The sequence below is a fragment of the Microtus oregoni genome, unplaced genomic scaffold (genome assembly GCF_018167655.1).
Source record: "Microtus oregoni isolate MIOR12 unplaced genomic scaffold, Mior012 000047F_ref0000412, whole genome shotgun sequence".
Classification (NCBI taxonomy): Eukaryota; Metazoa; Chordata; class Mammalia; order Rodentia; family Cricetidae; genus Microtus; species Microtus oregoni.
Window position 1 is genome coordinate 4,754,843 of NW_024543221.1, and position 71,615 is coordinate 4,826,457.

Sequence of the window (71,615 nt, forward strand, 5' to 3'; positions counted from 1 at the left end):
TGTGAGTGAGTTCCTGCTCTACATAGAGAGTTATAGGCCAGCCAGGGCTGCATAGTGAGACCTGTCTTCAAAAAAAAAAATCTGTGTGTAGCCATGCACTCATCTGAAATTCCAGTTCGCAGCACTGCTGTGGGTGCTGTGGGAAACTGATGCAGAAAGATATTGGGACTTGCGGGCTACCAGTCTATCCAAGTTCAGAGTTAGACCCTGACTCAAAGGTGTAAGGTAAACAGTGATAGGAGAAGACTTCCAGAAGTACACCTCACATATATCTATGCATGCTACATACACACATATGCACACATACTACATGCAAACACATGAACATGCAAATACACACTCAGATACATATATGTACATGCACATATACACATGAACACATACAATGCAGCTTAAATCATATGACCATGTCCTGTTGAACTTTAGTTTTTAATTTTTTATTTTTAATATTTTTGTGTTCTTTGAGACAGGGTTTCTGTGTGTAGCTCTGTCTGTCCTGGAACTCTCTCTGTAGATTAGGCGGGCCTCAAACTCACAGAGATCTACCTGCCTCTGCCACCACCACCCTGCTGAACTTTAGTTCTTATTGGGAACATTTTTGTCCTCTGTGGACCACTGCCTGGGGATGACCACTCCTCAGCTGTGCTTGTCTGCCTCCCAGGTGTGCACAGCATAGAGCTTCACCTCCCCTTGCAGGCTGTCCTATCTTTTTCCACCAGGAGTGGGTGGAGTAGCTCTGACAGCCCCATTCTGCCCCGCTGATGCAGCACTACCGCTACTGGGCAGCAGGTGGCGCAGAGGGATCTTGAAACTTAAACTTCGGACTTGAATGAATCCCTAGGAAGGCCTTTATCCATCTTCACCACGTCTTCCCCTCCCCTTTCCCTCTACTCCCTCCCTTTCTCCTCTTCCTTTTGTGATTTTTTTGTTATTTGTTTGAGACAGGGTTTTACTGTAACCCTGGCCGGACTAGAACTAGTATGTAGACCAGGGTGGCCTTGAAGTCACAGAGATCCACTTGCCTCTGCCTCACAAATGCTGGGGTTAAAGGGGTGTGCCACAATGTCATCACTTTTACATTTGAACATGAAAACGTATCAAAAATGTCTTAGCGGAATCACGTCTTAAGAATGGTTTCAGAGGCTGGAGAGATGGCCTGAAAGCACTTGATGCTCTTGCAGAGGACCAGAGTCCAGTTCCAAGCAGCCACATCAGATGGCTCACAACGGCCTGCAGCTCCAGCTGTAGCAAACTGAAGGAGCCTCCTCAGGCACCCACCCCACACATACACAAATAAGCAATAAAAATAAATCCTTAAATGTTTTTGTTTGTTAGTTTTTGGTTCTTGTTTTCTGGAGACAGGGTTTCTCTGTGAAACAAACAGCCCTAGCTGTTCTGGAACTCTCTTTATAGACCAGGCTGGTCTTGAAAGCACAGAGATCCGCTTGCCTCTGCCTCCTGAGTGCTGGGATTAAAGGCCACCACTGCTGGTTCAAAAAGAATGTTTTGAGCCAAGTGGAGTGGTAAACATCTGTAGTCCCAGCTACTGGGGAGGCAGAGGCAGGAGGATAACTTGAGCCCAGAAGTTTGAAGCCAGGATAACGTTTCAAAAAAGAGAAAAACTGAATAGCTTCTAAATTTTTCTGCAATCCAAGACCTGGAGGTAGAGGAATGAGGACCAGGTGTTTCGTGCTGGGCCAATAACACGGGTCAGTGAGCAAAGGCTTTTGCTGCCAAGCCTGACAAGCTGAGCTGGATCACTAAGCCCCACATGGTGAATGAGAGAACGAGCGGTTCCTGATCCCCGACATGTTCCGTGTCATGCACAGATGGATAAAAAAATAGTTACATGTCATGCTTCAGTAAACAGAAAGTTTAGACCAGACCGGGCTACATGTGATTTTCTCAGAAAGCAAGCAGGGAGGGAGGGAGGGAGAAAAAGAGGGGAAGGGAAGAGATGCCAAGTGTGGTGTAGCTCACACCAGCAACATCAGCACTCAGTAAGCTGAGGCAGGAAGATTGCCTAAGCTTAAGGTCAGTTGGGCTACATAGTGAGTCTGAGGCCAGTTTGAGATACATAGGAAAGCTGTCTCAAAATAAGAGAAGATATTCTGTGCCGGCAGGCCGAAAGGAACGATGCCAGCTACTGGAGATTACACCTTCTCACTTGCCCTGCGGAGCTTTCTGGAGCACATGAAGAGACAGCCTAAACATACTAACACTGCACCATAAGACCAGGGAAGAAATGAGTTCTCTCTCTTCTAGATAGAGACAATGGTTCCTGCGTACATGTGTTTGTGTGTGTGTGTGTATACATGTGTGTGTGCATGCGTGTGTGTGCGTGTGATTGTGTGTGTGAGACAATGTTGCAGGGAGCCCAGGTCAGCCTTAAACTCAGTTTGTAGCAGAGGATGACTGGAAACTTTTAACAATTTTATAGTCATTGGTATTTTGCTTTCATGTATGTCTGTGTGAAGGTGTCAGAAGCCCTGGTACTGGAATTACAGACAGTTGTGAGCTGCCATGTGGGTGCTAGGAATTGAACCCAGGTCCTCTGGGAGAACAGATGGTACTCTCAAACACTGAGATATCTCTTCAGCCCAATCTTAAACTCTTGACCTTCTACCTTCATTTCCACATGCTGGGATGGCAGCCATTTGCACAGTGCTCAGCCTCTTTCTTCTGCACCCACCCACCCACCCACCCACACACACACACACACTCACCTGCTGTGGTGTTGTAGACCAAATGTCCCCCAAAATTCATATGTTAAAATCTAACCCCCATGTAATGGGACTGTGTGAGGAAGAGGGTCGGGGAGGTGATTGGCCACAAGGGCATCACCCACATGAGATAATCATCTTTATTCAGAGGTCCCCAAGAGCAGCCCTGTTCTTCCTACCATGGGGGAACATAGCAAGAACATGGATGCCCAGGGACCAGAAAGTGGGCCCTTATCACTACTGTGTGACAAAACCTCTCCTGGGAAGATGCATCACACAGGTCTACGCACCCCTGATACGGAGCCCACGATGGACCCAAGTACAGATACCACCAAAGTCCAAGTTGGCAAACGCTAAATTTTATTGACATTACTTCCAGGAGCAGAGATGACTCAAAGACAGCTGCATCACCAAGGCTCACCCCAGCATTAGTGACAGCTCACAAAGCTGAGAACATGGAGCACCCTGCACAGCCTGCAGGCAGCTCAACGGTTGAAGACAGTCCCTCTCGGGTGTCTCAGTTGGTCCAAACCTCTTCCAGGCAGAAAGGCTGGTTTCTGCTGCTTCCAGGCAGCTGGCCTGCTCTCAGAGTCTTCTTTACCGTGCAGCTCTCCTGTGGTCTGAGGGGGACATCAGCTCTAATAGTTTACTCTGACAGGAAGGGGCCTAATGAATCTGGTTAGTTTCAGGGGCTCCTGAAACTATTTTGAGTTGCTGGCCTTCCTGCAGGATGGATTGTCTTAATCTTGGAGGAAGTGGTCACCCAACAACCAGCCTTCTAGACAGCAGTATCTTGATCTTGAACATCTCAGCTGTCAGAGCTGTGAGAAATAAAGGCCTGCTCTTCATAAACCGCCCACACTGTGGTATGAAGCAATAGCACAGAAACAGACTGAGAGACGTGACCGATGTCACTTGATAACATCATCAATCTGTCATTTTACGTGGCCTGTGATAGATAACAGCTTGGACCGAGTCTTGTCACACAGGACAGGAATGGCTGTGAACTTAGAGTACACAAGACCTCCTCACAGCACCAGTTTGGACCAGTAAGGTTAGCCCACAGTTACTAGATTGCTTACTTTTCTATCTGGTTCGTGAGTCCATTGTTTCCATCTTACAAGGGAGGAAAGAGAAGTTAGGGAACCCACTCAAGGTCACTGAGGCTGAAGGACCTTCCAGCAGCCTGGCCCTACTACAGTGCTCTGTTCTGGGCTCAGCCCCTGGACCATGATGCCTTGGGGCTGGACACAACTCCTCACATTTGTCTTTTCCACAGTTTCTGATATACAAGGTAGTCCTTAAATGTGTGTTGAGCGGAACTGACACCAAGTGTGTGTCCCTCAGTTACCCACTCAGTAAGACATTCCTAGGGTTTGTCCAGGGAATGGTACAGGAAAAGCTTGCGATTTTTCACTTTTAATGACTGGAAGACTCTGCTAGGGAACAACCGCCAGAAGGCCAGGCACACCTTTAATGCCAGCACTCTGGAGGCAGAGGCAGGTGGATCTCTGGCTTGAGGCCAGTCTGGTCTGGTCTATATAGTGAGTTCCAGGACAGCCAGAGCTATGCAGCTCTAGACCCTGTCTCAAAAACAAAACCAGCTGGGCACACTCACCTTTAATCCCAGCACTCGGAGGTGGAGGCAGGTGGATCTGAGTTCTAGTGCTGCCAGGGCTGTTACACAGAGAAACCCTGTCTAGAAACACTCCCCCACTCCAACCCCCCAAAAAGAAAAACAACAACAAAACAAAAAACCAACTAAAAAAACAAAAAAGACTGATATGTACTCTCAAGACAGTTTCTCCATAACTACCATCTACTTTCCTGTACCCGCCGCACTGACTCTGTCCTCTGGTCCTACGCATTTGGGACACTGGTAGCTGAATTGGTCTCAGCTATCCTTAGTGCTGGTCCCAGAGGTGTGCACCTGCAGTCAAAACGCTTGGGAGGTTGAAGTGGGAGGCTAGACAAAAGTCCAACGTTAGCTAAGTGAGTTCAAGGCCTGCCTGAGGTACAGAGCAAATACGCAAACACTCCCCGCCTAGCAGACAATGATTAAGGGAAAAGTGAGGACGAAGCCTCTGGGGGAGGAATACCTTGTTTTCTACTTAAAAATAAAAACTGTCTGCCATTTGCCCTGCATCTCCTCAGAGTCTCTGTGTAGACTAACTGAACCGGGCGTGCAGAGAGCGACTCTTCGCAGACTTTCCCTGCAGGGTCGGACCAAGGCGTGCGTTCACCTCCCGCGCCCCCGATCCAAGCGGGAGGACGGCCGGGTCCCCTGCGAACGCTGCAGCGGGAGAAGCGCCCCGGCGGAAGGGAGGGGTGAGCTCGGAGAGGGGCGTGAGGCCCCGACCGGAGCAGGACACGTAGTCCCGAGCAAGCCAGCGAGCAGAAGGAGCGGCAGGGGCGCGACCCACACGCCCGGGGGCGGGGCACCAGGCCCCCTTCACGCCCGAGCCGCCTCGGCAGCGGAAGTTCCGGTGTCGGCGAGCGGAGGTGAGAGGTCAGCAGGAAGTCGATACGTGGCCGCCGCCTGTGCCCGCCGAGGAGGCGCTCGGAGCGGAGATGGCGGCGCAGCTGAACGTAGAGCAGCAGCTCGAGGTGTCGCTCGACGGCCTCACCCTGAGCCCGGACTCGGAGGAGCGGCCCGGCGCGGAGGGTGCCCCGTTGCTGCCGTCGCCGTCCTCGCCCCCCGGGACTGGACGGGGCCCAGGCGCCGCAGGGCAGCAGCCGGAGCCCGGGGAGGCGGCGGCGGCTGAGGGTGCGGCCGAGGAGGCGCGGCGGATGGAGCAGCACTGGGGCTTCGGCCTGGAGGAGCTGTACGGCCTGGCGCTGCGCTTCTTCAAAAGTGAGCGGGTACCCTCGCCTCTGCGGGGCCGCGGGCCGCCCGGGCCCGCCCCACCCACCCGAGCTAAGCCGGGGTGACCGGAGCGCGCCTCCGTCCTTGGCGGCACCCGGAGTCTGTCACTGCGGGTCTGGTCCCCGTGTCACACCCCTGAGGGGCCCGGAAGCCTGGCTTAGCAGCCGGCGTCACCTGCGGTTGCTGGGGCGTTATTACCTGGTTTAAGTTGTCTGGTTTCCGAGAGCTAGAGTGGCCGAAGGAGCGCGCGCTTCCAGGGCTCCCGTTCTGGGATGGATTTCTCTTTTTCGTTGCTCTTTCTCCACCGGTTTGCCCTTTCCTGTGGCTTGCCACATTAAACCGATTTTTTTTTTTTTAAATCTTAGTGGAAGAAAATTGTCTACCTTTTTCTAGCCTTAGAAACCGGGAGCATGTAGTACAGGACATGATCATTCGGCGGTAGGGATGGGGCGAAGGAGGAAGTAAAATACTAAGTTCGTTTATGCCCTTTTGCTTGTATGTCCTGGTAACTTCTAAATGGTTATGAAATTTTACCTTGTAAGTGAATTTTGAAGAGTAAGGCCCAAAAGTACACTCCCACTTTCTCCCTCCCTCATTCCCGTCTCCTCCTCCTCCCCTCTTCCTTTCTCTCCCTCTCTTTTTCTCCCCCTCCCCCCCATTAACTTTTTAATGCCAAATTCCGGTGGGTGGTTGTTTTCTTCCCCTTTTTTCCCTTTTTTTTTTTTAAAAAAAAAAACTGGGTTGTTCATGTAGTTATTAATGGAGGTACCACTCAAAAGATTTGGTCAGTGGGAAAGAGCTTGACTAAATAGTCTGATCCATAAAGATATTTAGGTCTTGAAAGCCGAGAGAGAGAGAGAGAGAGAGAGAGAGAGAGAGAGAGAGAGAGAGGAGAGAGAGAGAGGCGGGCAAATGAAACTTTAAAAGTGGTTGCTAGGCTGCACATGCATTCCAGAACAGCATATTTATGACATTTTCCTCAGAGATAGTACTTTCAGATTACATATTTTACCGGCTGAAGTTGGGTTGTTCATTGTAGTGATCCATGTTAACGTAGTTTTATTTTTAAATGGCTTTAATTGTGCAAACTCGTGAAATTCTGTGAAAATTCCCAGAACATTAAGTGGTTATTCTGCAGTCATTGTATTTTTTTGTTTTTAATGTAAAAAGTGTATCCTTGAACTGTTCATTGCCACTGCTGTGTTCTAGCTGGCTTGAGGACTTGGTAATGAGTTTAGAATTACTGTCTCTTGAGTTTGGAGTTTGTTGTAAGTAAATGCAAACCCACTTGTTTCTGTGCAGTTAACATAGGTATTCTTGCCCTTAAAAGTTAATTTTTGGGCTAGGCAGTGGTGGTGAACACCTTTTATCCCAGCACCCCTGAGGTAGAGGTAGGAAGGAAGATCTCTGAATTTGATGCTGCCCTTATCTACTAAGCGAGTCCAGGACAGCCAGGGCTACACAGAGAAACTCTTGTCTCGAAAAACAAGTTAATTTTTGGAACTTGCTTTTCAGTAACATAGACTGCAAAAAAAAAAAAAAAAAAAAAAAAACAAAAACTCTAGGCTTTTTCCCCTAAACTTAATTGTGTGAGAGAGAAAAGACAGATAGACTGACTAACAGACTGACTGACTTGTGTGCTGGGATTTGAATGGGAGTCCTTGGGATGTGCTCTGCGCCATTCTGAACTACTAAAATAGGACTCCAGACCCAGGAAGAACAACTTCTAATCCTTGATTTTGCTGCATAGGTTAAAAAAAAGGGGGGGGGTAATTTCATCTGAGCCCATCTTCTTTGAAAATAGCAATATCTGCTTCAAGAGATTAAGTTGCTGAGCATGGTGTTAAACACCTTTAATCTCAGAATTTGGGAGGCAGAGGCAGGTGGATCTCTGAATTTGAGGTCAGTCTGGTCCACACAGTGAGTGAGCTCTGGGACAGCCAGAGCTACATAGTGAGAGCCTGTCTCAAAAACCTAAACAAACAGATTAGTTAATTAATTTAAAAAAATTGCTTAATGGGCAGCAAATTTAGTATTGTTTTGGGTCAGACTCAATTTAAATTATTGTTGCTATATAAATTCCTAGAAAACTAACTTTGCTATAATCAAGTTTCTATATATAAAGAAGCTGAATTAGGTAACACTAGTTGCCTCACATTTATTTTTTTTAATATTTATTTATTATGTATAATTTATTTATTATGTATACAATATTCTGTCTGTATGCTTGAAATCCAGAAGAGGGCGCCAGACCTCTTTACAGATGGTTGTGAGCCACCATGTGGTTGCTGGGAATTGAACTCAGGACCTTTGGAAGAGCAGGCAATGCTCTTAACCACTGAGCCATCTCTCCAGCCCCTTGCCTCACATTTAAAAGTTAGTGGTCTAAACAGACTATTTTAAATTGCCTTTTGAGTCTCAAGGGTCTTCAGAGAGCCCGTATTTGAGGTGCCTGAGTTACCTGTAACCTTGTAGAAGAAAATGCATTGATAGGGATAGTTTGCTCAGTTTCTAACTTAACCTGCTCAGAATTGTAGCCAAGCACTTAAAATAGCTGTTTAGCAGTTCAAAGCACTTCTCTGTGTGGATTATTGTTTGAGATAACAACGAAGGGCTGGCAGTGGAAGGGCACTAATTGGAAGAGGGAAAAGGGTATAGAAGAATTAACAGAAGTCGGGTGAGTCCACAAGTACTGCCTTTGTTTTTGTAGGTTGCATATCTCAGTGTATGGAGGTCACAGGACAGCCTTGGATCTTGGTCCTTCTTGAGGCAGGATCTCCTTTGCTGTAGTGTAGCAGCCCAGCTGCTACCCCCATAGCTCCTGGAGTGGTTTCTGTCTCGGCCTCTCACTGGAGGAGCACTGAATTTGTAGTTGTGCACTACCACATCTGTCTTGATGTGGAGTCAGGAGATCTGAACTTACCCACGGAGCCATCTCCCCCAACTCAGGGCTTCATTTTTTTTTGTTGTTTTTTTTTTGTTTTTTTTGTTTTTTTTTGTTTTTTCGAGACAGGGTTTCTCTGTGGCTTTGGAGCCTGTCCTGGAACTAGCTCTTGTAGACCAGGCTGGTCTCGAACTCACAGAGATCCACCTGCCTCTGCCTCCCGAGTGCTGAGATTAAAGGCGTGCGCCACCATCGCCCGGCCAGGGCTTCATTTTAATGTATGTTTTTCTCCTACAAAATAAGTGTGGCAGTTGCTATAAACTAGTGTCTTATTTTTTGTTTTTTCAAGACAGGACTTCTTTTTGTAAGTTTTAGGATAGCTCTCTGGCTATCCCAGAACTCACTGTGTAGACCAGGCTGGCCTTGAACTCACAGAGATCTACTTGCCTCTGCTTCCCTAGTGTTGGGATTTAAGGTGTGTGCATAACCACGTAGCTCACAATGTTTTTTAAATTACATTTTATCTTCTATGGACTAAATATGAATCTTGAAAGCAGGATTATCTATTCCATTGAAAATATCTGAAAGGGTCTGGGATGTAGCTCAGTCTGTCGAGTGTTTGCCTATCTAGCTTTACGACCTGGGTTCTGTCACCACCAGGACCATACAAACCAGGTGTGGTTGTGCAAGTCTGTAATCACAGCTCTCAGGAGGTGAATCGGAAGTTTGTTTCTCTGTAGCTTTGGAACCTGTCCTAGAACTTGTTCTGTAAATCAGGCTGGCCTCAAACTCACTGCGATCTGCTTGTTTCTGCCTCCCACGTGCTGGGTTTAAGGGAATATGCCACCACCGCCCAGCAAGGTGAATCTGAAGTATAACGTCATTCCTAGCTGTATAGACACACACACACCAGAAAAAGAGAAAGAAAGAAAGAAAGAAAGAAAGAAAGAAAGAAAGAAAAGCAATGACAACAGTGTAACCTGGAGTCTGGAAGTCTGTTTTGTATTCTGTACTTGTCATAATGATGATTATAGCCAATAGCTTACTATGTTGACTCCTCTCTTTTTTTTTTTTTTTTTTGATTTTTCGAGACAGGGTTTCTCCGTAGCTTTTGGTTCCTGTCCTGGAACTAGCTCTTGTAGACCAGGCTGGCCTCGAACTCACAGAGATCCGCCTGCCTCTGCCTCCCGAGTGCTGGGATTAAAGGCGTGCGCCACCATCGCCCGGCTCTCTCTTTATTTTTTAAAAATTTATTTTTATTTCATGTGCATTCATGTTTTGCCTACATGTATGTCTGTATGAAGGTGTCGGATCCCCTGAAACTGGAGTTACAAGCAGCTATGAGGTGCCATGTTGGTTCTCTGGACAAGCAGTCAGTGATCTTAACTGCTGAGCCGTCTCTCCAGCCTCCTACTACACCCACCTCTCTTAATTTTTTGATGAAGTGAAAGTGAAATGATGTAGGCTGGGGGTGTAGCAGTGATAAGTGCTGTTCAGTATCTGTAACATAGCATACATAGTAAGACCCTGAGTTCTGTCCCCGGGCATGGGGTGTGTACATATAGATGAAAATGTCCCTTATGATGTTCTGTAGATTAACGTTTTGCTGTCTAACCACCAGGGATTTCTGTGCCCTTATGGATAAGATTTACTGTTAGAATTACTGCTGTGTGGATGGTGCAGACTTCTTTGCCCTTCAGGAGACTTAAGGAGCTGGTTGATAACTGCAGCACAGGTGGAGGAAGCAGAGGGGACAGGGGAGAGGGATGGCTGGCTTGTGTGTTTGGAACATGACAGGAGATAGTTTGATGGGGAGAGAAGAAATTTGAAATTAGATCCTGGAAGGATACGATGAAGTTGTACACAGTTTAGCCTTTCTGTTAGGTGAAGAACCAGTGAAGTTTTTTGTTTTTGCTTTTTTTTTTTTTTTAAAGAGCAAATTGTTCTTAATTCTATTTTAGCAAGATTAATAGATAGGAGTCTGCTTTCTGTTAAAATACACAGGGGAAAGTGATTCAAAAGGACTGTCTAGTTACTTTGTCCCTTGAATAGTTTTTGGCATGAAAATATTAAGAACTAGTGGAAAGATCCACGTTGGTTTTGTTTATTTTAGATTTATTTTATTTATATGTCTGTATGTATGTGTGCCTACCACTTGGTGCCTGGTACCTGCAGAGGTCAGATGAAGGCAGCAGATCCCCTGGAACTGGAGGTGCAGCTGGTTGTGAGCTGCCACGTGGATGCTGAGAACCAAACTTGAGTCCTCTGGAAGAACAGCCTGAGCCATTTCTCCAGCCCCCAAGTTTGCTTTTAAAGCATTATCCCCTTAAGGAAAGTTTTAAATGTATTAAAAGAGGTAAGTGTGAGTGGCGCTGGACAGATGGCTTAGAAGTTAAGAGCACTTGTTGCTCTTGCAGAGGACCTGGGTTTGGTTCCCAGCAACTTCATAGTGATTCCCAATCATCTAACTCCAGTTCCAGGGGATAGTACCCTTTCGACCTTTGTTGGCTGTAAGGCACAAATGTGCTACATACATACAGGCAAACACTAATACACAGTACGTCTTTATTTTTATTTATTTATTTATTTTTGAGATAAGATCTCTGTTATGTAGCTCTAACTGTTCTGGAACTTGATATATAGTGACCTCAATTCATAGAGATCCACCTGTCTCTTCCTTTCCAGTGCTACACCTGGCAAAATTATAAATGTTTGTAATTGAAAAAATAAGTATGAGAACTCTTCTGAATTTTTGCATTGCATCTCTGTTGGATTGAAATTTTGAATGAAAGGCAGGTAAGATGGTTCAGCGGATGAAGGTGCTGCTGCCAGAGTTCTGTTTCTCTACACAGAACACACCATAGAAGAAAGGAAACAGCTCCCACAGGTTTTCCTCTGACAACCCCTCAACCCCCATAAATAAACATATGTTAAAAACAATTTTTGTTTTGTTTTGTTTTTTTAAAGACAGGGTCTCTCTAGGTAGCTCTGACTGTCTTGGAACTCCCTATGTAAGCCAGATTGGCCTCAAACACAGAAATCTGCCTGCTTTTGCCTTCCAAGCTCTAGAATTAAAGGCATGTGCTGCCATACCCTACTAAAATTTGTTTTATTTTGGAGATGGAGTCTTACTCTGTAGCCAGGGTTACACTAACATTGCTGTTGATTATGCCCAGTATGGACAGTATTACATATGAGCAGAGAATTATATATATATTTGGATTTTTTGAGACAGGATTTCTCTGTAGCTTTGGAGCCTGTCCTGGAACAGCTCTTGTAGACCAGGCTGGCCTCGAACTCACAGAGATCTGCCTGTCTCTGTCTCCCCAGTGCTGGGATTAAAGGCGTGTGCCACTGCCGCCTGGCTTTTGTTGGAGGTGGGGGGGGGGCTGTCCTGAAACTTACTGTGTAGTTTAGGCTTGCCTGAACACAAAGAGATCCTCCTGCTTCTGCCTCCTGCGTTCTGGGGTTAAAGGCGTGCTCCATACCTGACTGGAGATACAGTTTTAGTTCTGATCATCCTGACAGGCTTTGTTCAGTATATTTTTAGTAAGTCAACAATGTGACTTAGCTGTGGAAGAAAAGCTTTGACCTTGAACTGCTTTGGGGAAATATGTGGTACCTGTAGTGAGAAAGAAAGGGGCCTCTGTTCTCTGCACAGGTCAGATGAGTCCTCCATATTGCCCTGTTTGAGGCTCATCTTCCAGAGTCAGTGATGAGAGGAAACTCTTGGGAGAGAGTGACTTACATCAAGTGGGGACAACTTGCAAGGATTAAACTTGGGTCATCAGGCCTGGTGGTGGGGCCTAAAATTATCCTCTGCACCATTGCACCAGCCTGGTTTTTTTGTTTTGTTTTTTAAGTTTATGTCATCTTGATATGGACTCTGCAGGTGTTTTGGGTAGGGTTTCTCTGTGTAGTCGTGACTCTCCTGGAACTTTGTAGACCGGGCTGGCCTCAAACTGGATCCACCTACTTCTGCCTCCCAAGTGTTGGGATTAAAGACATGAACCACCACATCTGGCTGTCTTTCTTATTTGCTTATATGGAAGCCTACCAGAGCCAATGATAAGGAAAAAGAATCACACAATTGGTATTAATAATAATGTACTATTAACTTCTGAAATTCATTTTATTGATAACTAAGAAAGTAATTCATCCAATGGTTTAGAAATGTCTGAGATTTAAACCCAGACCATCTGATTCCAAAGCCCCTGCCAAAACATACCACCTCATTAGAGTGGTTATACTTTAAACATACCCTTCTAAAGTATATACAATTTGTTAATGCATGATCCTATTCAAAGTGATTAAAATGAGTTTTGTTTTTAATCAATTTTTAAAAATCATTTTTAACTGGGTGGCAGAAGCAAACATATCTCTGAGTATCTAGCCACCCTGGTTCTGCATAGTGAGTCCAGGCCAGCCAGTGCTACATGATGAGTCCCTGTTTCACAAACAAAGAAACAGCAATAAAAATAAGCTTTTGAACCAGGTGGTGGTGCATGCCTTAAGTCTCAGCACTCAGAGTGAGTTCCAGGACAGCAAAGGTTACACAGAAAAACCCTGTCTTGGGGGAACATTTAAAAATTATCATTGTATATTTTTTAATGTATGGCTAAATGTTCTAATGATACTGTCTACATGCCTGTAAGCAGTTTGACAGATGAGTTTCTCTATGGTAACTTTAGTATAAATAATGATAGTTGTTCAACAAAGAAATAAGTCAGACTGGTTGTGGCACATGCCCGCAATCCCAGTATTTAGGGGCTGAATCAGGAGGACTGAGTTGAGGCCTGCATGCGCACCATAAAGAACTAGAAACCACCCTGACTTAAGAGAAAAAAATAAAAGGAAAAAAATGAAGAGGGGAGGAAGAAGAGAAAATATTCTATAAAGGATTTCTGTTTTAGGCTCTGACTATTAAAATTCAGTAAAAAATAAGTCTTTATATACTGCTTTTGCCTGTTATAGGCAGTTATTGACTGTAGCAAACAAACCAGTGTCTTTCCAGTGCTGAAAATTGTGTATTTTGACAGTACCAATTATTTTTTTTTCATTTGTTCTCTTTCAGTAAAAGATGGCAAGGCTTTTCATCCAACTTATGAAGAAAAACTGAAGTTTGTGGCACTGCACAAGCAGGTTCTCTTGGGCCCATATAACCCAGACACTTGCCCTGAGGTTGGATTCTTTGATGTGTTGGGGAATGATAGGAGGTAACAAGTGTTTTCTTACTTAATAAATTTAATAATGATGTTAGAGGTATAATGTGAATTGCTTAAGGTGTAATAGTTAGCTTAGCATTGCAACTGAAACATTCATTTTGCTCATAGTGAAAGAAGTTTACTTACCTGGTTATGAACATAATACAAGTACAGTTTTATCTAACACTTCCTAAATAATATTAAAAACAGCAATTTTAAAAACGTACTACTGGGTCTGGAGAGATGGCTTAGCTGTTAATCAGCTGTTAAGAATCAAACCATCGCCGGATGGTGGTGGTACACACTTTTAATCCTGGCACTTGGGAGGCAGAGGCAGGTGCATCTCTGTGAGTTCAAGGCCAACCTGGTCTACAGAACGAGTTCCAGGACAGCCAGGACTGTTATACAGAGACACCCTGTCTTGAAAAAACAAGAAAAAAAAAATTAAAACCATTTATAATTCCAGTTTCTGGGTATCTGATGCCCTCTTTCATCCTCCAAGAGCACATACTATGATTCTCTTATCTAGACATACATAAATTGTGCCAAAAAACAGAGTAATTTTATTTATTTATTTATTTATTTATTTAAATTTTTCGAGACAGGGTTTCTCTGTAGCTTTTTGGTTCCTGTCCTGGAACCAGCTCTTGTAGACCATGCTGGCCTCGAACTCACAGAGAGATCCACCTGTCTCTGCCTCCCGAGTGCTGGGATTAAAGCACCACCACCGCCCGGCTAAAACAGAGTAATTTTGATTCAAGCTAAAATATGTAAAGAAAATAAAATATGGATTGCTTTTTAACAAGTGTGAATAATCAAAGTACATTTATATTTTGGATTGTTTTGGCATCTTATTTAATATATCAGTATAGGTTTGTTGAAACTTGACATTCTGAACTTTCTGATTCTAGTAAAAGCATATTTCATTTTAATTGTAGTCGAGTATTTTTCATATAGGTTTAATTGAGTAAGATTCTCATTTTGCTAAAGGAAGGTAACTGTTTCTTTTATTCTTTGCAGGAGAGAATGGGCAGCCCTGGGGAACACGTCCAAGGAGGACGCCATGGTAGAGTTTGTGAAGCTTCTAAATAGGTGTTGTCCTCTCTTTTCGGCCTATGTTGCTTCCCACAGGATAGAGAAGGAGGAAGAAGAGAAAAGAAGGTGATGTTATAGGGCGTGGTAGTGGGACTTGCACTGATGCTTTTGCTTTGTTCTAGGTCCTCACTTCCACTTCTTTTGGCAGTTTTTCAGCACTCCTGGTAGGAGCAGATTTTCCTATAAGTTTGAAGGAAGCAGGGTTGCTTCCTTCTGGTTGTGCCCTTAAAGTGAGCCTCCCATCTACAGCAGCATCTTCTGTTTTCCTTTGAGGCAGGCAAAGTCTTGCTGAGTGCTGGGATTACACATGTGTACTACCACCCCTGGCTACCTTTGTTTTACTACAGTAAGCTTTTTAACAAGCTCAGCTGCTGAGCCATCTCTCTAGCCCTCCCTGCCCCACCTCATCACTTTTTTAATTTTGTATTATTTATTTTTGGTTTATGTACATAGGTGTTTTGCCATGGGTGTCGGGTCTCCTGGAACTGGAATTACAGACAGTTGTGAGCTGCCATGTGGGTGCTGGGAATCGAACCAGGGTTCTCTGGAAGAGCAGTCAGTGCTCTTAACCACTGAGCCATCTCTCCAGCCCCCGCCTCATCACTTTTTATTGTTTGTTTTTTTCTTTTTTTATTGTTTTTTTTTTCTTTTTCTTTTTTTTCAAAGCAGGGTTTCTAAATTGTGTGTAGCTCTGGTTGTCCTAGAACTCACTCTGTAGACCAGAGTGGGCTCAAACTCAGAGATTGCCTTTCTCTGCCTCCCAAATCTGGGATTAAACGCACCATGGTCCAGTCCCTTTTTTATTGTTGTTGTTGTTGCTTGTTTTTGCTTTGTTTGTTTTTCTACACAGGGTTTCTCTGTAGCTTTGGAGCCTATCCTGGAACTTGCTCTGTAGACCAGGCTGGCCTTGAACTCACTGAGATCCGCCTGCCTCTGCTTCCCAAGAGCTGGGAACCCAATTCCTTTTTAAAGAGAAGGTTTCACTGTGTATTTCTGGTTAGCTTAGAACTCCTTCCTCTGCCTCTGCAGTGCTGAAAATCACCGTGCCAGGCTAAGACTTGATACTTAATAAAAATGAAATAGCATGGAAAGTTGATTTATGTATTTTAGTACATTGTTGAATTATATGTAACACCTTTCAAAGTTGCGTTTTTGTTTCTTGCTTTTGTTTTGTTATTAAAGACTATGAAAGCACCCAGCTAATAATTATCCTTGATGTAGTCATGTATGTTGTGAGATTGATTTCATTTTAAGTTTCTATTATATGGAAGTTTATGTGTTTGAATTTTTGATAGATTGCTATTCTCTGAACAGATTTTTGTCTTATTTTTCACTGGGAAGTGAAGTTTAAATTATTTAAATATAAGATTCACTGTGCAGAGTTAATTCTCTTTGTTATGTACCTTGTAGAAAGGCGGAGGAGGAGCGAAGGCAGCGTGAAGAGGAAGAACGAGAGCGTCTGCAAAAGGAAGAAGAGAGACGGAAGCGAGAAGAGGAGGAAAGGCTTAGACGGGAGGAAGAGGAGAGGAGGCGAATAGAAGAAGAAAGGCTTCGACTGGAACAGCAAAAGTGAGTTGTGTGTTTTAGAATGTTCTTGTGACTATGTGCCTGGGAGGTAGACTCGTGTTAGCTCCTTTTCATTTTTAACAGTGATTCTTGTTTTTTGTTTGTTTGGTTTTGATTTTTCGAGACAGGGTTTCTCCTTGTAGCTTTGGAGCCTGTCCTGGATGATCTGTAGACCAGGCTGGCCTCCAACTCACAGAGATCCACCTGCCTCTGCCTCCTGAGTGCTGGGATTAAAGGCATGTGCCTCCACCGCCTGGCTGTGACTTTTGTTTTTTATCAAAAAATAATGTATTGAAGAAATTTGGGGTTAGCTTGTAAAACCTAGAGACTAGAAGCAGCAATTGAGATTGTTCAGCTGCTCTGTCTTGAGTCCAGGGTCTTGAAGTTTTCATAGTCTCTTGTCTTCTTAGTCTGTCTCTTCGTTCTCACTGCTTTCTGCAGTTTCTGTTCTTTGTTTTTACAAGGCTGTTTTACCTGGGAATTTCGTCTTTTTTTTTTTTTTGGTGTGTGTGTGTATCTGAGAGGCTGGCTAGAATCTGAAGCCCAGTTAAAAATTCTGAGGACTTAGAGCCTAGTTAATCCATGTATATCAGATAGCTATTCCCAGTCCCTGTACAGGACATGGGAGCTGAAACTGCTTTATTCAGTAAAGGCTGAAAGCAGCTGTCTTAGAAAAGCCTGGCTTTTCAAAGGGCAGCTGTAGATACAGAGAGGTAAACAAATGCAGGAGAGAGGACCTACGGATCCAGGGATACAGAAAAGTTAAGCCAGAAATCTTGAGGTACATTGAGTTCTCTTCATTGTTTCCAGCTAGCTTCTCAGAAAAACCTTCAATGGTAGCTAGCTTCAGAGTGAACTATGGCCTCATTCTACTTTGGAACGAAGTTTTAATGCCATTCTCTTGGATTTGGAATTGAATACCTTAGGTGGACCCAGTGCAATACTTTAGTCAGTATCTGAAGTTTTTGCTTTATTTACCTGCTTACTTCGTAAATAGATTTGAGATCTTTGGTAAGTGGTCACATAACAGTTTTGAAACATGTAGTTTTCTCTGAAGAGAGTAAAGACAGTTGTAATAATTTAGTAGAAATTGATATGTCCAGACAAGGTGCAGCACTGTTCAACTGTGATCCCAGCACTTCAGAGGCTGAGGGAAGTCAGCCCGGGCTCTATATAATATGACCCCATGGAGAGAGAGGGGGAGGAAGAGAAAGATCACTAAGCCAAGCAGCATGCCCTGCTGTTACTATCTTCAATGCGTCTCAATAAAGACACCTTTAGGTCAGATGCTGCAGACTGTTGGCTTGTCATCCTTAAACAGAGTCTATAGCATCGATTAGCTGTCCTCCTACCTTGTGCTGCTCTGGGCAGTTGAGGTAGGGAAACCGTAGCCAGAGTCAAACACCCATCCGTGCCCTAATGGCAGTCCGTCATGTTACAGCATCAGGGTGAATTGGTGCAGTCTCTGGAGCAAGACTAGCTAGATTTGAGTCCTGGCTCTTGAATCTAGCTGCAGCTGAGTCTTGGGCAATTGCCAAACAACCTCTTAGTGTCATCAAAGACTATGTGTAAATGCTTTGAACATTGCGGATCACATCAAAAGAGCACAGTAAGTGTTAATAACTAATGATGCTGTTGATGGTGGTGATGTGCTTGGTATTTATTCTCCATTCCAACTTTTCTTGAAAAACCCAAAAGTTAGAGGTCAGTTTTTTCCTTGAATATTCTGTGCCTGGAGCACATGCTATTTGTTAAACGTTATTAGTTAAGTCTTTTTCTAAGTTATAAACTATAAGAATGAGCAGGTCATTTTATTTCGTTATGAACAGTCTCCTGTTGTCAGACTGGCATGTATTTATTAATGTTTTTAGGCAGCAGATAATGGCAGCTTTAAACTCGCAGACTGCCGTGCAATTCCAGCAGTATGCAGCCCAGCAGTATCCAGGGAACTACGAGCAGCAGCAGATTCTCATCCGCCAGCTGCAGGAGCAGCACTATCAGCAGTACATGCAACAGTTGTATCAAGTTCAGCTTGCACAGCAACAGGTATGACAGCAGCTTTAGAGAAGGTGTTATGTTTCCATGGAACCCAGTTTCTTTCCTATCAGTTGCAAATGAATTTTGCATTAGCTAGCCTCTAAGGTATAAAGTAACTATTCAGTTTATCTTTTAGGCAGTCTATTTAGCATTATACTGACAGTTACAAGAGAAAATACAGGCTCTTGAACCTCCGAGGATGTACTTTTATATTGTTATGTTTATGTTTATATTGTTGTATGGGAGTTGTCTAGGTCTAGTGTCATAACAATGAGTCTGGTATGGACTGAAGTAGTGCCCCTGAAACTGTGAAGGCCTGGGTAGCTAGCCTTATTGTAAGAACATCCTTCAGGCAGAACATGCAGTGTCAAGGTCAGACAGCTTTGAGGGGTTTACTTCCCTCCCATAAGCCCATAGGCTAGTTCCTCAAAACTGGGCCAGATCCATTATAACTCATGACAGCATATATTCCTTCTCCAGCGTTCCATTCCTAAATATCGCTTCAACATTTAGAAAGCTTGGGCTGGAGAGGTGGCTCAGCTGTTAAAGGCTCGGCTCACAACCATATAGAAGGCAGTTTAAGTGAAAGACAGGGTACTTGGATTCTGTCCTGACTCTGCCATTATCATTGGATTTTCTGACATGTTACTATTGCTCTGATTTCCTGCTTGTTCTCAAGTTCTGTGAAAATAAGACACAAGAGCAAAGTTCCTGATCTCATGGGATTATAAAAGAAAGAGAATAGCTAGGTCTGGTGGTACAAACCTGTAATACCAGCTACCCGGGTGACTGAGAGTTCAGACTTATCTGGGCAACTTTAGAAGGACCCTATTTCCAAGTGGAAAAGGGAGAGAGATGGAGGGGAGTACCAGGGGGAGTAGAAAGATAAATTAATTGATTTATAAATGCTTACCATATTGGGCCATGATAGTTTTTGACAGACAAAATCAGCATGCACATGTTATTCATTATATAATAATAAATATTTTTTAGGAAGGTAAAACATTTTTAAATGAAATAACCCTTCTCCCCTATTTTTAGAAATCAGTGAGATATTAAAAGGCCCTAAAGATTGTATATAACCCATGAGAGCATCAGAAAGATACTAAACCATAGTTTAATAAGCATTTTTGAGAGATGCTTCTGCCTCTTCTATGGCCTGTTTCTACTTTAGTATTTTACCCTCCTCACTCCCCCCCCCTTTTTTTTCACTTAATAGGCAGTGAAATAATAACTTTGCTGTTACATACTGTCCTGGTCATAGGCCACTATCACTTTATGTGGAGGAAGTCATTCTGGTAGGATAAATCCAAGAAATGGAGTGATGGAATTAGAATCTCAGAATTAGTATGATCAAACTCTAATTGGTTGCTTCTGGGAATAGATGGGTACAATGAGCTACCTGAGAACTCAGCCTTACAGCTTCATAGCCACGTAAGTTCTTTTTTTTCTTTTTCTTTTAACAGTTACCAATGAATTTTACATAAAAGGGAGGAAGAAAGAATTTTACTGCTAAAGTATGAACTTTGATGAACTGCTGTGCCAGTGTCTGTTCTGCACCTTTCTGCTTTTGTTCTTAAGGCAGGGTCTTGTGTGGCTGAGGCTGAGACACACACTACCTCCCAGTGCTGGGGTTACAAAGCATGCACTGCCAACCCAAATCTTCCTGAGCTTTTTAAAACTTCTCCCAAAGTGTTTAGAGAGGGAGGAGAGAGAGAGAGTGCGCGCCATGTAAATAATTGCAGCCTACTCTGTGTATTAGATAAGAGTCCTGGGCAGTAGAATCCAGAAAAGGAAGTTTATTGATTTTACTGCAGAGTTTCAAGAATGCCTTCTACCATCATGTAATGTTTTGAATGTACTGACTTGTTTTGATTGTATTTATTTGTGATAGCTGGTGCTTTTTTTTTTTTAAACTAACCTTAGAAGTGATTTAGAGTCTAAGCCTTAGAGTATATTTTAATATGTTGTGTTTTGACTGGGTGATGGTGTCATATATCTTTTATTTTAGCACTTAGAAGACAGAGGCAGGTGGATCTTTGTGAGTTTGAGGCTAGCCTGGTCTACAAGAGGTAATTCCAGGGGGCTGGAGAGATGGCTCAGTGGTTAAGAGCATTGCCTGCTCTTCCAAAGGTCCTGAGTTCAGTTCCCGGCAACCACATGGTGGCTCACAACCATCTGGAATGAGGTCTGGTGACCTCTTCTGGCCTGCAGACATACACACAGACAGAATATTGTATACATAATAAATAAATAAATATTTAAAAAAAAAAAAAAGAGGTAATTCCAAGACAGCCAAGGAAACACAGAGAATCTCTTTCTTGAAAACCAAACACACAAAAGAAATACCGTGTTTTATATAGCAGCAGAGAGAGGTGTTTTTCCTTAGAAATGATTTCTTATATGAATTACCTGCATAGATAGGTCAACATACATGTCTCTCTTGATAATCCTGTAAATGTATGATTTAATATTTTTGTTAAAAGAGTAGCATCAATCCTTGGCCTTCTGGCAGAGGCTAAGTGTTTACAAAGGTGACTTATGCTGTCACCTGCTTTGTCCTTGACCTGACGAGGGCTGTGGGAGTGAAGAAGAGAAGCTGGGATTGAGTGCTGTGCTCTCAGATGGAGGCACTCCAGCAGCTGCGTGGAATTCAGTGCATTTATCATACACAGCAAAGTCAGCACCAGTCATTCAGGAGTTCTCCCCACACATCCCCAAATGCCAGCGAGTAGTTGTAGGGGTAAATTTCATATTTTCACAGTGCAGTATCCCATAGCATTAAAAACAAATACTCTTATTTGTGCCCCTTATAGATAGGCCTTACAAAATTAGCATTGAGGGGGCCAGACATGTGTGGCTTTAAACCCAGCACTCAAGAGGCAGAGGTAGGTGGATCTTTCTCTTGAGTTTCAGGCTAGCCAAGGTTGCATAGTGTGACCCTGTCTTTTTAATAAAAATAAATACATTTATTTTAGGGAAAGTTTTGTTTTGTTTTTGAGATAGGGTTTTTCTGTGTATCCCTGACTGTCCTGGAACTAGCTCTGTAAACCAGGCTGGCCTCGAACTTGCAGAGATACACCTGCCTCTGTCTCCTGAGTACTGAGATCAAGGGCCTATGCTACCATCGCCCAACTTTTTTTTTTCTTTAAGGAAAAGGTAGACTTTTTCATAAAGCACAAATTATATAATGAGGGGTGTGTGTGTGTGTGGTTTAAAGTAGGCAAAGCATATCTATAGTTATAAAGTCTGAAAATACTGTTGGAGAAGGTGTCTAGGGGAAGGAACTAGAGAGGTATAAATACCTTGGTATAAATAATTTCTCATTTTGGATGATGGTTGAATGGATATATTTGATATATGAAAGTTGATAAGTTATATTATATGAAAATATAATTTATGATTTGCACACTTCTATTTGAAATTGGGTCTCCTGTAGTCTAGGCTTGCCGCAAATTTACTGTGCAGCCAAGACTGACATTGAACATCTTATCTTCTTCCCCCCACCTCTTAGAGTTTTGGGATTACAGGCTTAGATGACCACACTTGTGGTGGGGAGTGAGTACAGGATTGTGTGCATGCTAGTAGTCACTGTGTTTTACATCTTTCTGCGTGTATATTATGATGCACTTTTAAGTTCCTCAAAAAGTTAGTAGCAGGTTAGAGAAATGGCTCACTGGATAAGAGCATGTACTGATTTTGTAGTTTCCAACCCCTAGATCAGGTGGCTCACAAACTGCCTATAACTCCAGATTCAGGAGATCCAGTTGGACCTCTGCAGGCATCCAGACTACATGTGCATACCCACCTAACTATATACAGTTAAAAACGAAATAAATCTTTTTTTAAGACACAATTTACTTATTAGGGTGTTTTGTTTGTTTGTTTTGGTTTGGTTTTGAGATAGTGTTTCTCTGTGTAACCCTAGATCTCCTGGAACTCAGTCTGTAAACCAGGCTGGCCTGGAACTCAGAGATCCTCCTACTTTGCTTCCTGAATACTGGGACTAAAGGCATGTGCCCAACTAACTCTCCATTCTGTTTCAGGACATTTAAAAAATGTTATTTATTTTATGTGTATATAAAGGAGAAGGTTACGCTTGCCATAGTATGCATATAGATATCAGAGAAGAACCTGCTGGAGCCAGTTTTCTCCTTCCATCATGTAGGTTCCAGAGTTCAGACTTAGGTCAGCCAGTTTGGTAGCAAACGCCCTTATTTGTTACCCTAGATTCATTTCTGTTGCTGCGATAAAACAGGGGCTTGTTTAGCTCACAGTTCCCTTTGGGAAAATCACAGCGGCAGGAGCTGGAGGCAGCTGGGCATGTCACCTCCACAGTCAAGAGAGGGAACAGTGAGTACATCGTTATTGCTTTCAGGGCTGGAGAGGTGGCTCAGCAGTTAAGAGCATTGGAAGCTCTTCCAGTGGTCCTGAATTCAGTTCCCAACAACCACATGGTGGCTTACAACCATCTATAATGAGATCTGATGCCCTCTTCTGGCATGCAAGTGTACATGCAGATAGAGCACCATATATATAAAATAATAATTAATCTTAAAAAAATAATAAGTTATTGCTTTCCTCTGGGTTTTTTAACTCACACCGTTCAGGATCCCCTGCCTCAGGAGTAGTGCTGCCCACAGTGGGCTGGGTCACATCAACTGATGAAATAAAGACAGCTTCTCACAGACATTCCCACAGCCCAATCCAATATAAAGAGTGTTTTGTTGAGACTTTCTTCCTAGCAGATTCTAGATTATTGACAAAACTAACTTGTATGGTGAGTCAGTTTTCCAGCCCTCAGTAAACAATTTTTTTCTGGAAGATTTATTTATGTGTATGGGTGTTTTACCTGAATGTATGTCTATGCATATATATGTGCCTGCTTCCTGCATAGGCCAGAAGAGGTCATCAGAACCCTGAAACTCAAGTTGTGGATGCTTGCGAGCCCTATGTGATTCTGGGAACTGAACCTAGGTCTTTTTTAAGAGTAGTCAGTGCTGTTAGCCGCTGAACTGTCTCTCCAGCTCTTATAATCGAATACATACTAGCTTGATAGTCTGTATGCTGAGGAGTGACCACAGTGAAGTAGTGTGTCTTTGTTCTCCATAAATAAGCCATTGTATTTAAGTACAGAAAACTCTGTGCAATAAGAACACTGCAATTTATAGCATAAAATAATCTTGGACTTGAGCCAAGGTGTATGAGGCAGCATTCATTGGTATTGTGTGTCAAGGCAGCCATGGGCAAGAGTGTATGTGTTGTGTATTCAGAACCAATGTTGTGTGGAAGTTGCCTTGATGCAGAGGAGTTGAGCACTGTCAGAAACACCTTGGATTTATTATACTTTGATTTGGAATGAATTTGTAGTCCTTGTGCATTCGGAAACCTTGTACTCTTGCCAGATTTTTGCGACTTCCCACATTCAGTTATGTGGCCCCAGTATGGGTTTGTAACACAGTTTAAAAAGCTGGGTGCTAGGCAAGTGCTGTACCACGGAGATCTATATTCTCAGCCTTTTTATACTTTAAGACAGGGTCTCACTAAGGTGCCGTGGTAGGCATAGACCTCATTCAGTATCTCAGCCTGTTCCTGAACTTGCAGTCTTCCTGCCTCAGCGTTCTGAGTATCTAGAGTTAATGACCCATGCCATGGCATAGCAAATTTCCTTTCTTTGTACTTTCTCTTTCCCTGCATTGAGATATAGATCAATCTGGCTTCAAGCTCAAGGAGGCTTCATTCTCCTATGTGCTGGGATTGTAGCATGTACCACTGTACCCAGGCTACTATAAAATATTAAGTGAGGAAATACTTTGACCTCTAAACCCTTCTTACCCTTCTTTTTTCTTTTTTCTTTTTTTTTTCTTTTTTTCTTTTCTCGAGACAGGGCTTCTCTGTAGTTTTGGAGCCTGTCCTGGAACTAGCTTGTGTAGACCAGGCTGGCCTCGAACTCACAGAGATCCGCCTGCCTCTGCCTCCCGAGTGCTGGGATTAAAGGCTTGCGCCACCACCACATGGCTCCCTTCATTATTTTAGACCAGTGTTTTTGCAGTGTGATTGACAGTTTTATTAAATTTTAGTTAGAGCCTGAGGGTATGATTCAGTGGATGAGCACCTGCTGAGGCTAATAGTACTGGGTTTGGTCTCTTAACACCCTAAAATCTAAATTTTAAAAAAAATTAAATTTGTGTTCATGCTCTTTTGTGAGTATTTATTTCCATCCATATTAGAATAGTTGTCCATATATGAGGGTTTAGTTTGTTACTGTAGACAGCTGTCATGTTCGGCAATTACACAGCTTCTGTGTCAGTGAATCTTCTGTGGTCGTTTGTTTCTTTGAAGTATGATTTTTCTAATTTTAATTTTCAGTAGTTGAAGGTGAGGATGGGGCGGTTCAAGTGGTTGGTTTGTTGTTGTTGCTGCTGCTATTGTTGTTTGCCACTTCAGCCTCTGAGTGCTGTGCTGGGTATAAGCATTCTTAGCATGCCCAATTTTGTAGTTTGAAAGACAGGTTTCAGTGTGTAGCCCTGGTTGGCCTGGCATTCACTGTGTAGACTAGGCTCGCCTCAAACTCACAGAGATCTACCTGAGTGCAGGGGTTAATGACATATGCCATTATGCCCTGTGTATAGTTGAATTTTATTTTAAAAAGAAAGGGGGGGGGGATTAGAGAGATGGCTCAGCAGTTAAGAGCACTGACTGCTCTTCCAGAGGTCCTAAGTTCAATTCCCAGCAACCACATGGTAGCACACAACCATCTATAATGAGATCTGGTGCCCTCTTCTGGCATGCAGGCATACATGTAGGCAGAACACTGTATATATAATAAATAAATAAATCCAAGGAAGGGAGAGAGAGAAACATTTTCTTCTACTCAATTTTAAGAAAAAAAAATACACACACACACACACACACACAGATATACATACACGTATATAGCACTGTTAGGCATGGTGGCATATGCCCTTAATCTCAACACTCAGGAGGCAGTGGCATGTTACTATACTTAATTTTGCCTTTAGTAATTTTGTTTTGTTTTGTTTTTTGTTTTTCGAGACAGGGTTTCTCTGTAGCTTTGGAGCCTGTCCTGGAACTAGCTCTTGTAGACCAGGCTGGCCTCGAACTCACAGCTATCCTCCTGCCTCTGCCTTCCAAGTGCTGGGATTAAAGGCATGCGCCACCACCACCCGGCTGCCTTTAGTAATTTTATTTGAGATTGATAGTTTAATCATGTTTAGATATCAGTTGGTATTATACTAATATTTATTATAGATATGATTAAAAAACTGGCAAAAGTTGATTAGTAATTTCTTAGAATGCTTTAGTGTAGAGCAAATGTATGACATCAGACTTCATGTCTAGGCAAATGTTAGCCTTTCTGATGAGAGTGTTTTAATTTTTTCTCAATTTTAGGCAGCATTACAGAAGCAACAGGAAGTAGCAGTGGCTGGGGCTTCATTGCCTGCATCATCAAAAGTGAATGCAGCTGGAGCAGGTGATATGATGTCAGTTAATGGGCAGGCCAAAACCCACACTGTCAGTTCCGAGAAAGAAACTGAGCCAGAAGTGGCAGAAGAAGCCTTGGAAAATGGACCAAAAGGTATAGTTTAGCACATGTGTTTGTCCGTCCAAATGTCATTCCCTAGACCTCATGAAGAGCAAAAATCAGGAAGACAGGCTGACTAGCTCTTGAGAGCACTTACATGTGTATGAGAATCCAACACACCTTTACTCTTGAATCTGAATCTGATGCTCCTGTTGACATAGACAGAAGATCAGGGCTTGGGATAGATGTTCATTGCTTAACACTCACAAAGCCCTGGGTTCAGTTTGAAGCTCCACCTAAAGCTACCTGTTGTCCTAGCAGAGATCTGTTGCTGTGAACATCTGCCAAATTCACCAGTTACAGCTTCTATTTTTGTGAATATTCTGTGACCATTCGTTTCCTTGAAGTATAATTTTTTCTGATTTTAATTTTAAGCAAGTGGGAGGGAGAGGAAAATGAGAGGAGGGGAGGAGGTGGAAATTTTTAAGTAAAAATAAATTTAAAAAAATAAAAACAAAAAAAAACTTTTTAAAAAATTTTAAGCAGGTGATGGTGGGGGAGATTCAAATGTTTTGTTTTGGTTTGTTTTTTTTTCACTTCAGCCTCTGAGTGCCATGCTGGGTATAAGCATAGTTAGACAAGGAAGATTTCTGAAACCCATTCTGCTCTTCCTTGACCTTTTAGAACAAGTAACAGAGAAACAGCTTCAGGAAAGACCTTCTTTGGTCTTACCAAGCGTTTGTTTCACCTTGGTTTATTCTGTATATGTATGTGTATACCATGAGGTCAGAAGAGAACTTAGAAACTTGTTCTCTCTCTCTGCCATGTGGAGTCTGACGAATAACCTCAAGTTACCAAGCTTGGTGGCAAAGTGTCTTCACCTGCTCAAGCATCTCATTGGACTTTGGTTTGGTTTGGTTTTTGAGACAGGCTCACTATGTAGCCCTGACTGGCCTCCAGCTCAGAAATGTAGCGAGCTGTGTGGAATCACACCTGATGGAGATGTATAATCAACTCCTGAGATGGCTAAGGCCTGACCTATGCTATGATCACGCAGTGATTATCAGCTGCTTGCATATGCGTGAACCTATAGGCAGTGCCCACCTGGCAATCCAGGGTTGGCAGCCCATGCCTGCTTAAGGGCTGGGAGAGGTTTGCCCGGAGAGGGAAAAGGAGGGAGAGGGAGAGAGAGAGAGAGAGAGAGAGAGAGAGAGAAGAAAAAGGAGAAAGAGAGAAAGTGAATAAAGTCCTGGAATAAAACTGCAGTGAGAAGAGCTCCGGTGTGTCACACGTCATCCTTGCGGGACGAGGTGGGGCGCGACACAGAAAGATCTGTCTGCCTCTGCCACAAAGTTGGTGTTGGGATTGAAGGCATGCGCCACAACTGTTGTTTTGAGACAGCTCAGTGTGGCCTTAAACTCACTATGTAGCTGAAGATGTCTTTGAACTCCAGATCCTAGTTTATGTAGTGCTAGTGATTGAACCCGGGGATTTCTGAGTACCAGGCAAGCACTCTCAATTGAGCTACATCCCCAGCCCTCCCAGTGTTTACAAATGGAAGGGAATCTTTTTGTTAGTAAATTTGACTAACTTAACTGGAAAGCCTGCTGAGTCCTGCAGTACACATGAGTATTGCTCAGTAACAAAACATTTGTCCTTTCCGTGTGGTTCTAAGATTGTCCAGGATTTTCTCTTTCTCATAGGCTCTTTTCAGAAATGCCCTTAGAGCCTCAGGATGCTCAGAAACTAAAACTTTTCAACAGATAGACCGAAATGAAAGTAGAATGTTAAGCCAGGCAGTGGTGGCGCACACTTTTAATCCCAGCTGAAGCAGGTGGATCTCTGTGAGTTCAAGGCCAGCCTAGTCTACTGAGCAAGTTCCAGAACAGGCTCCAAAGCTACACAGAGAAACCCTGTCTCGAGGTGTGAGAGAGTAGACTGTTAGGAAAAATCACTTATAAGGTATGATGACCTCTGAGTAGATGTTGGGTCCTATAATAACCTGAGAGACTTTTCTATTCCCCTCCATCTTTGGTTGAGTTGTGTGCCATTGGTGTCAGAACACAGGTAGCCCTGTGCAGATGTAAGAACATTTTCTCTTCAGCTTTTGTAAATCCTGTTGCCTTTAGAATCTCTTCCAGTGATTGCCGCTCCATCCATGTGGACAAGACCACAGATCAAAGACTTCAAAGAGAAGATTCGGCAGGATGCAGATTCTGTGATTACAGTACGCCGAGGAGAAGTGGTCACTGTTCGAGTCCCCACTCATGAAGAAGGATCATACCTCTTCTGGGAATTTGCTACAGACAGTTATGACATTGGATTTGGGGTTTATTTTGAATGGACAGACTCTCCAAATGCTGCCGTCAGTGTGCATGTCAGCGAGTCCAGTGACGACGACGAGGAGGAAGAAGGTAGGGCTTTGTCCATACGCAGTAGCTACTGAGTATACTTCCTGCCAAGTACTTCAGGATGGGGATATTCCATTCAGTAGTAGGATGTTCACTGAAAGACCAGTCTCTCACAAAAGAAGGCCCTGAGCATGAATTTCTCTAAATGCTAAAAATCTATTTGGCAGTATGTTATTTTATTACTTTCTGGGTGATGTTTTTCTTACAGCCTTGTACATTGACAAGTTGAATATATGAAATCACTTTGAGATTTGTTGTATATTTTGTTTAAAACAGGATCTTGCTTTGTTGCCCGAGTTGTTCTTGAATTGGTGGTCTCAGACAGTCCTCTGCCTCAGCATTCCCAGTAGCTAGAACTGCCAGTGGAGTGCCGCCATGCCCCATTTTGAATATTTGAAAGACCACATAAGAATTCTTGTCAACAAAGGAATTTATTTGAATTTACTTTTTGATAATAGCATTTTTGTTTATTTTAGTCCCAAGTGCTGATAGATTATAGGCATGAACAACCACAGCTGGCTTTTCCTCTCCTGTGTTTCCTTTTTTTGTTTGTTTTGAGAAGGGGTGAGACAGGGTTCCACACAGCCAGCGCTGACTTTTAGTTACTCTGTAGTCAAGGATGGCCTTGAACTTCCCAAACTCGGGTAGAACAGTTGTGTGTGAGTGAAGAAAACTCAGCTGAATGCCCCGTTAAGCACACCAGCTGCTCTTCCCTCTGGAAACACTGTCACAAGAGTGACTTCTTGTTTCATCTCAGTAGACAGAATTGGGAGTTTTGAAAGACCTTAGTGACCATCTTGTTTAGGAAATAAGTTAAACGATGCATTGATCTTTGAAAAGCTGCTCTCCTTAATTTTGTTAGCTGGAAAAGCCAGGACATGTGACATACAAGACAAGCATGTCCTTGCTGACCAGATGTAGATGTAGACACAGGGACTCTAGTGCCCAGCCCATGGGAGTGGAAGATCTCTTTGATTCCATCTCTGAAGACTATCTGATCTGTCAGGTGACTTGGGAGTAGTCCTTGTTAAGAGTACTGTAGTGTTTCATGACAGTTGTATTAAAATTGGTTTGAAACTATTCATGGAAGTACATGGAATGGACATGAGTCCATATGACTTTAAAAATAGATCATTCTTGGGGCTGGAGAGATGGCTTAGCCGTTAAGAGCCCTGACTTCTCTCTCAGAGGATCCAAGTTCAAGGTTCAAGCTTAGCAGCTTACAACTGTCTGTAATTCCAGTACCAGGGGATCCCACATTCACACAGACATACATGCAGGTAAAACACCAGTGCACATAAAATAAAGATTAATTAATTAATTAAAATAGACTGCTCTTAATCACATTGCATACTTTGACACCACTGAGGTCACATAAGGGAGCATATAGAGGAGTTAGACCATAAGCATTTCTTGAAAGTCATTTATCACGTGGTTTAACAGTTTATGCTAGTCAGTCTGTCTTGTTCTGTACCATTTTCTGTATGAACCGTCAGAGTGTCCCAGGAATTTCTGTACCTCCTTCAGACTGACAGTCATCCCAGAAGATTCAAGTCCTTAATTATATCACAGGTCCAGGTTTGACCTGGTGAATATCAAAACATTTGCTGCTTTGTCTTGCTTTTTTGTTTTGTTTTGTTTTGTTTGTTTGATTGATTTGTTTTTGTTTTTAAGGCTAGGTGTCACCATATTGCCCTGGTTACTCTAGAACTCATCATGTAAACCAGGCTGACCTCAAACTCAAAGAAATCTACCTGCATCTGCCTCCCAAGTGCTGGGATTAAAATGTGCACCACCACCTCTGACTTGGCATTATGTTGTTTTTAAGATTTTTTTTTTAAACTGGGCATTGGTGGCGCACACCTTTAATACTAGCACCCTGGAGGCAGATCTCTGTAAGTTCAGTCTACAAGAACTAGTTCCAGGACAGGCTCCAAAGCCACAGAGAAACCCTGTCTTGAAAAATCTTTTTTTTTTTTTAAGCCGGGCAGTAGTGGCCCATACCTTTAATTCCAGCATTCAGGGGACAGAGTCAGACAGATCTCTGTGAGTTTGAGACCAACCTGGTCTACAGAGTTAGTTCCAGGACAACCAGGGATAAACAAAGAAACCCTGTTTCAAAGAAACAAAAATAATAATAAAATAATAAAAATTAAAGTAAAATGCAGCACTCATAAAGGAGACCCAAATAAAACTTGCTTTACCACAGCAGTGCCTTCAATTAAATGTCTTTTTTGTTGAGCTGGAAAAAAAGCTCAGTGGTTAAGATTTTTTAATCTAGTGAGTTGGAGGCCAGGCTGGTCTACAGAGTGAATTCCAGGACAGCCAGGGCTACATGGAGAAACCGTATCTCAAACCCACCCCCCCCAAAAAAAAGAAAGAAAGAAAAAGAAAAACCAGAGTTTGCGTTTTTCTGAAAGAGCTTTGTGACCGTTATAAGAGTCTTGCTGAGGGGTATTTTCAGTGGTAGGGCTTGTGTTCCCTGTAAACAAGATCCCCAGCACTGCAGAAACCAAAATGGACAAGAGACAAAGTCATTTCTTGGCTCTGGCCAGATGTGATTGCTCTCACTGTAATCTCAGCCCTGAAGAGACTGAGGTTGAAAGATCATTCATTATATGTTTGAGGCTAGCTTGGGCTATATTGTGAATTCCAGTTCGGCCTGAGCTAAAAGAGACTATGTCTCACAAAGCTAAGGAGAAAGGGCTGGAGAGGTGGCGTTAACAGCATTCTCTTTTGTATAGGGGACCAACGCTTGATCCCCAGCATCCACATGGTTGTTTACAAGTGCCCATAACTGTAGTTCCAGAAGAACCAGTGTCTTCTTCTGTCCTCTGCGGGCACCAGGCATGCATACTCTGTACATGTATACATGCAGGTCAAAAGTCTGTGCGCATAAAATAAATAAATCTGTTTTAAAAAAAGAAGAAGGAAGAAAATTATATTGCTCTGGGGTTTCGTGGTTGATGTTCTTTCCCTTTGCCCATTAGAGATTTTTAAAAAAATTACTTCCTACTTTCTGTTCTGAACCCCTAGCTGATAAGTTTGGGAGTTATTGACATTGGTACAATAACTGTTAAAGAGGCTGGAGTGATGGATGGCTCAGGCACTTCCTGCTCTTGCAGAGGGCTCAGGTTCAGTTCCCAACACTGGTGTGGCTCAGAACTGCCTACAGCTCCAGTTTCAGGGATTCTGACACTGCCTTCTGGCCTCACATACCTCACAAGCAAGGCACACACATAAATAAAAATTGAAATATAAGGAAATTTTAAGGTTAGATAAGTAACTGGTGAGGCCTGTCTGGTCTTCAGAGCAAATTCCAGCAAAGGCGCCAAAGCTACACAGAGAAATCCTATCTCAAAAATCGAACAACCAAACTGGTAAAAGATAGCTGAAATCCTTGACCTTAGCTCTACTTTGTGTGTTCCAAAGGGAACGTGACATTGCCTACCCATATACCATTCCTGGAACTCACTTTGTAAACCAGGCCTGCCTCAGTTTCCCTTGTGCTGGAATTACAGATATTGAGTCACTATGTCTGGATCTCCTACCCTTTTTTTTTCCAGCTTTTATTTTATTTTTACTTATTATTTATTTATTTGTTATGTGTGTAGTGTTCTGCCAGCATGTATTTCTGCATGCTTGAAGAGGGCACCAGATTTCATTAGAGATGGTTGTGAGCCACCATGTGGTTACTGGGAATTGAACTCAAGACCTCTGGAAGAACAGCCAATGTTCTTAACAGTTAAACCATCTCTCCAGCCCCCAATGTATTTATCTCAACCATTGATAATGGTAAATTTGTATTTATTCAGATTTTTTATTTTTTTACCTAATGTTCCAAGATCTATTCCAAGGTGCCTGCCACATAATATGATTGGTCCTATTTTCCTTAAATTCCCCTTGAGAATTTCTCACACTTTTAAAAATCTGACTATTAATAGATGCTGCAAGGGTTCCCTCTGTTGTGTTATAACCTAGTAGTCTTTTGTCTTCTGTACTGGCGTGCTCTTGACCTATTTTCCTTGAGGTTGTTTATATTTAATATTTTAGACTGAGACAATTTGGCATAATTATCTCATTCTTACAAGATGTGTTTCTTTCCTAATTTGATATTATAGCCCAGACAACTATTAGCAGTGACAGTCTACTCAGAGCTGATGTTTTATCCCCTTGTATCTGTCATCTCTGTGTTAGACCCCTCTCTGAACCCTTCTCTACCAGAGTTTTATATTAAGATAATACAGAAACAGTAGTCTGCCTAGGCTTCCCTCCACCATTTCTGAAATGAAGGTGACCTCATTGTGAAAGAAATCAGCAGAGCATTGTCTTTGGTGTTGCATGAGCAAGCTAGTTTTATATAAGTAGGAGTTCAGAACCGGATGGATATGGAATAGGAACAGTAAGGCTAGGAGATGTGAACAGTAGTAACAAAAGGGCCAGGTTGTCACTACCCTGGATTCCCAGAGCCCAGCAGCTGTTCACAGTGGAGGTCAGAGTTGGAGACTGACTTAAGTCCTAACAGCCAATTTCTCAGAGAATGTAGTTTCATTGCTTGATGAGTAAGGTGGTTTTCCTGGACCTATCGTTTGACTTGTGTCTGTTTTTTTCTCACTTTCTCACAGAAAATGTTACTTCTGAAGAGAAAGCTAAAAAGAATGCCAACAAGCCTCTGCTGGATGAGATTGTGCCTGTGTACCGGCGGGACTGTCATGAGGAAGTGTATGCAGGCAGCCACCAGTATCCAGGGAGGGGAGTCTATCTCCTCAAGTTTGATAACTCCTACTCTTTGTGGAGGTCCAAGTCAGTCTACTACAGAGTCTATTATACTAGATAAAGCAGATGTTACAGAGTCTGGAGTCTAAGGTTGGGCAGAAGATGACATTTAGTTTCTTTTGACTTTTGTGGCACATTGGAGTCGGTGTTTACCCTCTTGATCTTGTTGCGATGGTTTATGAACTCTTGCTGGGAACCAGGATTTCCTGAGACTCTTTAGCATTGATGCTGTGAGGTTAAAAGCGGCTCTGAAGACTCATCTAGGCCTTGGGTGCTGACCAACAGAGCCTCTAGTGGATTTTGGAGGTGTGTGAGCTACGTGGTAAATATTCAGTCTCCATAATAAATGGCCCAGCGTCGACCGGACCTGGCTGCTGGTTAGTCCTTTGCTGTCAGCTCTGCGTGTTCTCCCAGAGCCCACAGTTACAGCTCTGTTGGGATTGCTTCTCTTGTACTCTACATCAGCTTTGACTGAATGAAGCTCAACAATTTGAAACTTTAAAACTCAAGACTTCACAGATTATAGTAGGAAAAGAAATGGCCTCCACTTGGTCTTACCTGAGTGACCCAGGTTGTTTTTGCTTTCTATACAGCTGTTTAGTTAGTTATGTTACAGAGAATTATTTTCTGAGAATCTTAAACTTAGAACATTCAAACTCAGTAGATGATTGACATGGAAAGACAGATAAACACCTCAGTATCCTTCTACCAGGTCCCTCAGACTCTCAGGCCTTTTCTTCCATTTGCTATTCACACTACTGGTAACATAACTAGTTAATTTTGTTTTGGTACAGCTTTATGAAACATCTCAAATTGAAGTTATTTTCTGTAAAAAACATACAGCCAGTTTTATGAACTCAAATTGACACCTACTGAATTAAAATATGCAAAATCACTTTAATGCAATTCAGCATTTGAGGAGTACCATTGCATTAATAGAAAATCACTGCCAGGGACAGTCCAAATTTTTTTCTATTTATTATTAGGGCACAAACTTCACAATCCCAGTTTGGAATTACACACTAGAGAAAATGGAAAGTTCATAGCCTGTGCTTAAATGTTAGAGCTTTACTCTGTGTTATATCTTACTGGTGGGGAAAGGTACATCTTTGGTTTTCTTAGGAAAAGAAGTCCACATTATTATTTCCAATTTGTGAAAGTGGTTAAGCACCCAGAGAGAAGGCGGTATAGATAGGTATGGCAAAGACAGTGTCTGCCTTGTGTCATTTGTCACAAAAACCCCTTAGGTTTAATTTTCACACCACGGATCCGTTGGCTAGCTGCAGTGTGCACAGTTCACTACATCCAGGCTATTTGAGGTTTTCATATGCTGCATTTGTTTGTTTTTAATACCTGGTTTCATAGATATTTAATTCTGTTCTCTTTTGGTTGTTAAGAAACTGGATTGTTTTCTCCTAACCAGTGCTTAATCTGTGTTTTTGAATTTTGATTTGAAGTAGTCGAATGTCTATGCTGTTACATCCAGAATATTCATTAGGCTGCCCCACAGCTCTTATGTATATATAGAAACCACAGAGTTAGGATTTTTTTAATGAAAAAGTACTGTATTTAAAATGTAAAATAAACTTTTAAAAAGCAGGCACTAATATATATTTCTTTCAGCCTTTGATTACAATTTTGTCCTTGCACATGTTAAGATAAATTATCTTCTAAAAATATTGTTCTTGGGAGCAGTGTATATCACTTTACATAGCAGTGTCTGTCACATGTTCATATCCGAACAGTTTGGTTCTAAACTTTTTTATCGCCTTTGGCCGTTGATTAGTACCGTATAAGTGCGATTTCAAAAGATCTTGAAAGTAATATATTTAATCAATTAAAATGTTTATCTGTAACTTGTTGATGTTTCTATTCCCTGAAGCATTTAACTGTCTTTTTTCATTTAGATAAAATAAGAAGAAATGCCTTAGATGCTTTTTTCTGTTGAACTCGTTGAAAAATACCAAACTCTTTCTGATTAGCTACTTTTCCCTGTGAGTTATAACAGATTTTAAATTGTCCAGGCTTGACAAGATGTGTTGGAGTTTCATCCTGCAGACGACCAGGTTATAAAGTTACTTTCCAGAGCTGCCCTGGGTGACCTTGCTGTGGCATGGGGTGACAGTCTATTTTATAATGGCTCCTGGGGTGTGTAGCCTCTAATTGGGACAGGTGGTTACAGAGCTTAAGATCACACTGGATGCAAGGTCCAGAGATTGTTTTTAGTTTCTGTTTATTGATTTTTGTTTAATTTTTCTTTTGAAATTTGGAGAGACTGAATGAGATGACTATCTTGATCCCTATGCTGTGTGGTGTACCTTGAAGGCAAACCCAAGAACAGTTAAGAGGAGCTGTTGTGATCTCAGCTTTCTTTGGAGGCCATGCTTCAGAGTCTTAACCACCATCTATGGAAGAGGAGAAGCAGCTGCTCCAGATAATAAATAATGTCAGTTATTCACTGAAGATTAGAATGGGACGCTTCAGCTACCCAAACCATCTTTGTTCATTCTCAAGGTTTTTTCGTGCAATCTCAGATGTATGCCCATATATCTGTTAGGGGAAGAGCACATATCAATTCATTTCTATTCACCACCTTTGAAAATGTCTATGAATTAGTATTAGACATTAGGATGTTGCTGCATGGCCCAGGCTGGCCTCAGACTTATAGAACCCATGCTGCCTTGAATTCTTAGTCCTCTTGCTTCTGGCCTGAGTGCTGAGACTGTAGATGTGTGATACCATACAGAGACACTGTTAGAGTCTATATGTATATCTGTGCACCATGTTCATGCCTACTTCGTGCAAAGGCCAGAAGAGGCATCGAACACCCTGGAACTGCAGTTACAGACAGCCGGCAGTTACCATGTGGATGCCGGGAAGTTGAGCCCAGGTCTTCTGGAAGAGCAGCCAGTGCTCTTACCTGCTGAGCTGTCTGTAGCTCCTGTTGACTTTATCTCATATACTTACCTGCAATCCTTAACTTTGTTGCTGAGTTGAGTTTTGGTTTTTGAGAGTAAATTATTGTCCCTCTTGCATAACCATGCTTTCATCTCATTGCTCCGGAAGTTCCCAAGCACTGAACCATCTTTTCCATTTATGATAAAATGCAGATACACTAAACTACCTCCATTTTACGAGGTCACTGCCACTTGTGAGCTGTGAATTGATTTTTATGAATATATATACCATCTTTGTCCCATGAGTTGATTATTTGAATTATTTGATCAGATGTTTAACTTAACTTGGTACAAGAAATTTAAGTGGCTGACTTTGCCATATAATTGGCACTGCCCCCCCCCCTTTTTTTTTGTCCAGGGTCTTACTCTGTATTCCAGGCTGATCTAGAGCTCCTATGTAACCCAAGCTGGCTTCAAACTCACGATAATCCTTCTGCCTCAGCCGCCAGTGTTCTGGGACTACAGGCATGAACACTGCACCTGGCTGAACATTTACCTTTTGAATGTAGGCAGTCAAAATGTGGTAGGAGTACAAAATTGAAACATTTACTTTTGCTGGACAGTGGTGGCACACACCTTTAATTCCAGCACTCTGTTAGTTCAAGGCCAGCCTGGTCTACAGTGTGAGTTCCAGGACAGCATAGGCTGTTACACAGAGAAACCATGTTTTGTAAAACAAAACAAAACACAAACATTTACTTTATTTCTGAAAACCATATACACATTGGATTATACATGTAAAAATTATTTTTAACTTTAAAAGCATATCAAGGAGCCAGGTGGTGGTGGCGCATGCCTTTAATCCCAGCACTCAGGAGGCAGAGGCAGGCAGATCTCGGAGTTCGAGGCCAGCCTAGTCTACAAGAGCTAGTTCCAGGACAGGCTCCAAAGCTACAGAGAAACCCTGTCTCGAAAAACAAACAAACCCAAAAAATATATCTAGGGGCTGCAGAGATGACTCAGAGCCTGTACCGCTCTACCAGAGGACATGAGTTCAAGTCCTAGCACCCACATCAGGCGCTCACAACTTCACAGCTGTAACTCGAGCTTCAGAGAAGCTAATGTTTTTTTCTGGCTTCCCTGGACACCCATACACCTGTGAGCATACTCATGCAAACACATACACATAAATAAAAATAAATCTCTTTTAAAAAATTCTAGGTTTGGAAAACTTTTGCAGATGTGAAACACAGGTTGAATAACCACTATCCTAAATGCTTGGTGACAGGTGTTTCTGGCTTTAGGCTTTTTCGGGTATTAGAATCTTTCTATAGCTATTGGCATTATGAGAGACCCTGGGACCTGGGTGTGAGCATGAAAGTCATTTCTGTTTGATATGCATGTTATAGCCTGAAGATAAGTTCACTCAATAGTTGGAGTCTGCCTGCATTTGACTGTAGCCCATCAGGTGAGATTAGTTACGGATTTTCCTCCACTTGTGCATCAGTGCTCAGAACATATTTGGAACTTTGAATTTTCAGATGGTTCAGCAGGTAAAGGTTCTTGCTGTGCATGTTTGACCAGCTGAGTTCGTCCTTAGTACCCCATGTAAGGGTAGAAGGAGATATTCACGTTCCACAAAGCTGTCTTCTAATTCCCACATGTCAACTGCGGCGTGTGTATGCCCTCATACACATACACACAATAATAAAGTTCAATTCTAAAACAATGAAATTCCACTGTGTTTCCCTGGTAACTACTAATAGGATAGAGCATTCCTTCTATTGATGGATTTCCTCTCCTGAGAATTTCCTGTGTCCTTTACCCACTTTAAGCAAGTTTTTTTTTAGATGTATTTATTTGTGTGTGTGTTTTGCCTGCATGTATGCCTACATGTGTTCATGGTGCCCCACAGAGGTCAGAAGGTGGTAGATACACTGGAGCGAGCTACAGATGGTTGTGAGCTGCTGCGGTGGCGAGAACCTGTGCGAGAAAAGGAAGCTCTCAACCACTGCGCCCTCAGTTCAATAATTTTATTACCTTCAATTTAAGCTGGGTGTGGTGGTGCATGCTTTATATTCCATCTGAGACAAGTAGATCTCGGGATTTGAGGCCAGACTGGTCTCCATAGCAAGTTCTAGGATAGCCAAGGCTACATAATCCATCTCTAAATATATGTAATTACAAGGCTAGCAAATGGCCGGGCGGTGGTGGCGCACACCTTTAATCCCAGCACTCGGGAGGCAGAGGCAGGTGGATCTCCATGAGTTTGAGGCCAACCTGGTCTACAAGAGCTAGTTCCAGGACAGGCTCCAAAGCTACAAAGAAACCTTGTTTCCAAAACAAAAAAAAACAAGGCTAGCAAATGGCTCAGTGGGAAAGGCATCTGCCACCAATCTTGAGGACCTGAGTTCAATCCCCAGGACCCATAGGGTAGAAAAGAACTTCCTCAGATTGTTTTCTGACCTCCACATTTCAAACCATGGCATATGTGTACCCACGTACACACCTGCACACAAAAAATAAAATTTAAAAGTATTTTCCAATTCTAGTCTGTATATTGTGTGTGTGCATAAATGTTTTAAGTTCTTAGTTTTTATTCCTATATGGATTTTTGCTTACTTCCATATATATGAGTTTCTATACTGTTAGATTTGTATTCGCCTGCTCACATATATTTTGAGTTTTGTTTTGCGTTTTGTTTTTGTTTTTTGTTTGGTTTTTGTTTTGTCTTTCTTCTGTGAGACAGGGTTTCTCTGTGTAGCCCTGGCTGTCCTGAAACTCACTTTGTAGACCAGACTGGCCACCCACAAACTCACTGAGATCTACCTGTTTCTCCTGAATGCTGGGGTTAAAGGCATGTGCCATCATTACCCAGCTGGTTTTGTTTTTTGTTGTTGTCTTTCAAGACAGCCTTAAAGTTGGGGTTTCTGTTGTGAAGAGACACCATGACCATGATAACTCTTATAAAGGAAAACATCTAATCAAGGTGGTGGCTTAGTTTCAGAGGTTCAGTCCGTTATCACGGCCAAAAGCATGGTAGCATGCAGGTAGATGTGGTGCTGGTGGAGTAGCTCAGAGTCCTACATCTTTCAGGCATTAGGAAGTTGACTGAGACACTGATGGTATCCTGAGCATAGGAAACTTCAAAGCCCACCCCACAGTGACACACTTCCTCCAACAAGGGCATACCCACTCCAACAAAGCCACTCCTCCTGGTAGTGCCATCGCTGAGATTTTGGGGACCAGTTACCTTCAAACTATCACACAGTGTTTCTCTGTACTTTTTGGCTGTCCTGGAACTCAAGAGATCCACCTGCCTCTCCCTCCAGAGTGCTGGGATTTAAAGGTGTGCACTGCCTGACTTAATTTCATTTTTTTTCTATTTTTTTATAATATTTATTATGTATACAATATTCTGTCTGTGTGTATGTCTGCAGGCCAGAAGAGGGCACCAGACCCCATTACAGATGGTTGTGAGCCACCATGTGGTTGCTGGGAATTGAACTCAGGATCTTTGGAAGAGCAGGCAATGCTCTTAACCTCTGAGCCATCTCTCCAGCCCCCTTTAATTTCATTTTTTAATGTGTGTCTGTGTGGGGTTGTGTGGGCCGTAGTGTAGGTGCCCTTAGACCAGAAGGGGAAGTCAGGGCTCCTAGGGCTGGAGTTAAGGAGAACTTAGATATTACAAGCCCTTGTCGCCTCTGCAGGGATCCCAGAATCACTTGTACATACAGTCAAGTGTATATGTACATAAAATAAATTTAGATATGTATGTATAACTGATGTGACTCTCCCCCTTGAGAAGTCAAGCCCATCCCTGCCTTGCGGCCATACAAGTGTGGCGCCCCTTCCGCCCTCAGACTCCTGCTATATCTGGAGGATCGAGAACCATTAATTCAAGCCTGGACTACACTGAGTGCCAGGGCTATAAAGCAAAACTGTCTCAGGAAGAAAAAAAAAAAAACAGCCGGGCAGTCGTGATGCACACCTTTAATCCCAGTACCAGGGAGGCGGAGGCAGGTGAATCTGAGTCCGAGGCCAGCCTGATCTACAGAGGGAGCTCCAGGTCAGCAAGGCTACACAGTGAAACCCTGTCTCAAAAAATAGAATTACAACAACAAAAAAAATTCACCTTAGTTGGTTGAGCTTTCTGAAAAGCCCTCATGATGTAAGAGTTAGCTGTTTCTCCACTGCAGCTGATACAGCACAGAAAAACCATCTCCAAACACATCAGGGGAGGGTAGTCGGTTTTCCTGTTGACCTGTGACCTTTGTAATCTAAGAAATGAGAGCTAGCCTGAACTGCATTCCTGGCAGGTTGAAGGAGGTGTGTGTAAAACACCTTTGGCAGCCAGTGAGCAATAAAAAGAGTTAAAATGGGGATAGGAAGGTGCCTCATCTGCCCTTTGCACCCCCGCAGTAGGCTGTTGAGATCCCCGGAGCCCTGCTGCGCGATGTGGCCCTTTTCTCCCTTTGGACCTTGCTACAATAAACCGTGAGTGGAGGAACTAATGCCCCGGCCTGCTCTCTGCATGACCCGTGGCTCCTCCAGCTCCCAACAAGAAAGGTTGGTGCTTTCCCTGTAAGGTGCGGCACTTCTCAACGGGAAGTAAAGTGGACTTTGGCACTGGGCAAGCAGGTGTGAGCCACTAAAGGGTCCAGCCTGGCCCAGGTGGAGTGGGGGTGCGATCTGCCCTAGGACCTGAGCTGTGTGGAAGATCAACTGGGTTTGCAGAGCCACAGACTCGGTCATCCTGTTGTCTGTCCTGTTACTCATGCCTCAGCCTGAACTGGGACAGGGGTGCCATCCGGCTCCCCACATCAGCTTGGGAGCAGCTTGCAGTCAAGGTCTCCGTCACATTCAGTAACAACTTATTAAAACTGAGCATGGGCTTTTTCCCGCATTGCCTCCAAAGGGGTCCCACTGTGTCGAGATGAAGCTATCGCCTTCCCACACGCCGGCTTCAAACTCTTTGAAACTGGACAACAAAAGCAAACTTTGTAGGTTTTTCTTTTCTTTTTCTTTTTCCTTTCAAGATGGTTTCTCTGTGAAGCCCTGGTGGTCCTGGAACTCTCTAAATCAGGCTGGTCTCAAAATCAGAGATCCACCTGCCTCCGCCTCCTGAGTGTAGAGTGAATTCTAATTGGTCTTAATAATAGAAACCCGGAGTCGGATCAGTTGCCGAGGTAAGAGGTGGCTGGATCTTTCAGCATTTACCTCGATATCTGACTCTGGGATTTTATTAAAACCAATTAGAATTCGCACTACACTCAAGTGCTGGTGTTAAAGGCGTGCACCACCACACCCAGCGCAAGCCCACAAGCAGTAACTAAGGGTCTTTTTTCACCGTGTCCTTGCCAATATTTGTCATCTGATTTGTTGATGACAGCCATTTTGACTAGAGTGAGACAATATCTCAAAGTAGTTTTAATTTCATTTCCCTGATGGCTAAGGATACCGAACACTTTTTGAAGTAGTTATTAGTTGTTTGGAGTTTCTTTTTTGAAAACTGTTTATTCAATTCAATTGTCCCTTTATTTATTATCTGTTTTATTTCATGGTATTTAATTCTGATCTACATAGTTCCAGGCTAGTCAAATGAGACCCTGTCTCAAAACAAAACAGATGTTTTCCTGCAATTCTTTGTGTATTCTTGCTATTAGCCCCTTTATGGAAGTGAAGCTGGTAAAGATTTTTTTTTTCTCATCCTGTGGATTGTCTGCTCTGTCGTGTCTTTCGCTGTGCAGAAACATATGATTTCTGTAGTCCCCTGTGTCGATACTGGGCTCTGTTCCTATGCTGTTGATGTTCTGTGTAAAACGTTCTTGCCTGCCCTGTCTTACAGGGAATCCCGTTTTCTTGGAAAACTTCCAGTGCTTTGGGTTTTTATCTTTCTTTCTTTTCTTTCTTTTTTTTTTTCCTGTCCTAGAACTAGCTCTTGTAGACCAGACTGGCTTCGAACTCACAGAGATCAGCCTTCCTCTGCCTCCCGAGTGCTGGGATTAAAGGTAAAGGTGTGAGCCACCACTGCCCGGCCATTCCCAGTTTTGCCAGCACTGTTTGTGAAATAATAACCTTTCCCTCGGTGTATTTTTTTGCCTCTTCTGTCAGAAATTAAGTGCCATGACTGTCGTTTCATTTCAGCGTCTTCTGCTCAAGTCCATCAGTCTGCTTGTCTGTTTCTGTGCAGGCAGGAGGCTGTCTGTCACTAGAGCTCCACAGTGGGATTTGAGGTCAGGTTTTTGCTTTTGTTTTGTGGTCAGGTATGTTAATACCTCCAGCAGTGTTCTTACCCCTTACAATTGCTTGAGCTATTCATAGTCTCTTGTGTCCATATGAATTCTTGATTTTTTTTTTTTGATTTTTCGAGACAGGGTTTCTTCGTAGTTTTTTTGGTTCCTGTTCTGAAACTAGCTCTTGTAGACCAGGCTGGCCTCGAACTCACAGAGATCCGCCTGCCTCTGCCTCCCCAGTGCTGGGATTAAAGGCGTGCGCCACCACTGCCCGGTTTGTATTGATATTTTTTTTAAGCTGAAACGTAACATCAGAATTTTGACAGAATTGCCTTGTCTGTAAATTAATCTTAGTTATAAAACCATTTTACCATATTCCTCAATTCAGGAACGTGTTATATCTTACCATGATCCAGTGACTTCCTTTTCCAATATTTTGAAGTTTGTTTTTAATTAAGGGCTTGTTTTATTGTCGTATATGTATGAAGGTTTTGCCTGCATGTATGTATGTGTACCTTGTGTGAGCCTGTGGATGGCTGTGAGTCACTATGTGGGTGCTAGAAATCGAACTCAGGCCCTCTGCAAGAACAGCAAGTGCTCTTAACTGCTGAGCCATCTCTCTAGCCCCATATTTTGAAGTTTGAATTGTAGAGGTCTTTCACTTATTTGGTTAGATGTATTTCTAAATACTTAATTTGGGGGATTATCTTTGAATGGGATGCTTTGTTAATTTCTTTCTCTGAAAGTGTAAACTGTTGGTATAAATGAAGGGTTTTTATTCTTAATTTTGTGTCCTGCCAGCTCACTGTAGCTGCTTATTAAGTCCAAGAGTTTCCTGGTAGATTCAATAGGAAAACTCAATAGGCTCTTTTTTGTTGTTGTTTTGTTCGTTTTTGGTTTTTTGGTTTTTTGGGGTTTTTTTTTTTGTATTTTTTTAAAACAGGGTTTCTCTGTGTAACAGCTCTGGCTGTCCTGGAACTCACTCTGTAGACCAGGCTGGTCTGGAACTCACAGAAATCCGCCTGTTTCTGCCTCCCAGGTGCTAAAGGCATGTGCCACCATGTCTGGTCCACCTTGGCTTTTTTGGTTTTGGGGTTCTTTTTTAGACTAGGCTTTTAATAACAGATTCAATCTCATTGCTTGTAATGGGTCTGTTTAAATTATATCTTCGGGGCTTAATTTTGGGCTCTAGTTGATATACATTTAGAAATATGTATGCATGTTGAGTTGGAGTGATGATTCAACCATTAAAGGCTAGACTCAAATAAAACACAATAAATATATCTGCATATATATATTATAATATATATAATATGAAGATGAAAGGCGCTCTCTGGGAAGGGAGGAAGGGTAACGAAGGAACACATATGAACAAAATGCACTCATCTGTGTGTTGTATGAGAGTGCGGGCTACCTGTGAGGGTCAGTTGGTGGAGCGTGTGCCTAACAGTTTCAGAGCTCTAGGTTTGAGCCCAGTGCCACATGAATTGGGCGTGGAGTCTCACACGCGCTAGGCCAGCACTTGGGAGGTAGAGGCTAGAGGAGCAAAGTTCAAGGCCAGGCCTCAGCTGGGTAAGACCGTGGGGAGACAGGATTGAACCAGAGCCTGGCATCTGCCATCTGCAAGGCAAGGGCTCCACTGATCCACATCTAAAAACAACAGTTCCAGCGGGGCCGCAGGGACCGGCGCGCAACACCGAGAGCAGATTGCCCCACTACAATTAAATCAAAGAGGTAGGCCTTTGGTTGGCGAGGTTCCTAGCAAAAGAGGAGCTGGGTCCTGTTCTGAGGGGTGAAGAGGGATCATGGCCCCCAGCAGGAGCCAGGAAACAGAGCGAGGGCATTTTGTAAGAAGAGCCCCTGGCCAGCAGGGAAACCTGAACCGGCTTTAAAAGACCCATTAGATAGCATCGATAGGAGGAGATGGGCAGGCGCCAAGGCAAAAATTCACCCAATAATCTCAAGAACAACATGAAAACACCAGAACCCAATGATCTTACAACAGAAGGACTTGAACACCCTAACACAGAAGAAGTGGAAAAAATTGACTTTATGAAAGCAATAGAGTCCCTTAAACACCATGTGAAAAATGCCCTTATAGAAATGGATGAGAAGTATAACAAAAAGTTTGAAGAAATGAGTAAATACGTACATGATACCCTGGGAAACTAAGAAAAAACAATCAAACAGGTAATGGAAACAGTTCAAGAATTGAAAACTGAAATGGAAGCAAGGAAGAAAACACAAACGGAGGACCAGTTGGACAGGGAAAATCTAGGTCAACAAGCAGAGCCTACAGAAACAAGCATAATCAATAGAATACAAGAGATAGAAGAAAGAATCTCAGATTCTGAGGACACCATAGAGAAAATAAATGCACTGATCAAAGAAAACAGCAAAGCCAACAAATTCTCATCACAAAACATTCAAGAAATATGGGACACAATAAAAAGACCAAATCTAAGAATAATAGGAATAGAAGGAGAAGAGTCACAGCTCAAAGGCCCAGAAAATATTTTTAACAAAATTATGGAAGAAAACTTTCCCAACATAAAGAAAGATATTCCTTTGAATATTCAAGAAGCATACAGAACACCAAACAGACTGGATCAAAGAAAAACATCCCCTCGCCATATAATAATCAAAACACTAAATACACAGGTTAAAGAAAGAATATTAAGAGCTGCAAAGGAAAAAGGGCAAGTAACTTATAAAGGTAAACTGATCAGACTTACACCTGACTTCTCTATGGAAACCATGAAAGCCAGAAGGTCCTGGATAGAGGTACTTCAGAAACTAAGAGACCATGGATGCAAACCCAAACTACTATACCCAGCCAAGCTACTGTTCACTGTCAATGGAGAAATCAAGACATTCCAGGATAAGAACAAATTTAAACAATACGTAGCCACAAATCCAGCCCTACAGAAAGTAATAGAAGGAAAATCGCAACCCAAGGAACCCAACATTGCCAACACTGCCTACAATAACTCAGGCATCTAGCGACCCTTCACCAGCACAACTCAAAGAAGGGAGACACACAAATTCTACTACCAAAAACAATAAGAATAACAGGAGTAAACAACCACTGGTCATTAATATCACTTAATATTAATGGGCTCAATTCACCTATAAAAAGGCACAGGCTAAGAGATTGGATACGAAAACAGGATCCAACATTCTGCTGTTTGCAGGAAACACATCTCAACCACAAAGACAGGCATCTACTCAGAGTAAAGGGTTGGGAAAAGGTTTATCAAGCAAATGGTCCTAAGAAAAAAGCAGGTGTGGCCATACTAATTTCTAACAAAACTGACTTCAAACTAAAATCAATCAGAAGAGATCGAGATGGACACTTTATACTCATAACAGGAACAATTCATCAGGATGAAGTCTCAATCCTGAATATCTACGCCCCTAATATAAAAGCACCCACTTATGTAAAAGAAATATTACTAGAACTCAAGGCAGACATCAAACCACACACACTAGTAGTAGGAGACTTCAATACACCTCTCTCTCCAATGGACAGGTAAATCAGACAGAAACCTAATAGAGAATTAAGAGAATTATTGGAGTTAATGAAGCAAATGGATTTAACAGACATCTATAGAACACTCCACCCAAATAGGAAAGAATATACCTTCTTCTCTGCAGCTCATGGAACCTTCTCAAAAATTGACCACATACTTGGAAACAAAGGAAACCTCCGCAGATACAAAAAAATATCAGTGTCCACCTGTGTCTTATCAGATCACCACGGATTAAAGTTAGAAGGCAACAACAATGCTACTCCCAGAAAGCCGACAAACTCATGGAAACTGAACAGTCAACTACTGAACCACACCTGGGTCAAGGAAGAAATTAAGAAATTAAAATCTTCCTTGAATTTAATCAAAATAAAGAGACAACATACTCAAACCTATGGGACACTATGAAAGCAGTGCTAAGAGGAAAGTTCATAGCACTAAGTGCCCACTTAAAGAAAATGGAGAAAGCATACATCGGGGACTTAACAGCATACCTGAAAGCTCTAGAAAAAAAAGAAGCGGACGCGCCCAGGAGGAGCAGAAGACTGGAAATAATCAAACTGAGGGCGGAAATCAACAAAATAGAAACACAGAAAACAGTCCAAAGAATCAATGAAACAAAAAGTTGGTTCTTGGAGAAAATCAACAAGATCGACAAACCCCTATCCAAACTAATTAAACGACAGAGAGAGAACACGCAAATAAATAAGATCTTTCCTAAAGGAAACCAGAAGCGCTGTTCCCAAGGCAAACTGCTTGGGAGCGGAGTTCCAGCCAGGAGGGAGGAACGCCACAGGTGCCAGAGGGCAATCTTGCTCCCAGAGGCCAGCCTTGGCACGTCCTGCCCCTCGAAGCCAGCAGCCTGCCCAGTTAAAAGAGGCGAGGGCCAGGCTTGGTGGCACAACCTTGTAATCCCAGGCAGATCAGGAGTTCAAGGCCAGCCTGTCTTAACAAAAATCGAAGAAAAAGAGGAAGTCCGGAACCAGTAGTATCGGTGACAGCGCCTGTGAACCTGGCCCTTGGTTCCATCCCCACAGCTCAAAAAACGGAGGTTGCCGTTTCTAAAATTAAAAGTCCAGCCGCTGGTTTCCTTTCCCAGAGGCTGGTCTTGAAGCGTTCAGAGCTGCTGTCTTCTGGGCATGGCGCCCCTGACAGGGTGGAGCCCACTTCAGCTCGCTCTCAGCTCTCAACAGATGGGCCCACAGCTCTCACTGGGCAGGCGCTGGTCCTTCTGAACTGAGCCTCATTGCCACAGAGCACAGTTTTCCTCTCAGGGAGGCTCGAGGAGTTTTCTTGGTTAACGATAAAAGGACTTTGCTGTCCTCTGCTGCAAGTCACCCCGCTGAGCCAACCCCTGGAGATGCTGGGATCAGCAATAATTTGGAACTTGAAGGTACCAGGCCCAGCATTGCATTGAGACCAGTCCTTCTGGAAGTTCGCGCTTCAACCAACGGAGGCGAACTTGTTAGAAATGCGAAGTAGCGGGCACCACCCTTGACCTAACCAGAAACTCTGGGGGAAGGACATCTGCCTGCCATCACCACCTGTGTTTTTGAAAGCCCCCACGTGTCTCAGATGCACCCTTGAACTCGAGAGCCCCGCTTGTTGAGCCCAGCTGGTGCAATTTGTTGAGCGCTCTGCCGGTGTAGGCACTGAAAGTCTCTGGGGTGGGGGAGTGGAAAAAGTCTTGTATAGCTCCTGCCTCGCTCTCCTGGGAGCCACGGTTACAGGTGTGTGACTCCACGCCCACTCTACAAAGTCTGGAGTCCCGGAAACCTGCTAGTGCCAAGCAAACAGAGATGACTTGTCACCAGGAACTTTAGGTCTTGTGTTTGATCGGGTTCTGGTCTGGTTTGCTCCTTGTTGCTATGACCAAAAGCAACTTCGGGAAGGTGAGTTTGGCTTACATGTCCACATCACAGCCCATGATCAAGAGAAGCCGGGCAGGAATCTTAAGCAGGGAACAACAGAGGAACCGCTCTCCAGGACTTGCCCAGCTTGCCTTCTTATACAACCAGGACCACCTGCCCAGGGGTGACACTGTTCACGACAAACCAAGCCCCTCCCCCACACCAATCGCCAATCAAGAAAAATGCCCATAGACACACCCGCAGGCGCAGGCCAGTCAGTCTATCAGAGGCAATTCCTCAGTTGAGGTTCCCTCTTTCCTGGTGACTCTAATTTGTCAAATTAACAAAAACTAACCCGTACAGGTGCCATGAAACAATTTCCACTGGGAAAACAAAGAAAAAGAATAGTAGTTTAACACGATGGCCTGGGTGAGGTCATCTCTGCCGATTTGTAAGCTCAAAGCTAATGTGGAGTCTCCGGACATCGGCTCAGTCCCACGTCCTGTGCTCTGTTCTCAGGCCCCTCACCCACACGTTGGGTCCCTCTGGCCATTGGTAGTTGCATAGGGACTTCCAAGTAGATGGGCTTAAGATGTGGGTCCCTGCCATCAGGAAAGGTCACACACAACTGAGTCACGAGCTCCCAGGTTCAAGGGAAGGAAACAGACTCCAAGGTCCATAGAAAGCTGCATGGGGTAGAAGAGTGGGTGCTGCTGTCTTTGGGAGACACACTCTGCCATTTGTTTTTGGTTTGTTTTGGTTTGGTTTTGGTTTTTCGAGACAGGGTTTCTCTGTAGCTTTGGAGCCTATCCTGGAACTAGCTCTTGTAGACCAGGCTGGCCTCCAACTCACAGAGATCCACCTGCCTCTGCCTCCTGAGTGCTGGGATTAAAGGCGTGCGCCACCACCACCCGGTCCTCTAAGTGTAGGATGTATTGAGACTGCAGCTGGTGCTCTGAAAACTTGGTCTCCAGTACTAGGAGCATGAGATACCTTTTGACTTTGAGAGGGATAGATGTAGGCCTGCAGGGGGTGGTGGCTGAACAGCAGGGCTGGCTTTGCAGTCGTGACAGCTGCTGCTGTTCCCTTCCTAGATCCGGGAAGACAAAGACACAGCCCTGATGTGGGTGAGGACTTCAAGGATTTCAAAGCATCTTCGCCTCCAGTACCTATCTGTACCTTGTCCCATGTCCACTTAATCTTTCCGGTTTTCCAGACAGCACATTCCATTTGGGGCAAGGAGACCTGTGGTGTCGTCCTGGAGCCTTCACGCCCGACGTGGTGGGTCTTCCCGCTGGTCCTGCGTTTTCTGGGACAGCTGGCTCCTCTGCAGAGGTCGGCGGCGGTGCCCATATTCCCCGCCCCTCCCAGACTTGCAGGTTCCTGCCCTCCTCCGTGGGAGAGCTTTCAGTAGCTGTGCAAATCAGAAGTTGTTGCTCCCCTTGGCTGCGGCGATCTGTACCACAACCTGCCTTGCAGCCCCATCTCCGGCCAGGACACACCGGTGTAACCATCCGCAGCCACCATACTCCTCAAGTCTCAACCTCTCAGAACTGTAGGTGGCTCCGCCGAATTTCAGGAGCCGAGGGGTCAGACCTTTTTTTTTTTTTTTTTTTTTTTTTAAAGATTTTTATTTATTTATTATGTATACAGTATTCTGTCTGAAGGTATGCCTTCAGGCCAGAAGAGGGCACCAGATCTCATTGCAGGTGGTTGTGAGCCACCATGTGGTTGCTGGGAATTGAACTCAGGACCTCTGGAAGAGCAGGCAGTGCCCTTAACCACTGAGCCAGAACTCCTGGGAAGGAGATCTTATTAGCTTTGATGCCATCTAGTGGACACATTTGGGCTTGCAAGGGACTACCTTGGTCCCTTTCTAAAAATCACTGCGTTTGTTTATGTGGGGTAGGGGCTCCCACCACTGAATGAGTGGAGGTCAAGGGACAGCTTGCAGGAGATGGCTCCCTGTTCCATCGTATGAATCCTGGGCAACCCCACTCAGACCTCATGGTTGGCAGCAAGTGGCTTTACCCATTGAGTCAACTTGCTGGTCCATTGGTCTGGTCTGTTGGGTGGGCCCTTCCTTTTCTCCGGCTGCTGTCCAGCCTCCTTTTGCCTTCCTCCTCCTCCTCCTTTCTCCTTCCCCCTCCCTCCCTCCCTCTTTGAGACAAGGGCTCAGTATATAGCCGAGGCTGGCCTCACATTCATGATCCTCCTGGAGTGGTAGGACTGCAGGATGCTACCACACTGTGCTATACTTGGAGTTTTTGAGACCCCAGTTCACAGTCCAGTCTCGCAGCCAGCACCCAGCTCATCACATACTGCCAGCCTCCTGGCCAGTGTCAAATCAATGCACCTTCAGATGTCAGCAACAGAGCCTCAGACAGAGCCACAGGCCCTCAGGCCCCAGAACCTGCACTCAGATGTATGAGCTCTGCTTCATGCCTATACTCTCAGGACTCTGGAGGCTGAGGCAGGAAGGTGGGACGTTTAAAGCCAACCTTGGCTACACAGTGAGGCCTTGTCTCAAGAAATAAACAGCAGAGTCTCCGTTGCTCACGATTCAGCAGAGGGAAACCACACCAATGCCCGTCAAATGCTAACGTCCAATCTGTGGTTCCCCCTGGGCCTGCGCTAGAGGAACTTCTGCCAGTCATATTGAATGATAATGTAAGCTGGGCATGGTGACTCACATGAGCAACTCCAGCATTCAGGAAGCTGAAGCAGGAGGATTGCCTTGAGTTCCCGGCTACTGGGGCTACATAGTGAGTTCCAGTCAGTCTGGACTATATCGCTCTGTCTCCCCTTCCTCTCCCTCTAAATCACACTTCATACGTGGATCCTTTCTTATTTATTTACTTTTTGTTCTTTGTGGGTTTTTTCTGTTTTGGGGTTTTTGTTTGTTTTGTTTCTCGAGGCAGAGTTTCTCTGTGTAATTTAGGCTGAACTGGAACTTACTTTGTATACCAGGCTGACCTCGAACTCACAAAGATCCGCCTGCCTCTGCCTCCCAAGTATTGGGATTAAAGGCATGAGCCACCACCGCCCAGCTTGTTTATTTTATTTATTTTTTAAAAAATATTTATTTATTTACTATGTATACAATATTCTGTCTGTGTGTATGCCTGCAGGCCAGAAGAGGGTACCAGACCCCATTACAGATGGTTGTGAGCCACCATGTGGTTGCTGGGAACTGAACTCAGGACCTTTGGAAGAGCAGGCAATGCTCTTAACCTCTGAGCCATCTCTCCAGCCCCTATTTTATTTTTTGACAGGACATCTTTATGTAGCCCTTGCTCTCCTGGAACTCACTATGTAGATCAAGCTGGCTTTGAACTCACAGAGATCTACCTGCCTCTGTCTCCTGAGTACTGGATTAAGGGCCTTAAGCCACCATGCCTAGCACCATCCACACTTTCTTTGGAGTTCTGAGCAGTTCCCTGAGATTTTCTTTTGCTTTCCACAGCCCAGACCACTTGGAACTGAAGCCAGGCGTGTGCCGCTAGTGACATCAGTGGGGAATGCCACCTGGTCAGCATAAAAGGCCATAGGCCACATAAGCAAGACAGTGCTGCTTGTGGCAGGAGCAGCCTCAGGACCAGCACTTGGTCAGGATGTGACTGAGGGCAGTTTCCACTTGGCGGGAGATAACTATCCTGCCCTGTGTCCTCAAGGTAGGGACCCAGGAAGCTCGGTGGCTCCCACCTGTGCTGTCCTAGGCTCTCCAGCTGTGATGGTTGTTTTTGTCCCATTGTGAGCAAACACCTGACAGAACCGACTTAAAGAGTGAAGGACTCATTTTAGCTCACGGTTTAGAGATTTCCACCCATGGTCCTTTAGTCCATCCATTCTGGGTCCCAGTAAAAACAGAGCGTCTTGGCAATGGGCGGTGTGCAGGAACAAGACTGTTCACTTCTAGGTAGATAGAAATAGAGACAGGAAGGAACAGGGCTCTGTAACCTTCAAAGGGACCCCCGCCCAAGTCACCTTTCTCCACCTAGGCCCCACCTACTAAAGCTTCCGCTAGTTCCCCAAAGAGCACCAAGAGCCAAGGACCAGCCCCATCATTCCAAGTAGAGGAGACGCCCTGCTGAGTGGGAGCCGCTGGCCCCCAGCAAGCATTTGGGGATAACTGGGGAAGTACACTCGCCTGCCCATTTCCTCATGACACGTGCTGGGGACAAGCTAACTGGACGTAACTGTCACTTTAAACGTGTGGTTCACTTTGGATCTCATTCCATGCAGCCCCATCCTCAGAGGGGCTGCCTTCTAGGGGAGCTACTGCAGTTTGAATGATGCTGTCCCAGCTCAACAGTATCAGGCAGTGCCTGGGTGATCCCTCCTCCACAGGCTTGGGGTCCTTATAGAAGAGCCAGAGAGAACAGACTGTTCTTCCGGAGGTCCTGAGTTCAAATCCCAGCAACCATATTGTGACTCACAACAACCATCTATAATGAGATCTGGTGCCCTCTTCTGGTCAGTCTATACATAATAAAAAAATCTTTTTTAAAAAAAAAAAGAGTTGGAGGTAGCAGGCTTTTGTCCTTAATCTCCCTCCCCCCCCCCCCCCATGGCACAGAGCCTCTCTCCAGACACCCAATCCCACCAGATCTTGATCTTGGCCTTGCCAACTTCCTCCAGAACAATGGCTTGGCTTGGTTTTGAGGCAGGGTCACATAGCCCAGGCTGGCTCTGCACTTACTATATTGTCAAGGATGACCTTGATCTTCTGACCCTCCAGTCTCCACCCACCCTGCATTGTGATAACAGATTTCACCATCATTTTTTATTTTTGTTTTTTTTGTTTGTTTGTTTGTTTGTTTTGTTTTTCGAGACAGGGTTTCTCTGTAGCTTTGGTGCCCGTCCCGGAACTAGCTCTTGTAGACCAGGCTGGCCTCAAACTCCCAGAGATCTGCCTGCCTCTGCCTCCCGGAGTGCTGGGATTAAAGGCGTGCGCCACCACCGCCCGGCTTCATTTTTGATTTTTTTTTTTTTTGTCACCCTGGGGATCTAACTCAGGGTCTTCCTGCATGCTAGACCCGCCCTTTATCAATGGAGCTATACTCCCCAGACCCTCAGCCTCCAAACCTGTAAAATCAAATTTCACTGTTTATGCATTACCCAGTCTCCTCAAATTCCTCCCCACCCATCCTTCTTTCCAGCCACACAAGGTGGAATGTTTGCTCCTCCCAGAGGCTCCCCTTGCTCTGTGGACCTTGAGGTTCCTGCAGACTCAAAACATTCATCCTCGCTCCCATCAGAGCTAAGGACCCACACCATCAGGCCGCAGATACTATTGAGGCTCCCTCCCCACCTAGCTCCCTTCCTTTGAGGTCCTCAGCCAGCAGAACCAGGACTAAGCCCAGCCCCCTTCTCCCCCTCTTTAATCCTCCCATCCGCCGCAGCCGCAGCAGAAGCACGCGGGAAGTTGCCTGGGTCTGGCTGGGTTAAGGGTCTCAGCTCATGGTGGCGTCTGGGTAGAGCCGCACTCCCAGGTCGCCAGGGCAGCACAGCGGTGTCTGGGCCACATTTCCGAGCAAGATCCCCAAAACTGAGTCTGTATTGATTCGGAACCTCGGATAAGCTTGGTAAACAAGGGAGAGTTTGAAAAGGGGGGGAGGGGGTATCAGCCACCATCCGTGTCCCCTACAGAGACAGGGGCTCTTCCATTCTGACCTGCTGGCCTCAGACCTCCTACCCTGGGTGCGCGGCATCCAGTGGTGGATCCTCGGCACGGGAGTAGGAGGGCGCGACACCAGCACAATAGCCACCATTTCCGCTCAGTGCCTGGTCCCCGCCCGCTCCTCCCAGGGCACAGGCCTCGGGGGCGCTCCTTGCCCATTTGGTGATCCATGTGTTCCCTCACTGGTTTCCAGGAACTTAGTGTCAACGAAAGCTGGATTCCTTTCTGCAAACAAGGAGATACTCGCACAGGGTCTGTGGATCTGGGTCACCCCGCCCTTTGCGGTCTGGGGACTCTGCGCCCCAGGCTCGAAAGATGGCCACCAGAGGGCGCACGAGCGCTGCCACGAGTAGGACCTCCGCCCAGGGCACCGGACCCGAGCCCGGGCCCAGGTGCTGCAGGGAGATCAGACCCGGACCGACCACACGGCATCCCTGCACAGGGTGGCCAAGTGATGCTGGCACTGTGGAGGAGCCAACCTAGGGCTCTCTCCAGGATCCAAGTCAACAGGGACCACCAGCCAGAGAACCCAGTAGGGTCACTGTGTGACCTCCACCAGGGGCTGGCCCTACTTGAACTGGGTTTCTGCTTGTGACAGCGAGAACCGCCTGGATAAAGGGGTACGATTCCGAGGCTCCCTCCAGCGGGCGGGCGGTAGAGTAGAAGTGGCCTAGAGACCCTTGGAGGCTACCTGCCGGGACTTAACAAGGGGCTTTTAAGTACCGTGGCGCAGAGGGTGGGAAAGGGGAGCCTCCAGGTCCTAGTGCACGCCCTCCCCAAGGCTGAGATTTTTCCCCCACACATGGCAACCACAATCCGAAGCTCATCTTCTCAGTAAGAGATCTGGCCTGCCCATAAGCAGACCTACGTGGGGAGAAAATAATAATAAATGTAAAATGGCTCAGAGAATAAGGTGCAGGCAAATCGCTTTCCCTTCAGGCTAGGGGTTTGGATATGAATTCTTCTGTAAAAATTACCCTGGTGAAAGTTCTATAGAGCTACAGTGGCTTGAATTAGTGTACCCCATGTATGGAAGGTTTGGTCCCCAGTTTGGTGCCACTAATAGGTGATGGAACCATTAAGAGGGGGGCAGTGATTTGCACTAGAAAAGCCCATGATCCACTTCCAACACTGCACCCCTCCAGCCAGGGTCTAGCCTCAAGGTCCTCCCCCTGAGGTAAAATCTGTTTTCCCCACAGACCATCTTTTTCCTTTCCTCCCTTTCTCAATCTAGAAGGCAGCCTGCAGTCTCCTCGCATCAGAGGAGAGACAGACACCAGAAGTCCCCCCAGGGCAGTGGATTCACCCTCTTGAACGAGGTCATCCTGACCCTTTACTTCCCATCACTCCTCACCTCCGGGTTAGCATCAGAACTTCCAGCCCATCTGGAGAGGACAGTCCCCTGCTCAGGCTTAGTTCCCTATAAATACTGAGTCTCTGTGTCACCCGGTGAACAACTGGCATTTCCCCCCAAGCCAAACGTGCCCCAACGGACAGGGTTGGGCCCTCAGAACTCTAAGGTGGTGGTGGGGGGGGGGCAGTGAGGGAGGCCCAGCACAGGCATTTTCCAACTGGTGAGGTTGTAAGTTAGTCTGGTGGTAAAGAGAGAGCTGGGGTAACCCAGGTGAAAGAGAAACAAGACTCTGTTTAGCCCAAGAAAAGAGAACCTGTAGTGCGAATTCTAATTGGTCTTGATAATAAAACCCAGAGTCAGATATCGGGGCAAATGCTGAAAGAAGTAAAGGAGCCAGTCACTAGAGAAACGTTTTACTTCCACCGAATCCTCAGACCAAAGGGGTGAGATCCTGTCTCCACCTCCCTAGCTGGGATTAAAGGCATGCGATCCCAAGTGCTGGGATCAAAGGATCAAACCAGCTGGCCTCTGTGGTTAACTAGCTCCACCCTCTCATCTTCAGGCAAGCTTTATTTGTTAGAGCACAAACAAAATATCAACACAAGATCCTTTGGCTCTCCAGACACGGGCTGATGAACCAAGGCCATCAGTACTTGTCCTGGCCAGCTAGTCCCAGTGACTTCTCCTCCTAGGCCCTCAGTCCCAATCCTACCCTCTCTGAGCTGTTGTTGCCCTGAGCTATCAAGTCAGTGTCCCGATGCAGTTCCCTCCAGTCCTGGGGTAGGAGGTGTCACTGGCAAGTGTTTACTTACCCCATGAGTGTAGAAATGCTCTCTGCATGTCTGGGAGCCAAAGCCTCTCAGCTGGAACATGGAACAAATCCTGTTTCCCCAGACTCAAGTCAGTCAGATGCTAAGGGTGGAGATACATGGCTAATTCATGCTGTCCCCAAATGCCCTTTTGTCACTTTGACTGACTTATTTATGAGGCAGAGTTTAGAACTCGTGGAGCAATTGCCTAGCATGTACCAGGACCTTGTTGGATTTCCTTAAATGGCACTGGGAAAGCTGAGGCTGGAGGATTGCGCCAAGTTCAAGGCCAGCCTGGGACGTACAGAAAGATCCCCGGTCTTAAAACAATCAAAAACCAAAGACAATGTAAACAATGAGAACTGGCGAGGTGGGAAAGGCTTTCACCATCAAGTCTGACAGCTAGAGTTTGATCCCTGGGACTCACGTAGTGGATGGACCGAGCTGATGCCCAAGTCATCCTCCTGCCTCCACATCCATGCCCATGGCACATGGGTGCACCCACACACGGAGACAAAGTAAATAAACAAGTGTGCAAAAGATACCGCCAACAAAAAGCTGGAGTCTTGTTCCATTGCCCTGGGCTGGTCTCAAAGGCTTGAGGACCCAGCCTCAGCCTCCTGGGCAGCTGCGACCAAAAGTACGTGCCACCACACTTGACGGGTTCCCTTTTGCCTTTTTACATTTTGAACTGCTGGGCTCGAGTACAGCTCCAGGGTAAACTGACCGCCTTGCATTCAGGAGGACCTGAATTCTACCCCCAACCCCACAAAGAAAGAACTCTGAACCATGCGGCTGCGTATATAGGCAAAGCATTATAAAAGCCAGGCATGACGGGACCTACCAGTAATCCTAGCACGGGGGGGGGGGGAGGGGGGAGTCAAGAGGACTGAATTTTAAGGTCATTGGTAGGAATATAATAAGAATCTGTCTTGGAAAACAAGACAATAACAACAATAAGAGAAAGCCAGGCAGTAGTGGCACATGCCTTTAATGACAACAGAAGGGGGACAGAGGCAGGTGGATCTCTATGAGTTCAAGTTCAGCCTGGTCTACAGAGTGAGTTCCAAGACAAGACAGCCAGGGCTACACAAAGAAACACTGTCTCAAAAAAACTAAGAAAAGAAAGAAGGAAGGAAGGAAGGAGAAAAGAAAGAAAAAAGAAAGAAGGAAGGAAGAAAGGAAAGGAAGGAAAGAAAGAAGGGAGGGAGGGATGGAGGAAGGGAGGAGGGAGGGAGGGAGGCTGGAGAGATGGCTCAGAGGTTAAGAGCACTGACTGCTCTTCCAGAGGTCCTGAGTTCAATTCCCAGCAACCACACGGTGGCTCACAGCCATCTGTAATGAGCTCTGGTGCCCTCTTCTGGCATGCAGGCATACATGGAAGGAGTGTTGTATACATAATAAATAAATCTTAAAAGAAAGAAAGAGGGGACTGGAGAGATGGTTCAGCGGTTAGGAGCACTGCCTGTTCTTCCAAAGGTCCTGAGTTCAATTCCCAGCAACCACACGGTGGCTCACAACCATCTATAATGAGATCTGGTGCAGAATACAGTATATGTAATAAATAAATAAATTTTTAAAAAAAGAAAGAAAAATAGGTTTTTAGAAAAATGTTTTCTCTGTAACTTTGGAGCCTGTCCTGGAACTCGCTCTGTAGACCATGCTGGCCTTGAACTCACTGAGATCTGCCTCTAGAGTGCATCATCACTACCCAGGAAGAAAAACTGTTTTAGTGTCTGTGTATAGGTATTTTTAACCTTCTTGTATGTCTGTGTACATGTCCGAAGAGGCCAGAAGAGGGCGCCTGATCTCCTGGAGCAGAAAGTGAATACAATTGTGAGCAGCCAAGTGGGTGCTGCAAATTGAACCCGGGTCCTCTAGAAGTTCAACCAGTGCTCTTAACCCTCTAGCCCCCAAAATCTTTATAAATACTGAAATACATAAACGGGAACTGGAGACTCACAGTAGAATATCACACAAATCCTGGAAAAAATATCACAGTGAGAGGACCCAGGTGTAATGCCGGGCAGTGTTCTGTGGCAGCCAGCCCAAGGATCCACTGTAGAAGGACTGGGAGACACAGAGGGAAGCTGGGGCCTCCCTCATCCTTAGAGACCAGTTCTGCCCACAGCTCCCTGCCCAGGTTGGGCCTTCTGCTCCCAGTTAACCGGCGCTCTTACGGTCTAGGGCACCTAGGATACTGCCAGCATTAACCCGTTACCAGACCTCCTCCCTTCTGGGAACAGAACCTCATTTCTGACTTCCCAGGGCGGGTGCCAAGGCACTGTGGGCTCAGTAGTAATGAGACAAACAAGAAAAGTGAGAGCCGTGTTTCCGCAGTAGGGGACTCTCAAGTACCCCGCAACAAGCCAGTAGTGCAAGTAGCTCTGGCTCCTGGCCAGGTCCGAGGTCCCTGACCCAAAGCATCCTTCCGATTGGACCGGAGGTGCGTCCCCATCCTGCCAGTTGCGCAGGAAGTGGGGAGAGGCTGTCAGAGAAAATCTGCACTACTGCCCCTCAGTAGATCAGTCTCCACAGAAAGAGAGATCACTGGTTCTAGCCTCGGTGTCCTCACAGACATCTGTCACTCTTGTTTCCTTTCTAAAGTGATGAGGTGACGCCCCCTGGAACCAAAGTAACGCAAGATTTGTCCTCTGCTTTCCAAAATTCCCTCTCCCCACCGAAGGACTGGGCAGTGGGAGGAGGTCCCCACCCCTGAGCTCCCCCCTGTCTCTGAAGGGGGTCCGTCATCGCACTTAATGTAAATTTCACTCAGAGAAATGGTCCTGAGATCGTCCCCTTCCTCCCCTCTTTTTTTGTCTATGGCTGCACGTCCAGGACCTGGAATGACACCACCACCACACTCAGACTCAGAGTGGGCCCTTGGAGGAAAACCAGCCACCAAGTAACAGGAGGAAGACAAAAGAGCCCCAAGCAAGAAAAATAAAATGAAAGGTATGAAAATAGGCTTAGCTGCTTTGGGGTTTTCCTTTGTATTTATTTTTAGCAAGGATTGTGTGCCTAGCTCTGCATTAAAATAGCTGATGCCACCAACCATTGTTCTCGGGACCTGTGCGCGGCAACCCAGAAGGTTCTGCAGCCCAAGGAAAAAGCAATGCGTTTCCCGGCTCACCCAAGCTGAACCCAGTGCAAGTGTTTCACGGGGCCTTTTCGTCGCACCTTCTGGGTGCGAAGGAAAACAGAAGCCGAAAGAACGCTTTAGACCAGGCTGAGAGCTGAGGAGGCAGCCATGCTTGTGGACTTAAGCTTCCAGAACGCACTTCCTGCTGAAATGTGCACGTGACGTCTCCACACCTGGCACCCCAAGGAGACAGAAGAGAGGCCACCACTGGTGGGTCTCCCGCTCCATTTGGGGCTTGCCTTTGAGGATTTTTTCCCAGGAGATGGGCTATGAGGAAGACTTGCTAGTTAGCAAACCCTACCCTAAGATAACAAATTTTGTTAGAGCCTCTCTCAGGCCCACGGGAGCAGGCCATCTGGGAGGCACACGTGAGCTCTAGGCTACCAAGAGACCCTGAAGGTTGGAAGGGGGAGGCTATGAGACACTACCTTTGTCCTTCCATGTCTCAGTGCTGGTGACCTGGTGGCAGTGCCCTCCATGCAGAGCTGGACAGAGTCCCTAGGAGTACAGGGTAGGAAGAATGTCATAGCGTCTGAGGAAGACTGTGTGACGTAGGAACGTAATTAAATTCATTCTCGGGGTCAGTTAGCAGTCGATGTGTGCTCGGGTCAGAAGCCTATACTCCAGGTCAGGCTTAGTCAGGGTTTTACAAAATGATTTATGTCCCACGTGTGACCAGATAGAAAGACTGAGCTGGCACTCTGCTCCGAAAGAGCTTCTGCAAATCCAGCAAGCTCCGGGTGGGTCCTGCGGTTCCCTGTGCTGAGGAGTCTGTTGGTCGCTACCATAAGAAAACGGCTGCCGTTCCTTCTAGGAGCTCCTGTCTCATACACGGGACCTTGCGGTGGTAACAACACTACGACCTCCACCGCGCCAGTCACTTAACTACTCTTGAGCTCCAATTTCTGCGTCTGTGATCGGAGATAATGGCAGTCGTGCAAGGTGGTGGCGACGAGCCCACAAGCTTTCAAATATCAAATTTCTGCTGCAGCGCCCTGCGGCTGTGTTACCATAGCAAGGTCAGAATCGGGGTCCCAACCTCTCCAGGGTCCTGGGACTCGTGGTCTCCCGCTCTCCGAGGGCGCCTGCTTCCCGGACCAGGTTTCTAGGGGGCGAGAGGAGCGCAGCCTAAGCGCCGGCCTCCAGTTGACCCACAGCCCTCTCCCAGGCAAGGATTTCTCTGGTCCCTCTCCCATCCCCCTCCCGTGTCCCAGCTCTTGGTTTCGTCTGGGCCTCGGGATCCCCCGGGTCCCACCGCTCGCTGCTCGCGGGCAAGTCGCCGGGCTCTGGCGCCTCGAGCATTGGAGCAGGTCCTACTCGCGCCGTGGGAGTGGGGACTTAGGGGGCTGCCCCTCCAGCCCTTGCCTTGGGCCAGCGGTGGACACTCGGTAGTAGGAGCGGCTGCAAGGTCCGCCCTGGCCCCGCCCTGGCGCAGAGAGCTGCTGCCAGGAATTGGAATATTAATAGGTACAAACTTCCTGGAAAGATTTTCGTCTTCGCGGTAGATGACCCCGCCTTGTCGGCCTTAAGAAAGAAAAAAACCTCGGGGGCAGGCGGCAGGGAGCCTGGGACCTACGGGAGACGGGGACACTTGGGACCCTTGGAATCTCCGGCTCACTAGAGCTGAGGTTCATTGGTCCGGGACCCAGTCGGTGGCTTGTCGCAGACGCCACGGGGCAAGGCCGGGCTCGCGTTTGTAAGCCAGGTCCCCAACGGTGGAGTCCGCACGCACTGAGACACCGGGCGCCCTTCTGCAGGGGCCGGGTTCCTCCTCCCTGGTAGGTTTCTCTGGCTTCTGGTCACTCTGGTCACTTAGCAGCATCCAAACAGCCCTGCGGCTGCTGGTGTCATAGGGGTGCGATGTTCCTTCCTCCAGGATTCTCTGGCCCAGCCGCAGTTGTGGTTAAAGCCACCTCGCTCCCTCCCAGCCGCCAGAAGAGGACAGATCGATCAGGAAGGGCCCTACCTGCCGCTGCCATCCCTGCCCTCACCTTGCTAATAAGTCAGATCCCAATGCCCACGCAGGAAGCTCATTCCCCATACAAAGTCTGGGGTTCTCAAATATTCATTGAAAATATTTTCGAGCCGGGCGGTGGTGGCGCACGCCTTTAAGCCCAGCACTCGGGAGGCAGAGGCAGGCGGATCTCTGTGAGTTCGAGGCCAGCCTGGTCTAAAAGAGCTAGTTCCAGGACAGGCTCCAAAGCTACAGAGAAACCCTGTCTCGAAAAACCAAAAAAAAAAAAAAAAAAAGAAAATATTTTCGATGCCAGGTCGTAGTGGCAAGCTTGTAATTCTGCACTCTGGAGGCAGAGACAAGAGGATCGCCCAAAGTTAAGTCCTTGACAAATACAAGTTATTGCCACAAAGGTCTTCCTTTGTTGTTGTTGTTGTTGTTATTTTTGTTTTTCAAGACAGGGTTTCTCTGTGTAGCCCTGGCTACTGTCCTGGAACTCACTTTGTAGACCAGGCTGGCCTCAAACTCACAAGATCCGCCTGTCTCTGCCTTCCGAGGGCTGGGATTAAAGGCAGGTGGATCTAAGTTCGAGACCACTCTGGTCTGCAGAGCGACTTCCAGGACAGTCAGGGCTACACAGAGAAACCCTGTCTCGAAAAATATAATATAAAATGCAGTTGTGAAACAGACAATAAGGGCAGAGGCAATGAAAGTTCAAGAAGGGAGAGGCAGGAAGAAGACAGAGCTGTATTTGTAGCCATGTTTAAGGCTGGGATTGGGACAGGGTGCTTGGGAAAGAGCAAACCAGCCTCGCAGGCTCATTAACTTAGATTAAGACAGGCCTTGCTGGTTCCGCCAATAGCATCGGATTCAGGAGGCAGTTTTGGGCATGCTGGATTTGATGCACTCTTTGGTCATCCAAGGGTAGGGTTGAGCAAATACTGGTCCGACAGGTCTCCACGCAGAGATGGAGGCGGGGCCTGGACACCTGGGAGACAGGAGTGAGCAAGCACACACCTGCCAGTTCTGAGCTGGCTACCAAAGGAACCACCAGCCCAGCCAGCCACCTGCCCTATGGAACTCATGACATTACAGAAATTGTTTAGATAGGGTCTTACGATATAGCTCTGGCTGATCTGTAGATCAGGCTGGCCTTGACTGCAAAGATCGCCCTGCCTCTTGTTAGGTTTCAGACGTCTCCTTATTTATTTTCTCCATTCACCTTTGTCTCCTGAGGGCTCAGATACCAGTCTGAACTAATTATTTTTAATTTTAATTCATTTAAATTGAAAAACTCTGATTGACTCGGCTATTTGAAAATCTTTATTATGGCTAGAACAGCTAGAGTATAGACATCTGCCTTTTCAGCTGCACAGTTGGTGAAATCTAAATGCAGACCAGGAACATTTTTCTATCCAGCTGTCCCACTAATTTTAAATTTTTCAGTCATTACTGAGGCTGGTGAGAGGGCTCCGCGGTGAAGAGCGGTCTCACTGCTCTTGCAGAAAGCCAGCTTGTTCTCAGTAGCCACGCTGGGTGGTTTCCAGTTGCTCTAAAACCATCTCCAAGGAACTTCTGTGCTTTTCCTTTTATGAGTATGGGTGTGTTGCCTGTGTGACTGTGTACCATGGTGCCCAGGGAGGCTGGAAGAGGGCATGGAGCCCTCTGAGTTGGCCAGTCCCAAATCCTCAACAACTTCTCCACCTCTTCCTTTTCTTCTTGTTTGTTTTTGTTTGGTTTTGAGACAGGGTTTCTCTGTGTAGTCCTGGCTGTCCTGGAGCTCGTTCTGTTGACCAGGCTGGCGTGATTCACAGAGACCTTCCTGCCTCTGCCTCCTGAGTGCTGGGATTGAAGGTGTGAGCACATGCACAGATAATTAGGCTGTATGAGATGAAGAAAAGCCGGGAGTGGAACAGCACACCTTGAAACCTTGCACACGCAGGAGACAGAGGCAGGTGGATCTCCGTGAGGCTAGCCTGGTCTACAAATGGAGTTCCAGGACAGTTAGGGATGTTACACAGAGAAAGCCTGAATCAGAAAATAAAAGATTAAAAAGCTGAATGTAATTAGGGTGGGCCAGTGCTGTGTGTTCCAGGACCCAGCCCAGAGATGTCAGAAAGGGCCCTGATTCAGCCTGATTCCTAAATAACAAGAATTCGGGGGCAGGGGTGTAACCCATGGTTTCATATAAAAGGAGAAGATCCAGAGCCATAAGGAACAGGGTGACAGGGAAGGGAAGAAGACCAGGCTCTCGGGACATGACTTTCACATTATCCATTCATTATTAGCCCCAGGGATCCCCCCCAAGGATGGGGCTCTTGTGTGTCTTTGCAGATTTTCCTGTTAAATCTAACACAATCCAAAACCTTCCAACTATCCAAGCAGATAGTGGTCCTTTCTCATTGCAGGCTCCAGAAATGGCCAGAAGCAAGGTGGAGAGGCCAGACAACCTACTGCTATCTCCAGGCCCTGAAGCTACCCTTGCCTGCTGCCTGTCATGTGCATGTCTCCAGGTTGAACATGAAGCCAAGTTGAACAAGTCCCAAGCTGTCCCTGTCTGCATGGGAGTCTCTCCGTTGCTCTTGGCCCTCCGGTACCCAGACAGGGTGTGTGGCCAAAAGCATGGACAGCTCAGGTGTTCCTGGGCCTCTGAGTGGCAGGCCCCACTTGTTCCTATCTTGCTTCATCTCCACTTCAAACCCCATCCTGCTCTGTTCGTTTTGATGGCTACTAAAGAGACCAGTGAGCAGACATGGGTGGAACATCCCAAGAGGTGTCAGGGAAATCCAGCAGAGGTTCCTGGGCAGCAGGGACCTTGGTAAGACTGGGTAAGGACCAAGATGGAGCTGTGTCAGGCCATGGATGGGTAGAGATGCATTTCCTAGGAATAAGGACGGCACTGAAGCAGTGGCCGCGTCCCACATGCTGTCCTCTGGGGGGCAAGGGACAGATGAAGGACAGAGGCAGCTAGGAAGGTTCCAGTTTCCATATCCAGGCAAGAACTGACCTACCTCTAATCTGTCTCTTACCCAGGCTGAACAGGCTTTGTTTGCCCAGTGAGTACAACACGTCTTCCATAGCTCTGACCTCTGACTAATGGACTAGCGCTGGCCCATCAGCTACACCTGGAAATGACCCATGTCCCTTCTGGGTCAAAAGCACGAGTGCTCTCTGTGCCCTGTCTTCCAATGCCAGAGTAATTGTCCATAAGGTAGCTCTTCGGGGAGTCTGGATCCCTGAGACACTGGGTAGTCTCATCCTCCCTCCAGGGGCCACGGAACATGGCTGGATGATGAGCGTCACTGAATGTGGTCACTGGGATCTGGGGCTGGTTGGATGTGACTTGCAGACCAGGTGCAGCCCCCCCTACCCCCTGCAGCACCAGCATCCCCCATGCCCACCGCTCCTGGGGTAAGTAGAGCGGGGTAGAGAGCGTGACTGAAGGTTGAACTGACGGATGTCACAGAGCACACAGATCAACACTTCTGGGCCTGCTGCCCGGTGAGCTGAGCTGCCCGGGTCCATGTGCTGCCATGACTCAAGATGAGACGCCAGAGCCTGCGGAAAGGCGACAGTGACAGGCAGGAGGAGGCAGAGAGAAGGCAGGGAAGAGCAGTGGTTCCTCCGGGCACTGGACCTGTCTCCGGAAGGAGTGAGGCAGGAGAGTAGACTGGGCCCCAAGGCTGAAACAGCCTCCTCACTGAGTCGACCTCCTGCCAGGCACTCCTGGTCACATGACTTAATAACCCATAATAAAGATGGGTGCGGTTGTGAACCCCTTTAATTCCAGCACTTGGGAGGATTGCCATGTCTGAGGCCAGCCTAAGCTTCCTAGTCAGTGTCTCAAACAAACACAAATAAAAATAACAACACACATACAAATACATACACAAATACAAAAACATACATGAACACACACATGCAAACACCCACACACACAATCACCCAACTTTTAACACACACACTTAAATATATATAAAACTCACAAACTGCCAGGCAGTGGTGGTGCACGCCTTTAATCCCAGCACTTGGGACCAGCCTGGTCTACAAGAGCTAGTTCCAGGACAGGTTCCAAGGCCACAGAGAAACCCTGTCTCAAAAAACAAAACAAGCCGGGCAGTGGTGGTGCACGCCTTTAATCCCAGCACTCGGGAGGCAGAGGCAGGCGGAGGCGGATCTCTGTGAGTTCGAGGCCAGCCTGGTCTACAAGAGCTAGTTCCAGGACAGGAACCAAAAAAGCTACAGAGAAACCCTCTCTCGAAAATCCAAAAAAAAAAAAAAAAAAAAAAAAAAAAAAAAAAACCAAACAAAAAGCTCACAAATGCAGGCACACAAACTACAGGAACACAAACTCAAACATACACAAACACAGGCACACATAAACTGAAGCACACACAAACACAGGGTTGCTCTCTCCAACAGTCCTGGCTGTCCTGGAACTCATTTTGTAGACCAGGTTGGTCTCACACTCACAGAGATCCACCTGCCTCTGCCTCCCAAGTGCTGGGATTAAAGGCGTGTGCCACCATGCCCAGCAGGTGACGGTATCATTCTATAGGTCAAGTAACTGAGGCAGAGAGAGAGAAGAAGAGAGAAAGAGAGGGCTGAGACTGTCTCAGCAACTTTGGACAGACTTGGAGGGCAATCCCTTTCCCTTCTCACTCTCCTCTTCTACACTGTGGGAGTGGAGATACCCTTGGCCATCAGCCAAATGAGCCTTGCACATTGCCATTGGTCATGGAAGCCGGGACATAGCCGAGCCTCAATGGCTTCCCCTTCAAAAAACCCACTCGGAGAGTTCTGGGTATCGTCCTGGCCCTGGATATGCCCACCACAGTGTCTAAGAACTCCACAGTGTCACGGAAGCCCCTGGGACAGGGTATCACTCAGGCTTGATGGTTTGCCGGCAGCCTAATTTCTGTGTTAAAACAGAGACCAGCACATGAAGCAGTCACATCTTTGCAGCTCCTCTGAGGACAGGATCCTGCCTTTGCTGGGAGGCCATCATTTCCAGCTCCGCCACCCATGGCATTCCATTAACTCGCAGGGCCTCAGGAGATCTGATTCCCACACTGAATGAGCTGTGGCTTCCCAGCTTCCATGTGACCAAGGTCACACTGCTGATGCCTGGGGAACTAGCATTGGGACCCAAGGGGTCCCTGACCTCAAAGTCTACCTTTCTAGCCTGGGCCATGAGGAGGTGGGGGCTTCCCATGGAGTCTGGCAAAGGAGGGCCTGAGGGCTGTCACAAGTGGACTCCAAGAGCCTACCCGGCTTCATAGGCCAGGGCCTCCAGAGCGCCTTGCCAAGTAACCTTAAAAGTGTCTCTCTGGGACTGTAGCTGACTGTTTCTTGGCAGTTCTAAGCACGATGGCTTGCTGATATCTGGCCCTGCTCCTTGAGGCTGTGACCTCTGATGGCTTCAGAGACTGCTTAGTGTATAGAGCATTTGCAGCACAAGCCCAAGAACCTGAGGTCAGCCACGTGTCTGAAACCCTAGCACACACACACACACACAAACACACACACACACACACACACACACACACACACAGAGAGAGAGAGAGAGAGAGAGAGAGAGAGAGAGAGAGCGCAGAGACAAGAGGACCTTGCTGGCCATGGCATCCTTGCTACCTGCTGTTGCACGATTCCATCCTCTCCCTCAGAAGTCTGTGGAGCACAGCACTCTAGAGCTCTCCAGATGCATGCCGACTCTTATTGTCCATTAGGAGATAAAAAGAGAGAGCTGGATAGGGGAATCAGCTCAGTGGTAAAGTGCTTGCCAGCATGTATAAAGCCTTGAGTTCCAACCCTAGCAAAAATAAAACAAAAACTTCAAAAGAGAGGAAGGTGTGCATTCCCGGACACCAGGAAGAATCCGCTTTATATATGTAGGAATCTTAGCCTAAAGCAGATTTGAGAAGAAGCGCCATTTCTTGTTTCTTGAGACAGTGTTTCTCTGTGTAATAACCCTAGCTGTCCTGGAACTCACAGAGATCCGCCTGCCTCTGCCTCCTGAGTGCTGGAATTAAAAGCATGCGCCACTACCGCCTGGGCCCAGCTAGTGACCATTTCTTAAGCACCTAGCACGTCAAGTAACTAATCCGGACATTGTATGTGTGTCCGTGAGGGAACATGAAGGTGTGTGTCATGCTTAATCCTGACTACGGTTTAATTAGATTTGGAATCAGCTGAGATATACCCTGGGTGGGTCTGTGGAGTTTTTCAAGGGAGGATTAGCTAGAGAGAGAAGGCCTTCCCAGGGGTGGGAGGGCAGAAGGGTGTGGGACCAGGGGGAGAGGGGTGGTGAGGTGGGGTGGGAGGGTTGGGGAAGTGCTTATAAAGTAGTCAGATTTAAAGTCTGAGGGACCTTTTCTTCCTTCCTTCCTTCCTTCCTTCCTTCTTTCCTTCCTTCCTTCCTTTTTTTCTTTGTAACAGCCCTAGCTGTCTTGGAACTAGCTCTTGCAGACCAAGCTGGCCTTGAACTCACCTGAGTGCTGGGATTACAAGTATGAACCACCAACCTCCTGGCTCCATCTAGGCCTTAAAGGTGTGATCCTCCTGCCTCACTCAGCTCTGAATAGCTGAGATTACAAGTCTATGTCACCAGACATGACTGCAGTTCTTGAGACCTGGTCTCACTATGTCACCCCGGCTGCCCTGGAATCCACTATGTAGACCAAGCCGAGGCTAAACACACAGACTTGCCTGCCTGCCAAGTGCTGGAATTAAAGGCATGTGCCACCACCACCCGGCTAGCAGGGCTTCTTAATGTTGATGGGTATCAAGTGTCTGAACAGTCTCTTCACAGCTCACCCTTGTCATTCAGAACTTCTGCTTGTAGCTGTGCCGTCCCCTCAAAGACAAGATGATGGCTCAGCGGTGGCAGGATCCTGGGCATGGGTCACTGGATTAGAGGAAGACCTGCCGGGCCCCAGGCCCCTGAAAGTGAGACTCAACACCGTTAGATCTCTGACCATCTTTTTGGTTAAGTTTTTTTGTTTGTTTGTTTGTTTTGAGACAGGGTTTCTCTGTGTAGCCCTGGCTGTCTGTAAATGGAGGTTGCGTTCCATTTCTTGGCCACCCAGACCCAAATAATCACACAAAAACCTATATTAATTCCAACACTGTTTGGCTGATGGCTCAGGCATTTTTCTAGCTAGCTCTTACATCTTAAACTAACCTGCTTCTATTAATCTATGTATCACTACAAGGCCATGGCCTGCTTTCTCCTTTGGCAGCTACATGGCATCTCCTTGACTTCATCTTCTTTTCTCCTCTATCTCTGCTTGGAATTCCTGCCTTGCTATATTCTGCTCTGCCATAGGCCAAAGCACCTTCTTTATTAGCCAATGGTAATAAGATACATTCACAGCATACAGAGGGGAATCCACATCATCTGTCCTGGAACTCACTATTGAGACCAAACCTCCCAAGGGATTAAAGTATGTGCTACCACGGCCCAGCCGTTCTGCCCATCTTTTATCTATAGGCTTTCTTCTTCCCAGGGCAGCCCCAGTTGGACAATCTCAGGAGGACAAGAACCCAGGAGATATGCTCTACTGCATCAATCTTAGGGAAGAGTCCAGATTGGCCCTTCTGAGGTCACATGCCTAGCAATCCAACTGCTGTGGCCTGGAGAAATATCACCACAATCCAACTGCCACCGACATGCCTTTCCTTATAAGCCAGAAAATGTTACTGGAATTGGGTAGGTGTAAGTGAGCTGGGCCACTGGCACTGTAAGTACCCCCTGGTCATGATCATAGGATGTCATCCTTTGTCCCCACAGATGAAGGGGATCTGTAGACAGAACACCTGAAGTTTACAGTTCTCTGGTGTAAGGAAGTATTCTAAAGTTGTTAGTCACACCTCCCAAAACTAAGTTATTTGAAGGATTTAGTAAAGCACTGAAATATGCATGTGTAATATACTAGGTGTAATTATCTTTAAACTTCTCATCAAGTAAGGATTTGTTGGCAGACAGATCTTTAATAGAAACGTAAAAAGCTTTTAGAAAGCTAAACCTGTGAATTTGTCATGTAGCATCCAAGCCCCAAAGCACTGGTCTACGTTTAAGCTGGCTTCAGATTCCATCTCTTTCCCTTGTCCCACATCGTCATCTCTTTCCCTGTAGTTATAATAAAATGCCCCAGCCAAAGCAACTTTAAGGAGAAAGGCCTTATTTGGCTCACAATTCCGGGTTACAGACATCGTTGTAAGAGAGTCAAGGCAGCAGGCGCCCAAAGCAGCCAGTCCCATCACATCAACAGCCAAGAGCAGAGAACAATGGAGTCATGCAGGCATGCTTGCTAGGGTTCAGCTTGCCGCATTCGCTAGTTCACACAGTTCAGAATCTCCCTGCCCAGGGGATGATGCCGCCCACAATGGGCAAATCTTCCCACCTCAACAGACATAATCAAGACAATTCCCCAAAGACATGCCTACAGAACAAACCAGTCTACACAGACATGCCTACAGAACAAGCTAATTTACATAGACATGCCTACAGAACAAGCTAATTTACATAGACATGCCTACAGAACAAGCTAATTTACACAGACATGCCTACAGAACAAGCTAATTTACATAGACATGCCTACAGAACAAACCATAGAACAAACCAGTCTACACAGACATGCCTACAGAACAAGGCGATCTACACAGACTTGCCTACAGAACAAGGCGATCTACATAGACTTGCCTACAGAACAAGGCGATCTACATAGACATGCCTACAGAACAAGGCGATCTACACAGACTTGCCTACAGAACAAGGCGATCTACACAGACATGCCTACAGAACAAGGCGATCTACATAGACTTGCCTACAGAACAAGGCGATCTACATAGACTTGCCTACAGAACAAGGCGATCTACATAGACATGCCTACAGAACAAGGCGATCTACATAGACATGCCTACAGAACAAGGCGATCTACACAGACATGCCTACAGAACAAGCTAATTTACATAGACATACCTACAGAACAAGCTAATTTACACAGACATGCCTACAGAACAAGCTAATCTACACAGACATGCCTACAGAACAAGGCGATCTACACAGACATGCCAACAGAACAAGGCGATCTACATAGACTTGCCTACAGAACAAGGCGATCTACACAGACATGCCTACAGAACAAGGCGATCTACATAGACATGCCTACAGAACAAGGCGATCTACATAGACATGCCTACAGAACAAGGCGATCTACATAGACTTGCCTACAGAACAAGGCGATCTACATAGACATGCCTACAGAACAAGGCGATCTACATAGACTTGCCTACAGAACAAGGTGATTTACATAGACTTGCCTACAGAACAAGGCGATCTACATAGACATGCCTACAGAGCAAACTGATCTATGTAAGCCCTCATTGAGATACTCTTCCCCAGGCAACTCTAGATTGTGTCAAGTTGACACTCTACAAAGATCTGCTACCCTCCCACCTCCATTCATCTTTTCACTGTTTCCCCTCGTTTCACTTGCCTCTCAGGTCCAGCCACCCCCATCCTACCTCTACCTTAAGGTCACCATCAGATTTTCAGGGTCTTCCCCCAAAATCTCATCTTTTTTGTTTGTTTTATCTTGTTTTTGTTTGTTTGCTTACTTGTTTGTGGGTTTTTTTTTTTTTACAGTGTTTTTCTGCATAGCCCTGGCTGTCCTGGAACTTGCTCTGTAGACCAGGCCAGCCTTGAACTCAGAGATCCACCTGTCTCCCTCTCCCTCTCCCTCTCCCCCTCCCTCCCTCCCTCCCTCCCTCTCTCCCTCCTCCTCTTCCTCCTCCTCTTCCTCCTCCTCCTCCTCCTCCTCCTCCTTCTTCTTTTTCTTCTTCTTCTTCTTTCTCTCTCTCTCTCTCTCTCTCTCTCTCTCTCTCTCTCTCTTTCCCTGGAGTCCTGGGATTAAAGGTGTAGTCACCATCCAACCCAAATGCTCCATTTTAAGGTCACTTTCTTCTCTTCTGGATTCCCACAGCCTGGTGTTTGGACCAGTAAGCAAGGTGGCTGGGTAACTTCAGAGCAGTGGTTGGGCTTTTCCCAGCACAGGGATTCAAACTGTGATTTTGCCTCAGGGAGGATTAGGTCACAGGACTTGAGGCACTTATACCATTGGTGCAGATTGGGGTACAGGTTAAGCTGGTGTCCCAGAGGTCCCCAAAGCGGGCCCCCACAAGACAAGACACTTTCTCTCATATACGTATCAACCTAAAGAGGCGTAGTGGTGACTAAACTCTGATACTCCACATTGCAGAGCTTGGGTCTGGATGATCCCTATAGACTTCCAATAGTGTTCCCAGCACTATTGGAAGATGGTGGAAACTTTAAGAGAGTGGGGTCATTGGTGATGTGCCCTTAAAGAGGCCATTGGTCTCCTCTCTCCGTGCCTTTGGCTACCACGAGGTGCCACTATAGGCTTCCACCATGATGTGTTGTTATCTCACCAAAAAGCAATGGGCCAACCGACCCAAGACTGAAACTCCTTCAACTGTGACCCAAAGCAACCTTTCCGCTTGTTAGGTTGCTTTATCGAAGCTGTCGGCGATGGTGATGATATATACATTGACCACCCAGGAACCAAGAGATCCTCCGTTTTCTGTCCTGCTGTCTCCTGCGGCACTGTTCTCACTCACATGTTACAGTTCCCTCTCACTTGATTCCGGCCCATGAATAAGGGAAAGAACGTTTAGAAAGCACATGGCTAGAGCCACCCACGTGGCTCCCACCTATCACCTCAGAACTCGGGATGCGGAGACAGGAGGACCATGAGTTCTAAGGAAGAGCAAAGCACATCGTAGCCAAGGCTTGAAAATGGGGGTGCATCGGGGGCTGGAGAGATGGCTCAGTGGTTAAGAGCACTGGCTGCTCTTCCAGAGGTCCTGAGTTCAATTCCCAGCAACCACATGGTGGCTCACAACCATCTGTAGTGAGATCTGGCGCCCTCTTCTGGCATGTGGGCATACATGGAGGCAGAATGTTGTATACATAATAAATAAATAAAATCTAAAAAAAAAATGGGGGGCATCACTCCAGTTGTACCATGT

At 45.6% G+C, this 71,615-nt stretch overlaps 1 protein-coding gene across 1 annotated transcript; it reads left to right on the forward strand.

The window, feature by feature from the left end:
• Positions 1–5,210: 5,210 nt before the first annotated feature.
• Positions 5,211–34,964, forward strand: Acbd3 (acyl-CoA binding domain containing 3). The gene is made up of 8 exons (XM_041635389.1): positions 5,211–5,577; positions 13,548–13,689; positions 14,698–14,838; positions 16,183–16,341; positions 18,210–18,384; positions 25,789–25,975; positions 28,051–28,335; positions 32,958–34,964. The coding sequence occupies exons 1-8, from the start codon at positions 5,295–5,297 to the stop codon at positions 33,167–33,169; spliced, it is 1,584 nt and encodes a 527-aa protein (XP_041491323.1). The 5' UTR covers positions 5,211–5,294; the 3' UTR covers positions 33,170–34,964.
• The last annotated feature ends 36,651 nt before the right edge of the window (positions 34,965–71,615 follow it).

Bases quoted from the DNA above. Each gene is read 5' to 3' on its own strand.
- Acbd3 (XM_041635389.1), top strand. From the start codon at position 5,295: ATGGCGGCGCAGCTGAACGTAGAGCAGCAGCTCGAGGTGTCGCTCGAC. The intron at 14,839-16,182 runs GTGATGTTATAG...TGTACCTTGTAG, and splicing joins GAGGAAGAAGAGAAAAGAAG to AAAGGCGGAGGAGGAGCGAA. The intron at 25,976-28,050 runs GTATAGTTTAGC...TGTTGCCTTTAG, and splicing joins CTTGGAAAATGGACCAAAAG to AATCTCTTCCAGTGATTGCC.